At 36.2% G+C, this 72,089-nt stretch overlaps 1 protein-coding gene and 1 long non-coding RNA gene across 3 annotated transcripts; both read right to left on the bottom strand.

Annotated features, from left to right (window-relative positions):
• Positions 1-22,586: 22,586 nt before the first annotated feature.
• Positions 22,587-35,187, bottom strand: LOC149142023 (GABA transporter 1-like). 2 transcript variants are annotated; one of them, XM_089449984.1, is made up of 9 exons: positions 34,981-35,187; positions 33,330-34,544; positions 27,198-27,350; positions 26,879-27,109; positions 26,683-26,780; positions 26,253-26,439; positions 26,010-26,140; positions 23,229-23,465; positions 22,587-23,125 (listed from the first exon to the last, which is right to left on the bottom strand). In XM_089449984.1, the coding sequence occupies exons 3-9, from the start codon at positions 27,304-27,306 to the stop codon at positions 22,745-22,747; spliced, it is 1,374 nt and encodes a 457-aa protein (XP_089306110.1). In that variant the 5' UTR covers positions 27,307-27,350; positions 33,330-34,544; positions 34,981-35,187; the 3' UTR covers positions 22,587-22,744. The 2 variants fall into 2 exon arrangements, with proteins under 2 accessions (XP_089306110.1, XP_089306111.1); XM_089449985.1 differs by lacking the exons at positions 33,330-34,544; positions 34,981-35,187 and having other exon boundaries at positions 27,198-33,286.
• LOC149142022 (uncharacterized) lies at positions 34,495-36,078 on the bottom strand. The gene is made up of 4 exons (XR_016264953.1): positions 35,958-36,078; positions 35,484-35,571; positions 35,186-35,409; positions 34,495-35,090 (listed from the first exon to the last, which is right to left on the bottom strand). It is a non-coding gene; the product is annotated as an uncharacterized LOC149142022 (long non-coding RNA).
• Between the last annotated feature and the right edge of the window lie 36,011 nt (positions 36,079-72,089).

Genomic DNA, 72,089 nt, shown 5'->3' with positions numbered 1-72,089 from the left:
AAGGTTTTTCCTTTTCTAATACCCTACCAGATCTAAGTTGAACATCATTAAGATCTAGAGGAGTAATCGGGTAAGTTGGAAATTGTTGTCCTTCTACCATGTAAGCATTCTGAGGGTTTTTATTATTGGGGTTTGGTAAAGGTTGGGCAGGTAACTGATTTGGTTTTTGTTGAAATGGAAGTAAGAGTTGAGGATTTTGACTTTGTTGTGGAGGTTGTTGTGGAAATGGTAACGAAAGTTGAGGGTTCTGATTTTGAAGTTGTGGTTGTTGATTTTGTTGTTGATTTTGTGGGGGAGGATAGCTCTGATAAGATAGAGGATATTGATAATATTGAGCAAATATCCCATAAGGATTTTGTACCCCTTGTGCCCACGATTGAGATTGATACTGAGATTGAGGTTGAGGCAAAGGTTGCTGCCAAGAATTCTAGTTTGGTGGGGGCTGAAGATACATTGGATTGTTAAATTCTTGATTTTGTGGCCCCTGCCAAGGTCTTATTGCAACAAAACAAAGAGGTTCTGTAGGATTTGGGATTGTTTCCTCTTGAAAGATAGCCTTAAGACCTGGGATTGAGGGACAACCCTTGCTCTCATGACTTTCTGAACAAATCATACAAGTTTCTACAATTTTTGCATCTAAAGGGCATTCCCTTAGAGCATGTTCCTTTCTACAATTTGGACAAAAGATGGCTAAAGCATCAGCCTCTATTTTCTGCTTGTTTTGAATTTTAAGGGTGTCTAGTTGCTCACTAAGGCTCCCTAAAATGTCAGTTTTAAACTCATCAAGCATATTGCCAATTTCTGTCCTACTTACAGATCTAGTTGAAGATTTGTTTGCTCTAACAAGAGAAAAACCTCCTTGTGATAACATTTTGAGGAACTCCATACTTCATTTTTCTAAGAAAAACTAAATACAAAAGCATTGAAAAAGACTCATTACATAAATGAAATATCCAACCACTTGGTTTAAGATGAACCATCAACCAGAAGGAATTTTTAGAAATGTTCACTGCAACATGAGTCACTAAACTAGTAATGAAATGACAAGACAGAAATGGCACTGATCAGTTGTAACTAAGAACTTAAAGACTAATGAACAACAAATGAAATAATTACTCTAGACTACTGAACTCAACTTCAAACTGCTAATGAAGAACTGAAAAGAAATTAAACCAAGAGACTATTATGTACTGAAATAAAATTGTTTTGCATTAGTAAGAAGATGACAAAAACTGCATTATGAACAAAGTTAGAAAATGGTTATAAACATCATGGAAAAACATAGTGAATTGACAGTTCAACTATGAAAGACAAAACAAAAATGAAATGTAACATTAACCAGCGCAGGGGCCCTCTGCAAAGGTCTCAGGTTATATGCACTTAATCAACACTCCAACAACGCTTTTAGGTATCCATGAAACACAGTCTTTATATTAAAAACATAGAATGAGTTCTTCAAACTACAGAGTGGAAATCTGAACTTAACACATGAGCAAAATCGAACTTATTCTGCGTTCTTCACACAAGTATTTATAGAGAAATTATACATTGTTTTAAGGAGAAAAATAAGCTACAGCAAAACACGTAGGTAGGAAATTATGCGGAATTCTTGTCCTTGGTTGCTTGGAAACATAAATCTACAGTAATGGCTATTGGATTTAGTTTGCGCAGGTGGCAGATGAAATCCGTGGCCTCTGGAAACTTCTTCAGATCCCATCACTGAGAAACATGTATAGAACAGATTCTTGTTTGCCTTAGGTTTCTATGTTTGACTTCCCTTTGACTGGAGTCTTCCTTGTCAATCTAGGCCATATGAATAGGATACGATCCATGCCCTAATGTTTTCCAATCTACCCATGTAGTCATTTCCCCCTCTTGACACCTGGAACCTGAAAAAGCATGAAAGTAGCTGCAGAACAGCTGATTAGCTGCAGAAATCTTTGGGTAACCTGTAAGAGGTAGGCCTCTCTCGGTAAAACAAATGTTTTGGCGGAGAGAAGTAGAGGTAACCTTGAAACTCTGTTTTATACCTGGGGGCATGCAAACCTTTTGGAATGCAAGCAAAGAGCGATTATTTATCTGTTTTTTGGATTAGTCGTTTCCTAACTTGCATAAAGAAAGGATGTGGGGAAAAACTCTAAAAGTTGTCGTTTTTATATGAGACATTCTTATCATACGACTAGATTAATCGAGCAGTGTTACCACAAGGTTCAAGCTCATTAAAAAATAAACCCGCACCGAGCAAATGTTTCCACCCGCGTTTAAGCTCGTTAAAAAATGAACTATTCCCCGGTAAATAACCACCGTGAATGTAGTACTTCAGGCATTAAAGCCTTGGTCGTGTTTGCACCGTCACCTCCACTTTTTCATTGGCCGATCATTCACCTCCATTTGATTGTTTACCCATTTTGAGGAACAGCTGTGAAGAGTGATTTCACTAGCCATCCTTGTGACACTGCCGTGATTGGAAAATTCCAAAACTTACCTCGAATCGGCTGCTACCCATTTTATCACTCGTTCCTCAAAAGACGAGTCTTCTTTAAGCTCTTTTCAACTGACTCGTAAAATATGAAAAGATTGCCGAGCCATTGGCCTCTCCAGCTCGTTAAAGGGATAGGAAGTGCTATCCCTCCTCTAGATTTTAATCTTTTTGGACCTGAGGGATTATTGCACAAAAAGATCGAGCGCTTGTTTTGTTCGGCTCATTAAAACTATCGAAAATTCATCCCTTCTGTATTTTTTTATACTTTTTCGGACTTAAGGGATTAGATGACGAAAAAGGAATTTTGGAGTTACCTTTACGTACCTTTTCAAACTCTCTAAAAATGAAAAGGACCGAGTTATCTTTGTCGTTAAACTCGTTAAAAAGATTAATAGCGACAAACTTGTCTTTAGACGAGAACGAGTTTCACTATCGCTAGGCTCGTTAAAACATAGCGATGGGTTTGCCCGAAGGGAAAATTATAGAACAAGCATATGTTATCCTCCTCAAGCTTGACAAAAATAAAGAGGTACTGGTCAGCAATGACTGGGGAAAAATTGGGAAGAAAACTCAAAGAATCTTTATTGGTAGCAAGTCGCTCTTGAACATGACACTTCCGCTCCGTGTCCGAGTCAGGTTGGGTTGTTTCATTCACCGGTCACATCACCATGGTCACACCATACCATCCACATTTGGGGTTAATGCTACCAATCCATCACATCAGTGTCGCCGACATGTTCAAGAGAAGTCATCCAGAGAAGCCACCTGTGTCCCACCCACTGCCATACATTATACTCCATTCTTTCATAACCGCCACCCTGAACCGTATATCATCAGATCGTTTTCACCTCCATCAAAATCATTTGCTCCGTTCTGTGTCATTGATGTGGGATTCATTAAGTCCCTCCTATGACGGATCACTTCTTGTCGACATCAGCTCATTATCCAAGAAGTTGATCTAGGAACACCCCATTCAGTACTTTGAAGCTTGCATGCCTCAATGGAAAGTTTCGCACTTCTGGCAACAGGTTTACATCAATGACCTTCGACCGAAATATTTTGCGTGGTGTTCGATGCCAAGTCCTTTATTCACACCACGTGAATTGTACTGCAGTACCTTGAGGATCATTATCATTATCGGTGATTCCTCTCGCGCTTGTTAACAGTTTACATCATTGACTAGTAATCAAGCGATGTCTTTCCATGTTTGACTTCAGGACATTTCTCACATGGATCGACTTGTACTTTGAGTGAAGATCGGACGAGATTGAAGACCCCGGATCTAGTTTCATCCATCCGGGCTGCGGCAATATATATTCAGGGAAATAAAGACATTAAATGTACAAGCATTGCAGCACAGATAATCATCCTACCAAAAGGATGATGACTCTATCAGAATCATTAGTCTACAATCAGACGATTGTCTGTCCTATGTACATGAAAATGAATTTATAAAGCTGAGCATGGGAATGCCCGCCTCAGCTAGATCATGAAAAATAGTATGTAGATAATGTATTGTATTGTATCTTATTACAGGTCTCCTCCCAGCATTGAAATAACTTTGGATCCTCATAATAAAGCATTTCACCCGATTAACGGCCTCATACTTTAGGGGGAAACTGTTATAGACATTTTTGTGCCTTACAACTCCAAGCATGAAATGTCCATAACCCAAGGGCTCCTAAGTCCCTAAAAGTGTTGTTCTAACCCCTAAAGGAACAAGGTCAACAAATTACAGCTTCTCCCAGAAGTTCTCCACCAGAAACTGCTCAGAATAAGTCAAAACAGGATCATTTCAGCTACTCCACTGGCTAGGTGCGTTGCATAGCACCTAAACACACTGGCTAGGTGTGTTGCAACGCACCTAAATGCACTATGAGGGTGCGTTGGGCGAGAAATGACAAATGGCAGTGCCATTCTGCGAGGTGGAGAGACAATGGAAGCTTCCAGAATCTTCTCCTATGACACTTGCCTCACTGAATTCGACCAAGGATGAGTAAGAGGCCTTCAGTCTCCAAGTGGAAGCAAGAACTGACAGAGAGAAGACACTAATCAAATCACAGGCTGACTCATCCTCCTTACATACATCTATATATGGATCCCTCATCCCAGAGATCCAGAGGCTGGAATTTTGCACATTGTAAGGAATTGTTGTTGGTTTTGAGACAAACATCAAAGTATTGGGTGATCTATGCTTTGTTGGAGGTGAAGAGGGGCTTCTTTGCTGGGAGGTTGATGCTGGGTCAGGAACCATCGGTTGTAACTCCTCCTGGATCTTCTTGTTTATCAATAAAAACTATTTGAGTTCTTCCTCCATTCTTTTGTATCATTGATGCTTGTTACATTTGTATGATTAACTTAAATTTGATCCTAAGTTGTTTATGAATATAGATCCATGTCTTTGTATAGTTTTCTTCTTCTGTGATCTTACAGGTACTTGGTGAAGCTGGGAAAGTAAGGGAGAAAGTAGCTGGAAGCTGTCAAAGAAGAGAGGGATTGGATCAAAGGGTTAGCGCAAGACACAGGTTGGTTCTTTCTATTCCTCTCTATCTATAGTTCATAAAGGAAATACAAAAGTAGTTTTTCTCTGTTTGTTTCTAAGGCAGCTGTCACACCTTAGTGGGATAGAGCAGTTCTAAATAGAAACTTTTCCCAGTAACAGTGGGTATGTGTTTAACCTATTTGGAGGTGCAGTTAGTTGGATGAGTAAGAAACAATTTGTAGTGGCACTATCAACTACAGAGGCAGAATACATGACAGACACTCATGCAAGCAAGGAAGCAGCTTAGTTGCAGAGATCGTGTTCAAGTATGGGGTTAGTACAGGGAGCTAAAAGGATAGATTGTGACAGCCAAAGTGCAATTTTCTTGGCAAAGAACCCTGCTTACCATTCAAAGACAAAGCACATCGATGTTCAGTAACACTTTGTGAGGGATATGATAGAATACAAAAAGGTGTTGTTGGTAAAGGTGGACACTTTGAAGAATATTGCAGATGCATTGACAAAATCCGTTTGCTCTAATAAGTTCTCTTGGTGTAGAGAAACAATGAGCGTTGCAGGGCTGGATAAATGACTAATCTCTCCTATGGCCCCCTATGGAAAGAAAACAACAAGTGGGAGAATGTTGGGTTGTGTTATATTCTTTCCACGACTAGCCCACGTAGTTAACCAGGGGGTTAGAGGGGGGGCGGAGCCCCCCCTTCATTGTGTCGATTATGCAGCGAGGGGGTCACAGGGGGGCGGAAGCCCCCCCTGTCGGGGGGTTTGAGGGGGGAGGGTAGCCCCCCTCTACGGGGTTCGGGCCAGCGCCCGGGGGAATTTTTTTTTTCGACCCTATATTAGGTTGGGTGAACCTACCTATGGTTTTGTGCATGATTTTCGCACATGGTTTTGGATGTGATGGTTTTCGTTCCATGGTTTTGGACGCGATGGTTTTCGGTCCATGGTATTGGATTCTTCAGCATGTATAAATATGTATTGTAACATTGAAAGGAACATAATGAAAAATCAAGCTAGTAGTCATGGTTTTGGGATCCAGGGGAAAATATCTATTTATATGTGTTTTATGTGTTATGCTATCGCATTGTTTATTTTCTTTTTTTTTAGAATTCGTATGAAGGTAATTTCTGTACAGGTTTAAAACCTACATCTTCCTCCCACACTTAGCCATTTTCGGAAAATATTCCCAACCGGACAACTCAGCTTCATCGGGCCCTGACTGAGCAGTGTACTACATAGTCTCAACCCTCAATGACATGAGCTTTCTGATTGGAACCAATGTTGCACTAATATTTATCGGGATTAAATTGGCATGGGGAAAAAATAAAAATAAAAAATCATAAAAATCAGGAAAAAATCATAACATACAAAAATATTCATTTTTTTCAATTTTTTTAATATCTAAAGCATCTACAACATAAAATAAATACATTGACACATAAATATGATAAAAGAACTAATATATAAGATGTTTAATATCATTCTAGTGCCACATCACACATAACGGTGAATCATGTCCTGAATAGTAAGTCTTGACTCATGACTCCCAACTCAGCCTCAAAATATCAACAAAAAATATAATAATGTCTCTCATATCATGAGTCATAATGTCATATACAATGAAATGAATCAAATAACTAAAGTCTAATACTACCGATTTCCTTTGCCCCTCTAGATGTAGATGTCGGTGGAGTTGGCAGTAGACTCTGTTGTGCTCTAGAAGCTGAAGAACTAGGAGCTACAGGAGGTAGACCACGTCCTCTACTGGTGACAGGGGTAGCTTGGGTCACCTCCTCCTCCTCGTAAAATATATATATATATATATATATATATATATATATATATATATATTTATTTATTTATTTATTTATTTATTTATTTATTTATTTATTTATTTTATTTTATTTTATTTATTTATTTTTTTCCACGATTTTTTCCCAAAAAATCAGGAAAAATTCGCGATATTTTTGTAAAAATTAGGCAAAAAAAAAATCGTTTCTATCGGCTGATTATATCATGAAATTTAAAAAATCGCGATTAGTGCAACACTGATTGGAACTATGCAATGCACAGTCACTGTCCTCAAGGGTAGTTACACTGCAAAATTCCAAATTTCAGCAACCTTCCTTGACTCCCAGAAGTGCGCAACAATTCCTTCCAATCCAGCTTGATCTGCGCATTTCTCTCTTTCAGTCCTCAAGATTTTCCCTTTCTTGTTGGAATCCCATAGTGTGAAAAGAGCCCAACCTCCCTTGACCTCCAAAACTGCGAAGAGGTGTCCCCCAGTGTCCTCCCCCAATCGGAGCTCACTGTCCTCAAGAAATGCGCAATTTTGGCTTCCAGGCCTCTCTGCTGCCCAGTCCTCCTTGCCTCTGAAAACTGCGCGGAACTAACCTCCCTTGGCCTCACCTTGCACCAGCCACTGCTGAATTGAACTGCATAATCCTATCTCCCAGTGGCCACTATGCAATTTTTCTCCTCAGTGAGGACTATGCTCAAAAGTTCCTCAGTCAAGCCTGAGTTGCGCTCTACGCAGTCTCAATGGTCAAGCTCTCTCCCTACCAGTTGAAACTGAGTAATGCACAGTCACTGAGTTGTCTCGCAGCCTATGACTTGTCACAAGCTCAATCCATGGATGATAATGCACCATCTTAGAGTAGGGAGTTTTCGAATTGATGTCGCCCCGTCATGAGTGAATTGCTGGAACAGGTGCACTCTTAAGTCATGACGAGATGATGAAGAAGGTAAGTAGGAGGGAAGAATGCCTAGAGACTCACTTGTAGTTGAACCAACAAATGAACCTATTGAGAGCAAGCAAAGGACACAAGTTTTCAACCACCTCCCAAGACCGAATATCATTGAAGACCCCACACCATCAAGTTGTGCAGAGGAGAAGAGAAAGCACATCCAAGAACACATCTATCACTCAACAACGACAATAGCTTGACATTGTCACATCATCAAAATAGTCCATGTCTTCAGTGTCATGTCATGTCGTGTCATCAATTGTCACATGCCACATCACCATTGTGGGCCATGCCTATTGTAAAATCAAATGTATTGTTAAGTGAAAGTCCAATGGACACACATGAATATGAAGAGTCATGTACGTTGAAAAGTCATAGGAAGTTGAACACTCATGAGGGTAGTCAAAGAGTCACAAGGGGTAAGCATCACCCCTTTGGTTATATGTACCCCCTCATTATATGAGTAAAGGACTTTTCACCTTGGCTCCTCCCGCAAAGCATAGAGACTTTAGCTAGTTCTTTAAGGAGCAAGGAGTGGCACCAATGTCCAACTACTGGGGCTAGTGATGTATAATGTAAATATGTGTCTTGGAATTTTTTCTTAATTATAGAAGCCTTTTAAGGCCAGCACATTTCCATCCATGAATTATGGATGTTTATAATATTATTCTGTGAGCATTGGTATTTCACATTTGATTTCACATGTACTAAGATAGTTGAACTATTTTGGTTGTTTTAATGCTTAGTTTGTTGGGAATGTGTTTTAATGGTTTTCAATGTTGTCTCATCCTTGTGGACTATTCTACGGGATACTAGACAAACCTTTCCTTAGTTATTGGTTATAACGATTGTCACATTCGCTATGGACTATTCCATTGGATGGTAGATGGACCTTCTCTTGTTCATTTTTTTTAACAACTGTCGCGTCCGATGTGGATTATTCTACTAGATGTTGGATAGGCATTTCTGGTTCATGTGTGTCTCTTTCTGGGTGGTACTATTACCTCTCACTTAGAGGCTCACTTTTCTCCCCCCTTTTGTAGTAAGAGAACCTAGACATAGTTGTGTTGCACACTCACCAGTCACACTCACCTTTTTGTTTGAAGACACCATTGCATCACTCTCATCTCCTATGCTGACAACTAGAGCCAAGGAAAATCTTTGAGGATTTGGCAACTGGACCTTTATACCGAATGGGACTCCTACACCAAACTGTGTGAGGTCTGAATGGGACTTCATATCGGGGATATCCCCTTAGTTAATGAATTTCTAGCACCATCAACAAGTGATCAGTAGAAATGTTCAATCAACAGTAGTTGAGGTATAAGTAGACGTAGAAAAAGAACAAGATGAATATGATAGTGAGGACAGGAAAATATTGAAGAAAAAAAAATGTATGCAAAGTATAGAGTTTTAAGCAAAAGAAAAGAAAAAAAAACATGTACATTATAGCATTGAGGACAACCTGCACCATCATGCTGAAGTAAAACCAACTTTTTGAGTTGATCTCAAGTATTGTAAGCTTGAGACTTGGACGAACAAGTAGTAGTGGACATAAGTAAAGGGGAGTCATTAGTACTAATTAAAGTAACAGTTGAGATGCCCATGGGGCTTTGAATTGATGGTAAATGGGTGTATTGTTAAGGCACTCATGAAAAAGTCACTAGTTTAAATCAGCCCTAGGAAGAGAAGGGCGTGCAATGCCCCAACTATTTTTTAATCTTTTTAGATTATATATATTGTTTTCACTTGCAATGCCCCCAAATGTTTTTTCTTACTCTCTCGTTGCCTCTTTATAGATATTTTCAGATTATGTATATTGTTTTCGAAAGTAGAAAGTCCAAACCTCATATAAGGTGTCGATGAAATTCTTTCTTCTTTACAACAATATGTTGGAGTATATTCAATATCAATTCAATTTTCCTCATGATATCTTTTTAATATTGAGAATATTATGTATATTATTTTTTAAACTAGAAAGGCCAAACTTTATAAAAGACAAAGTACTTGAAAACTAATATGTGATATCTTTTAAAAAATTGATGATGGTTTATTATAGCGAGAGCAACGATGTAGGATATTGTACATTATTTAGATGGCATTCAAGGAAGGTCAAAAACGAATGGGTGGAAAATATGTCGCCACCGATGAATGTACAAGTTCACGAATAACTTATAACTATTACCATCAACAAGATTTGACAAAAAGCTGCAATGAAACCCAACACTCCCATTGAAAAAATGACAGTTATGAGGGTATTGATCCATAATATCAAACTCACCCTCATCAACATTGGATGACAAGACTCCACATGAGGTACGAAATGGTATAAAACCTTCTCTTACACATATTAGGTTATTTTGTTATGATTCTTATGTACACATTCCAAAGGAGAGTAGAAGTAAGGTAGATAAGAAAGTTGAAAGTCTATATTTATTGGATATAAAGATGGTTTGAAGGTTATAAGCTTTGGAACCTAGAAACTAAGAGGGTTGTGTAATGATGTGGTATTTAGAGAAGTCAAAGATGTCAAAAATGAATTCCTAACAAGGAAGAAGAACCATAAAAGTTAGAGTTTGAATTAAAGGATGATAAATCAGAGTTTACAAAAGAACAATAAGTAGAAGAAGAAGAACCGTAGACTCTAGCACTAAGGATATTGGTTTAGGAAAGAAGGTAGCTAGAAAGGTATAGTCCACCTATTTTCCATTCAAATTTATCCTTGTTTATAACTAATAATGATCCTAGAAATATTAGGGGAGCAATGGATTTAGAGGATGGAAAACTCTAGAAAAAAATCCATGGTTGAAGAAATGGAAACCTTGGAGAAGATGTAGGCTTGGGATCTAATGTAGTTGCTAGCTAGAAGAAATCATATTGGTAGAAAATGGGTATTTAAGAAGAATATGAATGTAGAAAGTAGAGTAGAGAAATACAAAGCTTGGTTAATATCAACGGGTTATTCCCAAATAGAGGTAATTGAACCCTACTATTTTTCACCTAACCTTTTAGAAATATAAATAAGGGAAAGGGAGGGTAAAAATAAAAAGGGCGGCTAAGTTTTGTTATAGGAATTTTTGAAGAAGTTGCACCTCTCAAATATTTTTTCTCTTATTGCCAAGTTAAATTCTATTAGATTTCTTCTACTATTATTGTTTCTTTTGATCTTGGATTACAATAGATGGATGTGAAAACAATTTTATTACATGGGGATCTAGAAAAAGAACCTGCATGAAGCAAATATAATGATTTATTGTGAAAGGAAAGAAAAGTGAGTATGCAAGTTAAATTCTATTAGATTTCTTCTATCTATTATTGTTTCTTTTGATTATGGATTAGAATAGATGGATGTGAAAGCAACTTTCTTACATGGGGATCTAGAAAAAGAATTGCATGCAGCAAATATAATGATTTATTGTGAAAGGAAAGACAAAGTGAGTATGCAAGCTAAAAAATTCCCTATATGGGTTAAAGCAATCACTAAAGATGTGGTATCAAAAATTCATTACTTATATATTAGGACTTAGCTTCACAAGGAGCAAAGCAAAACATTGTGTGTATTTCAAATTAGTTGGTGATCATGTTATTTATTTGGTTTTATAGTTGATGTTATGTTATTAACTGGAAATGCCATGAAAATCATCTAGGAAGTGAAAAATTTGTTGTCCTTTAAATTTGACATGAAGGATCCAGGTGTTGCAAATTTTATCTTGGGCAAGGAAATTAAAAGAGACTGGGTGAACAAGAAACTCTATTTATTTTTTGGAAGTCATTTATTATTCATCCAAGTTTTATTTTTATTCTTGGGAAATAATGTTAAAAGTGGAAGTTATATTTATGTGGACAAGATATTAAAAAAAATGAAATAAATTTCATATGGGAAATTATTTTTTAAGCTTTATTGATATTATGAATTAAAAAAGGGAAAAACCCAAGTGGAAGTAAACGAAATGAAATAGAAAATAGAGATAAACAAAGTAAAAGGAAAAGCAATTATTGGTGAAAATGAATTTTGATCATGTTTATGCCTTCTAAAGGATTTTTCCAAAAAAGGAGTAACTGAGGATTAGAAGAAAAACAAAAGAGTTATCAATATGGATTTTCCTAGTGGTTCTTATCTACCACCATATTTCAGTATGGATTTTCTCAGTGATCCTTATTTTCTACCACCTTTTTTCGTTGGTAAAAATTACAATTTTTCGAACATTAAATGAGAACAAAATTACAAATAGATGATGTGTGGAACATTGTTTTGAATGGCTTTGAGGTATCTTCAAGTCAGATAGTCTATAAGGATATGAAAAAAGATTAAAAATATCAACATTTTGTGAATAGGAAAGATGATGCAAAGACATTGTTTCTCATTCAACAAGATTTGGACGACAACATTCCTCCCAATATTGCAGCAGAAATGTGTTGTAACAAACTTGAAATATTATGGAAATGGCATATAGTGAAAGGGGGAGAAACACAATTAGCATCAAGATAAGTTGTAGAGTATTACAATTGTTAACGAATCACCCTTTTTAGCAAGAGAAGCCAAACTAGTTTGATATTGCAGAAGTAATTGTGGAGATGTTATGGAAGAGCTTGCAAAAGTAGAAAAAGAGTATCAATGTGATGCAAAAAGTGAAACCCATTGTGAAGATACATGCATGGAAGATGAAATAGAAGTTTAAAATCTTGAAATTGAAATCATATTTGCAGTGGAAACAACATGTGAGAAGAACCAAGCATTGAAAGTTGAATTTGCTTATGATGCTAAATTAACTTTTCTCGAAGAGTGGCTTGCAAAGCCCAAATATGATGAAGATGGAAGTGGTTATGAAAAGGTTATTATAACTACAACAGAAGAAGGAACATAAAATATAAAGGAACCCATTGAATTTTTTAAAGCTATTGCAGTAATAGAAGAGAAGATGAATAAAAACAATGATGTTCTTTTTTATCTTGTAGTGATCAACAAAAACATTCAATTAGAAATTACCGAGGTATAAGTAGATGCAGAAAAAGAATAAGCAGAACACGAAAATGAAGACAAAAAAATTTTGAAGAAAAAACTTGATATGCAAAGTATAAAGTTTAAAGAGAAAAAAAAAACATGTATATCATAGAGCTGAGGACAACCTATGCCATCATGCATGAGTAAAACTAGTGTTTGAATTGATCTCAAGTATTGTAAGATTAATTGAGACTTAGACCAACAAGTATTATTGGTCGTAATTAAAGGGGAGTCATTAGTACTAATGAATGTAACAATTGGGAAGCCCACAGGGCTTTGGATTGATGGTTAATGGGCGTTCTCTTAGAGGCACTCCTTGTGAAAAGGTCACTTGTTCAAATCCCCCCATGAATTAGAGAAAGAAACTAGAATATCTCACACACATAAAGTTATCCGTCTATTACATTTCACACCAAGATACATCACACTAATATAGTGCATATGAGATCCAATAGATTCTAAGCTAGGAGATTGTTTGTTGAGAAAATATCTCAACAACCCAATCCAATCAACAAACCAAATCTACTTGTATACTATTGTAAGCGTTAATTCTAAGTCCTTCCCTTAACAATTACATTACAAAATTAACATTATAAAGATCAATGCAAAATCACAAATCACAATAAAGCACAAATGTTTGTTTGATTTGGTCATCATAAGCACTTACACGTACTTTGGAATCTCCCAAATTGTGCTCTTTCTTCACCACAACTTCGAGCTTACCACTTGACCCATTTAAGATACAACTGCCTCTGACCATCATTAACATATTTATAAGACTAACACTTCTTAACATGATTTTTATTAGACATCGTGCCACAAAAGCAACCTTGAAACTGAACCATTCTAATGACTCACTCCCATCTGACGAAGACAAAGCGTACTGCATTTGAAAATTATCTAGGAAAGTCGTCTAAATATTGAATGTCTCCAGTAGTCAATCTTACAAAGTGACCTGTCTAACACACAAGGATCTCATACTATAACCTGTAGCCATTATTCTTAGGTCACCACATCCCCTAAGAACCACAAACTATTACAATCAAACCAATGATGTGTTTAATCATTTCTAAGCACCAAGAACCACCGATTTAGACTATGTTACACTGTTCATTAATTGGTTATGCACTTTTTTCAAAACAAAAAATATACATAACTAAAACATACGTGACTGATAGCTATTTTATAAAAGTATGAGAGGCTCTATATTGAATTCATCATCATTGTCACAATCTAAGAAGTCCTCAAGGTTGACAACTAGTAAATCTTTGGAAGTAGCTATATTAGCTTATTCTTTTAATTCTCCATTTAAAATATTTTTGGAACAAGTTTTACAATTGAATGTTGTATGTCCATGTCTTCGGCAATGAAAACATTCAACTGAGTTCCTATTTTTATTAATCTTTCCTTTGGAGAATAGTTTCATTTCAACATGTGATTTTTCCTCTGAGCCACCTATTTTTATCTTATTTCTTCTGCTAAGAGTGTTACTATCATTTCATCTAGTGATCAAGAGGAAAATTTACTTAGGTGAAAATAGCATTATCATAATTGGAAGATAAATTGTTTAACAAGATAGCCTTAGCATCTTCTTCTTCGATTTTAGTGTCAATTTCCTCCAACTGCCTTATGAGAGATTTTAGATCATTTATGTGTGTATAAAAGGATACCCCACCATTCATTTTAAGTTTTAATAATTGTAATTTCAAGGATAATTTTTCATTCGCAACTTTTTCCCCAGATATCTTACTTAGTTGTTCCCATATTTTTGTAGATGACTTTTCTAAGTCTATGACATGAACTTGTGAATCTAACAGAGAAAGTCCAATAATGGACTTATCTTTATACTCCCTTTTCTTCCATTCAATTAATAGCTTATTATCTTGAGGTGTTCATTATGTTCCTTTTACTAAACCCCATAAGTTTTTATGTGTTGACACATAATCTTTGGGATTAGGTAAATCCATGTAAAATAGTGTAAATAGAAAATAAGGAGAATTGGAATATGAAGAGACACTGGGAGATGGAGCCCAAGAGTCTCTCCCTCCAGTATATATCTATGATCAGCCTTAATGCAATAACACAATTCATTTTGACAAGTTACCTCCTAGCCTGAAATAGTATCAGAGCACAGGTCCCAGCCTTTATTTTTGGCTTCCTTTATGTTTTTGTACCACCCTTCTACCATTTTTTTGCAGTTTGTCATATCTGCTAATCTCTGCCATTATCCTCTGTCCCTTCACATTCTATCTAACTGTGATTTAATTCCAATTACGTGCATTCTATTCTAATGGTTGTTGCATCAAATGGCTGCATGGAGATGTTGAATGTGTGATTATAGTTCAATAAAGTTTGAGCATGGCGTGTGAGGGCTCTCTTTGTTCTGGTAGGTAACGCGTCGAGTATGGAGGTGTTTTGGTTGGTCTACACGCTACACCATTTCAGTCAACCATGCAACGGAAGCATGGAAAGACATGACTTGTATGTCTGTGAATGGTAGATTTTGGTGTTATATGTAAAAGGAATTCTAAAGATTGATCGAATGGTGAAAGCATGACTATGACTGTGTTAATTTTTTTTTCAAACCTAGAGTTTCTTACCACCGGTGTAACTTCCCCTCACTTGAACTCATGGTATGCAGTGTTATATCTCTTGTGGTATGTAGTGGCATAGCGAAAGAGTGGTAAACCCGATGTTGCATTTACTGTGTAGTGGTATAAGTCTGGAATAACTCCTAGTTATCATATTTCTGTGTTGAAGTGACTGTGGTAATACCTCCTCTGATTCTATCTCCTTTGTTACTCCTCCATATCTTTGCATACCCCCACATCTCTCAAACAATTGTTATATGTTATACCCCTCGGTTATATACCACCCTTCATGGCCGTCCAAACCACCTTCCTCATATACCACCCTTCGTGGCCATATTAAAATCTGGTCCGGTATTAAAATTAGGACCTGTATCACCCGCCTCCTCGCCATACTGCCCTCCTATTAACATCGAGGTTGGTATACCACCATACCACCTCTCCTCTGCCACCTCTTACCGCTCCTCTGCCTACATAGGACCCCACACTATAATATAACTCTACCACAATTAATACCTCCTCCACCTGTCTAGTTAATACCTCCCCCATATACCCCTTCCCCCATACAACACCTCCCCCATATAACCCCTTCCCCAGTACTAACTCTGATATAACCCCTCCCTTAGTAAATTTTGCCACGAGAACTACATGTTTTCACAGTATATTGCTAGCAGGGTACATTTTTTACACAATACAGATTTTAAAATGCATTTAGTCATATCAATTGTTGGAGTAGTTCTCTATAGAAAATAGAACTATCCTTAATGGTCAAGGAAGTTAAAAAAACTCTCATTTTCAATGAGTTGTGGAGAGGAGTTTGTCAAGGAGAAGGAGATAATGAAGCTACAAAGCCCACTTCAGATAAGGAGATTTCCATTTGGGAAAATAAGAATAGAAAGACCTATGCCTTGATTGCAGCATTTGTAATGAAGAGGTGAGTCACCATATTTCACCATTTTCAAATGCTTTTGAAGCCTTAAATAATTTGAGGGAACTTTATGACTCACACTCTAAACTTGAAGTTGTCCAATTAATGATTAAATTGTTCAGTCTTGAATTAAAAAATGATGACCCTCTTGCTTTAGCATCAAAAGTAAGATCCATTATGCATGATATAAAAACCATTGGTGTTGAAATATACATTCCTCTCATAAGTTATGTCAAGGAACTATATCCCACTTATTCACATTATCTTGAGTCATTGCAAGCAAGTGGAAACCTCAAGGAAATTACCTTTGACTCCCTTGAGAAGAAGTTTGTTGAGAGAGAGAAGGATTTTGGGAAGAAGACAACTCCTTAGTCTTCTGAAGTTGTGTCTTGCACATAGAGAGAAGAATCATGCACAAGATTCTTCTAGAGGAAGAGGTGGTCAAAGAGGAAGAGGAAGAAGGGAATATAGAGGTAGGGGGAGGAGACAGTGGCAAGGAGAAAAGTATGATCTTCATTGCATACAATGCAATAGAGATGGACAGATGCATCCACACGTAAGTTTCCTTGGGACCAAATTGAGCAAGAAAGAAATGAAGGAAAACGTAAAACCAATGACAAAGTGAAAGGTAAAGCACCTGAATCCGCTCACTATGTTGTGGCACATTGTAATAATTGAATAACAGAAGACTTGTTTAATGCTTCACTAGTTTCTTGGAAAGATGATTGGTTGCTTGATTCGGAAGAAACTTTCCACATGAATTTTAGGAGAGATTTTTTTGAAGAATTTACTAACAATGTTAATGGAGTAGTATACTTTGCAGACAAGTAAAAACTCAAGCCATCAGGCTCAAATTGCTTGGTCTTCCAGAATTTCTTCTGCATGATGTTTTATATCTTCCAAAGCTAAGGAGAAACTTGATGTCTTTGGTCCACATCTACCAGCAAGGACACTCCATTCATATGTTTGATGGCAAGGTTGAGGTCAAAAAATCATTAGATCACTCACTTGTAATGATGGGGATAGAAGAAGAAAGACTTGTGCAGCTTCAAGGAACCTCTCCTTGTGCAAAGAACTTCTCATACAATTCTCATTATGATGAAAGTACATTTCCATCGAGTCTTTTATGGCATGCTAGATTTGGACACTTGAATTATGACAACCTTCATATGTTGAAGAAAAATGGTGTTATTGGTTTGCTTACAATTCCTAGGAAACTTAAGCAATGTGATGCTTGTATCTTAGGAAAGAACAACAAACAGTTTTTTCATGATTTACATTCCAGAGCACATAGAAAACTTGACCTTATTCATTCAAAATTATGTGGCCCAATGCATGTTCCTTTTGCAAATGGTAATAAATATATGATTACATTTATTGATGACTACACCAGAATGTGGGGGTTTATTTATTGAAAAACAATTCTGATGCTTTTCAAACATTCAAGAACTTTCATGCATGGATTGAAAATGATGCACAATCTCCTATTGGTTCTATTCACATTGATGATGGAAAAGAATACACTTCAAATGAATTTGAAAACTATCTTCGCTGATCAAACATCAAACAACTATGACTTATAATCCCTAACAGAATGGACTAGCTGAAAGAATGAACAAGAAAATCTTAAATATGGCACATTTCATGATGTTTTTCAAGAATGTTAAATTGATGTTTGGGGCCAGTGAAGATCTATGCATTCTGTATTTAAAGAATAGGTTTTCATCTAATGCTATTAGAAACAAGACTCCTTATGAAATGTTGTATGGCCACATTCCTTAGGTGAAGCATCGCAGAGTCTTTGGTTCCACTTGTTATGCCTTGATAGCTAAGGAACAAATAAACAAACTTGGTGCAAGGAGTCGTAAGAGTATCTTCTTAGGGCATTCAAATACCTCCAAATCATACCATCTCTATGATGAAGTTAATAAGAAGTTTGTAGTATCTAGAGATGTGATCTTTCTTGAATCTTCCAAGGCTGAGAATGTTGTTCAGTGGCAGCTTGATTGCTTGGATAAATTTGGACATGCAAAGTCTTTTCAAGAATTTGATAATGAGGTTCCACATCTTACTGGATCAATCTGTGGAATCTTCTTTTGAAGCACTTTCTCTCCCCCATGAAGCTCCAACCACTAATCCAAATGACACTTTGAGTGATGTGATTGATAGAATTGGGAGACTAAATCTTGATTCAGCCCCAACTCAGTCCACTTAGTAGCTTGGGCCATCTCAAAAAGATCCTCCAAAATGGCTGACAAAGACACTTGAAAGTGTTTGTCCTGATGAAGTTGGAAAGATAGGAACAACAAGTACAACCAGGAAAAATGGAGGTGATGTAAACGATTCTGATTCACCTGTTGATATGGATGTTTCTTATGATTGTGAACTGAATTTGTCTACATATTTTGAACCAACTTCCTTCAAAGAAGCCTCTTCTTATGATGAATGGAAAGAAACGATGCAAAAAGAATATGATGCCTTGATAAAGAATAGCACCTTGAAGTTGGTTGATCCTCCATTAGGAACCAAACCAATACGCTGCAAGTGGGTCTATAAGAACAAGTATAAAGTTGATGGCTCACTTGACAAGTACAAAGCCAGGCTTGTGGCAAAAGGTTTTGCACAGAAGGAATGGGTCGACTATGATGAAACTTTTTCCTCCACAACAAAATGGGCTACCATTCGAACACTTTTTTCCTTGACAGCGTAGAACGATTGGAAATTCCATCAAATGGATGTAAAAACTGCTTTCTTAAATGGAGATATGAAAGAGAATGTTTTTATGTCCCAACCAGAAGGATTTGTTGTGAAGGGCTAGGAACATAAAATATGAAAGCTTATAAAATCCTTGTATGGCCTCAAGCAAGCACCGTGAGTCTGGTATGAGAAGTTAACTGAGCATCTTCTGAAACTCAACTTCAAACATTATGATCTTGATGATGCAACTTTGTTTGTCAAGAAAGTTGGCAAAATAGTTGTATATCTTGTGGTGTATGTAGATGATATTTTGATGACAGGGAACATTGAGAGCTATATTGCATCCATAAAGAAGGAATTGAGGAAATGTTTTGAAATGACAAACTTGGGGTAAGTTCACTACTATCTTGGTATTGAAGTAACTCAACATTCGGAGTTTATATTCCTCTCTCAAAAGAAGTACATGGGAGATTTGTTGAACAAATTTGCCATCGTTGAGTGCAATCCTTTGACTACTCTAATGGAACAAAACTTAATGCTCACATCCACTGAAGGGAAAGAATTTGAAGATGCAACAAAGTATAGACAACTTGTAGGAAGTCTCAACTACCTTACTACTACTAGGCCAGACATTTCATTTGTTGTTGGAATCCTCTCTAGGTTTATGCAAAATCCTTGTGAGGGACATTGGACTGTTGCGAAAAGAGTTCTAAAGTACTTGAAGGGAACTCAAGACTTTGGATTTAAGTATACACAGGTAGGCAACTTCAATTTGATTGGATACTTTGATTCAGAATTCGATGAAGATAAAGAAACTGAAATATCTACTTCAAGTTATTCTATGAGTCTTAGACCAGGAGTTGTCTCTTGGAGGTCATGCAAACAATTAGTTCCAGTAGATTCCACAACAGAGGAAGAATATGTGGCAGCCGCTGAAGCAACAAAGGAAATTTTGTGGCTCAAGAAAATTATGGAAGATTTGTAGGAGAAACAAGTGCATTCAACTCCTCTCATGATTGACAACACTTATGCAATAAAGTTGGCCAAGAATCCAAAGTTCCATTATCGAACAAAGCATATCAATACAAAATACCATCTGATTCGACATCATGTTCAGGCCAAGACAATTCACCTACACCATTGTTCCACAAATGAGCAGACTGCAGACATCTTCACGAAAGAACTTGGAAGAGAAAAGTTCGAAAGATTTAGAATGATGCTTGGACTCACCAACATCCCTTCAAATTAAGGGGGGGAATGTTGACACTTAATCTTTGGTATTATGTAAATCCATGTCAAAAAGTGTAAATAGAAAATAAGGAGAATTGGAATATGAAGAGACACTTGGAGATGAAGCCCAAGAGTCTCTCCCTCCATGTATATATCTATGATCAGCCTTAATGCAATAACACAATTCATTTTGAGGAGTTACCTCTTTGCCTGGCATTATGCATTAAATGTATTTGAAATTTTACCTTCGAAGTGCCGAAGTTTAAGCCATTAGTTTTTGCAAGGACTATTTGTTCCATATTTAACAAAAAATGATTAAATAACTACTCTATGTTTGTTACCTTGTGCAATGGTTTTCTCTCTCAAATCAAAAGATATTAATCTCTTCAACATTTCATTCAGCCCAGCTTTAAGTCCTTATAAATTGCAAATAAACTGAGTCTCAAGGATGTGGTCCAATGGTTAGGTGGGTAGATTTGATCCTCACAAGTCTTGTGTTCCAATCATGGGCAGGATTATGTATTCTTTAAAGCTACCCCAACACAATTTCTTCAGTTGAAAAGGAAAATTGCAAATAAACGGACAAATCCAGAGGTTGGCTCTATTTCTTGGCAGCTTCAAGCATTCATGCAGGTTCCTTTATTGACTCCAGTGAAACTGGGATAGGTACATGCAATAGTCAACTCATTTTATAGGGCACCAAAAAATATGTTCCCCACATAATAAAATCATTTTCAGGAACTAATAGTCTACAGCGAGACCAGATTCTTCAAAGGAGAGACAATGGCTTTGATATGTAAGTAATCATTGAGTCTAGATGCCCTTCTCTCTTCCAGTGCCAAACGCTCCCATGCTTGAACCCTTCCGATAACAAAAAAAAGTTTTGGTTGTCGATTCAACAACAGATCCCAATCTCTACAGCAGATCCCAATAGGGTATGTCACAGACTCACACATTGTCAAGAATGGCCATGTGTACAAGGCTCTTGTGAGCGAATTTGCAGTCTTTGACGAGTGGTTTTGTTCTGTGTCGGCCTCGACATAACCCAACAAGCTATACGTTCATTTTGCGAATTCCGCTGTGGCCATTGACGACGAATCCAAGAACTTCATCGAAGGATATCCGCAAAAGACCATCTTGAATCTAGATCGACTTCGGTATTTACTATTTGAGAAATCTGATGAATTTCACCACCAGATTGCTGAAGGCATTTGTGGATTGATCTCATAGACTCACATCAAAGCCATTGAATTACGTTGCCCAGACCCGGATTAAATTCACTCCTCCCAGATTTTTTGGGGCTCTCCAGAAAAAGTAAACTCAAACTACCAGCCCTCGTATCGAAAAAGAAACTAGAATTTGCTCACGCACATAAAATTATTAGTTGTCCTCTTTTAACAGTTTTCATATTTGCCACATTTACAGGGAAAATAATGAAGAAGCCGATCAGCTTTCTAAAGCTGGCTTACAACAGGTTCTGGGCGGATGGGCGATAGAGGAATTCTTCCAGGGGCATCAAACCATATCTCAGCAGCCCCCTTTCGCTCCTCCTATGTGATCGGGGATACCTTTCCTCTCTTATATACATTTACAGTTTTGTTTATTTTCATGTTTTAAAGACTCTGTCATCATATATCTTATTGTATATATATGTTTTCGGCCGCATAAGAACGGTATCCAAACATTATCATACTCCACACAGTCGACTGATTATATGCACCGTTTTTGATATCCGGGGTTGTTTTCCTTCGTACAAGGAGACCCCAAATCGTGCTTTTTAAAAATGTTTATGTTTCAAAATCTCAGAAAAAGGGAAAATGACGGACAGTCATACTTGACAGAGCAGTTGGTGAAGCTTTTTTGAAGCTCAAAAGAATACAGCTAGTTGGGAACAGCTCTAGCCGAGCAAATTTCTATGAAAGTGATCCAAAACAGAATGTAAAACTTTTTATTATGCTAATGAAAAGTTTTGTTTTTTTCTTCGGAAAAAAAATTAGTAGTTTATTATATTTCACACCAAGATGACATCTTTAATATAGTGCATATGAGATCAATAGATTTTAAACTCAGAGATTATTTGTAGATCTTTTCAAATTATATATATTATTTTCAGTTCAATGCCCCAAGCTCTTTTTCTCATTCTCTCACTGTGTATGTCAATCTTTTCCGATTATGTAGATTGTTTTCGAAACTAGAAAGTTCAAACTTTATAAAAGACAAGGTGGTGACGAAATGCTTTCCCTTTTATAACAATATGTTAAAGAGTATATTCAATATCAATTCACTTCTCTCATGTGATTTGTATATTAAAAAGACGACTGGACCATAAACTCCGTGATCTCCTTTTAATATTGAGAAGATTATGTATATTGTTTTCGAAACTATAAAGTCCAAACTATACAAAAGACAAAGTCCTTGAAAACTAATCTGTGATATTTCTTAAAAAATGATGTGGGATGTTTATTGTAACAAGTGCAGCCATGCAGGGTATTGTACAGCATTTAGATAAGAATCAAGGAAGGTCGAAATAGAATGGGTGGAAAATATGCTTTCCCGATGAATGTACAAGTTCATATGTTTGCGAATAGCTTATAGCTACTAGCATCAATAGAGATTTGACGAATCGCTGCGATGCAACCCAGCACTCCCAAGATTGAAAAAATGAGAGCTATGAGGGTGTTGATCCAGAAAATCAAACTCTTCTTTGAAGGTTTGAACGTTATGTTGTAAAAGAGTAAAGGAAAAACAAAGTCCAGAGGCATGAACCCAAATGCACCAATCACTCCAACAATGTCTCCAAAAAATGGTAGCATTGCGGCAATCAAAGTGGCCACGCTTACATATACCGAGCGTAGGAACAGCCTTGGTATGAGATTGCGTAGAGAAAACCTTCCGTTGCTCGCATCTCCCCATTTTCCCTCCAAAACTTCAAATGTGGGCTGTGAATATACCTGAAACATGACCTCCCTTCATTATAACATAGCCCAACATATCCTTTTTGTATCATTCAATTTCGATAAAAACATATAAATTAATGGATAGAATGTTATATACCAAGGCAACTGCGAATAATTGAAGGAGAACGCAAATGTTTCCTGTGAAGAGCAGCCAATTAGGTACAAGAGAGGGCTCCCCGGTAGGAGCCAAGTTGTTGAATATGTTGCCTTGTGACTTGTTACCGAATGCCCAGTAGCCTGATACTGCCACCGAGAAAAATGTTGCTATCACCACTATGTAGCATATGCACAACCCTTTGAACATTTTGCCAGAAACAGGGGGGTATAGCGTTGCCTGCAGAACATTATATGAGTATGGGAATCAGTGCCAAGCATTCAGAGTTATATACTCTGTGTCCCTTTGCAGAAACTGATGTCTAACATTGCTGCACAGCTTCTGCATGCAAGCAATGAGATGCATTGCCCAATACAAGATACAGTCTAAGATTGTTGAGCATGACAGAAGGCTAAACAAGTATGCAGTTGTATTAAGGCTATGCTCAAATAAAGGACGAACACAGATCCCTTAACCCAAGATCTGGAGGGATAAAGACTGAAGAGTAAACTTTATATATTATATATTAAATGTTAGAAGGGATCTATTTTTCAATGTCTAGTAATTTACTCATAGTTAATGTAACCCAAGATCCAGAGGGATAAAGACTGAAGTGTAAACTTTATACATGCTATATTAAATACTAAACTATTTTATGTAACATACATTTGTGATGTATTTTTTTCACTCCACCTACAGACGCTACACTGTCTTCCGATTAAACTCCAAATGCAGGTTTAGGGAAAGCAGATGCAGCTTTCCTTTTTGATAACTGTTGTGATAGATATTTTTTTCCAGTAGAACAAAAACAGACCTTTTTTCATTATAAATGAGATGTTACATAATTCTATTACAAACCGTTGTTGCCCTTGAGAAAGGGAGTCAAAAATGTGTGTATCAAAGAGAGAACAGAGAAACAGAGTAGAACAGATAAAGCAGCATAGGTACATAGAGGCAGGGAAGTAAAGCCGAGCCCATACTTTCTCAATCCTAAACAACCGAGGCTTTGGGACCCAGACCACTCACTCTTCCATCTTGAATGTTGAATTTTATGTAGTTAGAATTTGGTTTGACCGTTTTTCCCTGAAATGCCGCTCTGTAATTATTTTGAAATGGTGTATTTTAATTTTTGTGAACTATACCAGCCAATTTAAATATTCCAAAAAAATAAAAAACATTAAATTTATTTATACAGTTAAAACACATTTTAAATTACAATTTCACCCAAAATTATATTAAAAAAATAAATTACACAACACTATTTTAAATATTGTATTCTTTGTACTATGAGAAAAAGTTAACAAGTACCAGAACATATATGATACAGGAAATTTAATTATACATGTATGATATGGAAATTTTGATCTTATAAGTTTTGGAAAATTCTGACACTAATATGAAGGAAACCTAATTTTTTATCAAGATCGGAAAGCCATTATTTTTTTAACATTACTTTACAGTTATGATAAAAGTTTTCTCGTATTGCTGGTTGGTAAGTTGGGTCTTTTGGTTCTGTTTCCAACTTTCCAGTGCTTAAGACTTGTAATTTGCTTATCTTTTTCTGGGTCTGGTTTGCTCTCCTTCACAGTCTGGTTTGAAGGTGGGGTTGTAATGGTAGCTTTTGTGGCTGAGAGCTGTATTGCTCTGAGATATTGGTCTGGTTATTATGGTTTTTACTGCTATTCCTCTGAGTCTTAATGTTTTGTACTGTCTTTATAACTCTGCTGGCTAAGGCCGCTCGCTTATGGATGTATATATGCTGTAATCTTTTCAATGATTAATGCAAGTTTTAATGGATGTTTTTTTGCATCAGCTTTCCAAAAATAAGTTTTCTCATAAATGTTGCAGAACTTATGTCGAGTGCTTATTTGCTTGGGCCCATTTTCCCATGCATGTTCAAAATGTTCCAACCATCCAAGTTTAAAGCCCCGTCCCCACAAAATCTGCAATTAATACAAAAGGACTTAAGTCCACTTCGGAAAATGATCACCGTATGAATGCAACATGGCCCGTGAGCCACGTTCCCAACCATATTATTATGGACCTGTTTGGCAGTCTTAGAACAGAAATCCCCTCAAGCGTGTACTCTGACCACCTCGGTCTAGCTGAGGCATTTGACAGGCAGTCTAAGAACAGACATCCCCTGAAGCATGTACCCTGACCACCTCGGTATAGCCAAGGCATTTACATGTAAGCTCTTAAAACTCCATAAGACATTTACCCTTTTTCCGTAAACTTTAATCTTCCTCTTTACCATAATTTCTGGAAACTTATCGAATCCAACCTAATTTCAATCGAACTCAACCTAATCCAACCTTTTCAGTTACTCTGGTTGCTTGGTTCCTCTGGCTCTGACCACTTTGATGGATAGAAAAGTAAACCACACAATATACACCATGAGCTGCTAAGTAAATTTATTTGATTTAATTAATTGAATCTATATTTTTTAATAAACTTAAAATTGTTAATAATAAATATGCTAATTTTAACTCACACACTATTCACATTTCTTAAATTTATACTTTAAGCGATTGTTAATTTTAGCTCACAGATACATGACTCACACTACCTAAATTTAAACTTTAGTTATATTGCTAAAATTATCAGCTCAATAAGAATAAATAGGAGTAATTAACACATCCCACACCAACAATACCCTATTTATTTACTTACAATAGTTATTTTTTACATTGCAGATAATGGTATATATTATCTTTAAGAGAAACTCAGTTGGAATGCTGAATCTGGTAGAGTAAATAATGTATAAAAATGAGTGTAGCAGACCTGGATCTCTGGAAGAATCCCATTGCCATATGTTGTTGCAATAATTGCTACAGAATTGAAGGCTCCAAAGACCTTGCTGACAGTGCTTCCAGTTAAAGAATAATCCTTTTCTGGGTTCAGTTTTGAATGTCCTGTGGATTGAAAAATCAGCAAGTCATGTAGGAATATTTATCACAAGGATGCATAACTTCAAATATGGCTCTCAGTTGCTTTCTTATCTGCAAACGAGACATTGAAGCAAACCTGCATGAATGGATCCGCCCACCGCGCATAGGCTGTATAGCAAGCACAAGATCAAGGAAAACAAGTTTATGTGGCGAAGAGAATGGAAAGATGGCATCTGGGACAAGAATAACATTGCAATCCCGAATACGATGATGAATTCATACAGCTTCATGGGTCCCTTTGGATGATAAATCAAGTAGATAAACTGCACACTTTCACAAACATATGCAAAACGGTTAGCAGCAAGTCCATTTATATTACAGATTCATTTGGCTTTGATTCAGAAAAAATTCTTTGGTCGAGTTACTGATTTGAAATTCATAAAGTTTCTGGAAATCTACCACAAATGCACATAAACAGGGGACTTTATTTCTCATCATATAGCTTCCAGCAAAAGGGGAAAAGGTAGCAAAAATCAAGATGTTCAAGGCAGAATCGAGAGAAAAACCTTCAAGCTCTGACCCCCAAGCAGAGTGGAGGAAATGACAGAACCCAAGCAAACTGCGAATTGCATCGGCGCCACTGTCAAACGAGCCCATCTGGGTCCTATGGCAATGAAGAAACACATCGTCTATTTAATCGATAAATCCATTCGAGGGTTCTAACAAAGTAGAAAGGGCCACGATGATCAATAAATAATATACCTATAATGTCTCTGGCCATGTCTCTGAAACGGAGGTGTCGATTGCCTTCCAATTCCAGGCGTTCCAACACAATGGATAGGAGATTGTAGGAATAAAATGTGACTACGGCCCCAACTATGAGACACAAAACCCCCGCAAACCATCCTAACCCTGCAAACGCAAATGGCAGACTCAGCAGGGCCGGTGCTACTATGGATGTAGTCAAATGGTAACCGGCGTGTAACCAGTTCCCTGCAGAATAAACATAAAACATAAATTTTTATATTGTGTTTTTAACTAAAATGAAAACATATACCCAAAGAACTAGAAAAGAATATACCTTTGGATTCCAAGACAAATACAGCTCCTGCATCCAGATGATCCTCGGATCCAATATCACTATTGCCGTTTATCAAACCCACCGATTCTGCATCGCTTCCAACCGCCATTGTTTGATGTGAATCCACCCACAATCGATTGTTTTATGGCAGTACTGAGTTGAGTTTTATGTCAGACTGAATATGCAACCATGATTCTATAGGCTCCATCCACTTCAGATCATTAAATTAACTAGCATTTGCACCAGATGTTGCAAAGGAAACGCCGTAAGGCATAAAATGCAGAATTCCATTATCCATGTAGTGTGTGCATTATTGAAGAAGGTGGATATCTCTAAATTTGTTAATTTGTTGCGAACATTTATGTTGTTGCATTGCTAATTTATTTAGAATCTACTACTACCTCCTTGGAATATAATTGTAGATATGGGTCTCCTGATCTCTTGTAAACATTCTAATTTGATGATTGTTATAGCTATCCATCCCATGAATACTATGGAGATTTTAACGCAAACCCTAAAGCATAATGAACAAAATTGATGCGGCTATGAATTTTTCCAACCTTCAGTCCTCTGATTGTGAACTCTAAGCCACATTTCAAGTTTACCAAAGCAAACCCCAAAGCATAATGAACAAAATTGATGCCGCTATGAATTTTTCCAACCTTCAGTCCTCATCTGATTTTGAACTTTGGCAAGAGACCTTTTAATAGTAGGCTAAAAGATTATTTTGAATGTCTTACAAGTCACAAGTGGGACAGGGGACTAGTTCGTTATGGTATATGGGATCCAGAGAATTATCAAAATGGATTTACAATGCAGAGAAAAGATTTGCAGGAAGCTTGAAGCTTGAATTCAATGCTGAGGCCACATCATGTAAGAGAACGAAAGATATGTAATTGACAAGTTTAATATAATAGCCAATGAGGGGAGGTTCCCCTAGTTAACTTATGACACCAAATCAAGAGGTGAATTTAGTCGTTGTACTTCTACTTCCTTGAAAAGCTTGTATGGAGATCAGATTGATGCATGATTAGGTTATTTTTCCTTCTCAACTCTGTATGTGGAATTGGGTTTTCTAGCTTTGAATAATGAGGCAAGGGAAGTTTTCATGAATTGTAGATTGTAGGTTATTTTAGGAATAAAGACATTTCTGTTTGGGAAATGGCTGTGTCATGTTTGATTGAATTACACATCATTGAGACTTTACTAAAACATCCAATAATATTAACATTTATTAGAATTTTGATGATTTTCCTTATTTTGAAGTGACTCCAAAATGCTACGCATGATCATTGTTCACAGTGTATTGGACCATAGTCTTTGATAAAATTGTTTTACAACTCATGCAACTGCTACTGCCTCTTTAATTATTTTCATTTGAAAATTGCACCATTTAAGCTCTGTGATATTCTGGTGATGGAACATATAAATTTTATTTTACAATCCTCCCTGCTACCATCTCTAAATCCTGCAAGTACTTAGCAAGGCTCCCCACACCCCACCATTTAAGCTTAGCCATATTCTAGTGATGGAACATATAAATTTTACTATACAATCCTCCTTGCTACCATCTCTGAATCCTGCATGCACTAAGCAAGGCTCCCCACACCCGAAAATCAATTTTCAAGGGAATATTTTTAATAACGGCATGTGCATCATCCAGTTGCCCTGCAAGACGAGAAGATCGACCATACAGGCATAATGATATAGCCCAAGTGTGATACAATAAGAACAAATTGGCAATATCGTTTCAGCTAAATTTGGTGAGCTCGGAGGTTTGTTTGCCTCTCAAGCCCAATTATTCATGCTCTAGAATCTAAATTGGGAAAAATTTATTGATCCAATGTTGTAAAGTTGATGATCGTAGAGAAAAGATCCATGAACATAAGAGCAAACTTCATGATTTGATGGGACCAAAATCCACATAGTCCAAGTAATTTATCTATCATTCAAAAAGGATTTTTATTCAGATGACTGAACATTGTCCAAGTAAACTTATCATTATCATTCAAGAAGATTTTTTCAGAGAAGGGAGTAGAACTCGCAATTATTGGTACCACTAAGATAACTGAGATAGCATAGCATCGTTGATAAGAAAAATCCTTGATATGATAGCTCACAGACTACATTAGAGTAAAGCGAATAATGTAGGTGTGCCATTAATAAAACAAAAGACCAAGTAATTTCGACATGTTCAGAAAAGAAACCATATATGACACAGTTAACCAAAAGAAGTAAAGATTACAATGAAGATCACGGCATCTTGCCTTCAAGGGAGTGTTTACTAAATTCTCAAGATTAAACATGTAGTCCTATGCTCACTCAGAATGGTCCTACTCCTATGCTAGCTGGCAGCAAGGTATGACCTGGTTTTTTATTATGGCAGACCATACCTAATACTGTTTGTAACTTTTTTTACAATATTAATACATAAGTAATTTAGATTTTTTTAAAAATGCAATGTTAGGGCATTACATTTAGACAAAGTTGCTCACAAATTCGCTACCTAAACATTCATTATCATTCTATGAATGTGTTCTGATAACATATTTCTATAGATATGGGTTGCATCTACTCTTTTCACGGTTTGTATATTAGTTTATATGCCTTCGTCTTGCCTTTGGGCAGGCGCAATAGGCGCAATATCAGTTCAAAAACAAAACTTAATAATGCAGCCAATCCAGTCATTCGGCAAGGTTGGGGCCTTATGCTTTTTATTTTCTGTGTTAGTTTAAACTAATACCAAGGAATTCAATTCTACAATTATATTATATGGGCAGACAGAAAGACCCATTAGCCCTGATTTTGCAGTATATGAAGCCCAAATTTCTTGGCTATCTAATTACTAATGTAGTTGGACTTGGAATAGAGATGACTGCTAAAATCTAATTATCACTGTAGTTTGACTTGGACTGGCATTACTTGCCAAATGTTTGGAAACTCAGGCTATCTAATTACTAATGTAGTTGGACTTGGAATAGAGATGACTGCAAAAATCTAATTATCACAGTAGTTTGACTTGGACTGGCATTACTTGCCAAATGTTTGGAAACTCAAAGGAGCAATCTAGTCGAATAGCAAGAGACTTTTTGGCAAGTTTTAGACTGAAGTTTGTTGTTTCACTTTCAACTACATTTCAGTGAATAATCGCTTGGTGAAATTCAGAACCGAAGGTCAATTACCAGTAAATATTGATCCTACCCAAGGTATTTTCAAGGTATTTGGGAAATCGGTAATTAGAACTCGCAATTATTGGTACCACTAAGATAAATGAGATAGCATAGCATCGTTGATAAGAAAAATCCTTGATATGATAGCTCACAGACTATATTAGAGTAAAGCGAATAATGTAGGTGTGCCATTAACAAAACAAAAGACCAAGTAATTTCGACATGTTCAGAAAAGAAACCATATATGACACAATTAACCAAAAGAAGTAAAGATTACAATGAAGATCAGGGCATCTTGCCTTCAAGGGAGTGTTTACTAAATTCTCAGGATTAAACATGTGGTCAGAGCTCAAACAGAAATATACCAGGAATAAGCCAGGGCCATGAAATTGAAAATCTATAGGCATCTACTCCCATCACAGACATTAGATCAATATCCTCCTTCAAAACCCACATGAAATTTTGCATCAGGTTGATACCCAAATCATCTAGGAGTTTCAGTATTGATACATTAGTATGAAAACAACAATAATGGGGTTGGACATGCACATAAAGCTTGAGGATGGCTTACAAGTAGCCACTGCATATAGGTTGTCCTAGTGACATTTACTCTTCTTAGATTTGCAGATAATAATACCTTGTAATGACGGTATTGATCAACAACTACATCTGCATTACCTCCATCCACAGTAATCCCTGAAAATACAGTTAAAACAAACAATAGCTACTTCCAGCCTTGGCCTTCAGAGTCCCAAAGTAAAGTAAGGAACTGAGTAGAATGCAAATGAAGGGATGAATGAAGATATGTGATGAAACAGACCTTCCCTTCCCTGTTGAGTTTACCGAGGCCATTCTCAGGGCGAGGACCTGTGAGAGTACCGTTACACTGCTTATCCAACAACCCCATTGCTCTTATTTCTCCCTCTATGTAAACAGATAGGGTTATTCAGAGTTAGTGATACTCAAATCCTAGCAACCGAAATGGGAGATACCGCTTACTTGAAATTTAATAGCATCATGATGGAGGGTTACGAAACCTTAGCACTTCTATTGATTCTGAAATTGCCCACTAGGTCAACTGAAACTCTTGCCCCTGCCTCTACCATTGGCCCTGCTGCATCCTCTATCACTGCCTGTCTTAATGAAATTATCCATGCCACTGGATCTACTAAATCTCTGTTTGTCACTAGTAGTGCTTAAAGAAGGGCTGTTGCTGGAACCCAGTAAATAGCTCCAAGTCCTGAGTAAAGAAGGTCTCAGAATCTGTTGCTCGATAGTCTCCACCTCTCACAGAAAAAAAGCATACCAAACAGATGACAATGGACAAGACAGCCACGTAGATAATGAAGAAATAGATTGAATTCGGCGGGAGGATATACTATCCTAGCAACCGAAATGGGAGATACCGCTTACTTGAAATTTAATAGCATCATGATGGAGGGTTACGAAACCTTAGCACTTCTATTGATTCTGAAATTGCCCACTAGGTCAAGTGAAACTCTTGCCCCTGCCTCTGCCATTGGCCCTGCTGCATCCTCTGTCACTGCCTGTCTTAATGAAATTAGCCATGCCACTGGATCTACTAAATCTTTGTTTGTCACTAGTAGTGCTTAAAGAAGGGCTATTGCTGGAACCCAGTAAACAGCTCCAAGTCCTGAGTAAAGAAGGTCTCAGAATCTGTTGCCCGATAGTCTCCACCTCTCACAGAAAAAAAACATACCAAACAGATGACAATGGACAAGACAGCCACGTAGATAATGAAGAAATAGATTGAATTCGGCGGGAGGATGAGTACAATGTTGGATTTTTTGATGCCAAGGCCGGTTAACGAGCGGCAAGTGACTTTACGCTCTACCATAGTTGGGGAAATGTTGTGGTTTCCCCAGTGGCAGAGTCAATGAGGGCTATGCGGCCATTGTGGCGAGGCAAGGAGACGTAGGTGGGGAGATCCAGGAATTCGACTTGGGAAAATCCACTGGTTTTCTATTGCTGTAATAAGTTTGGTTGGAGCTGCAATATCCCGATCTGGACCTTCTCTTCAGCTTCCCAGTGAATGGTTATAACCATTCAACTCCCTTCTTTTAATCCAACGATTGACAATACTATAATCGTCTAACAGATGATCTAACGGCACAGACGGATGACAGGTAGATTTTAGGGAAGTTTATTTCAGAATATGAATATATTAATTATGTTAAATGAGTTTTTAGTTAGTTTTAATAATTACTTAGCCTCGTTTTAAATTTGGGGAAGTCTTTATCACTATATGTGACAATCACCATAGTAAAGTGATCTAAGTAAATAGATATCACATATTTTATAAAAACATAATTAAAAATAGAACTTGACAAATATGGTATTAGATTAGTTATTGTTATTGTATTAATCAAATTATCATCTATCTTGTTTTATTCTAATGCATTACATTTGTGATTATGGATTCAGATTTATTACACTTCTAATTTCTTATTCTGGTGAATAAGTTCACACTAATTTGGTATCAAAGTAAAGATATTTTGCATTTCGAAGAAAAGACTAGCTTGCATTTAGGAAGCTTATTTTCCTCACTGGAACTAAAAATTCTATAAATTTTTAACCTTATCCCAATCATGACCACCCACACCAATTTCTGACCAGAGAGGAAATATGAGTTGCTGAAAAATGATTGACATCAAGCAATTTCTATGGAAAACGTCTCAAATAAATGAAACCATCTATAATAATATAACTTCTAACTAACCTTGTTTCTAGTGTCACCTATATCATTTAATGAAATTTCAACAAAAATACTAGTGTCATTTATATCATTTAATGAAATTTCAACAAAAATATTTCTAAATAATAGTTTTAAGCACCCATCAAATTAATAGAAAACTAGCAATAATAAGAGTAGTCAAATAACCTATGGAGTTAGCTATAGAATAACCATCTAACAAAGAATATGAAAAAAATGTCTACCTACCTGATTTTGACTAGTAGCCCGATCGTATTCTTTATCAACATTTCTCCTTCTTCAACACGTAATCACATCTTTGCAACGAATCAATCTCCAAAGTGATTAAGATTAAATATAAATAATATAATCAATCAAGATAAACAAACCTACATAGGAAAAACATCCGAGACTTTTAAGTTGAAACAAAACATTCTTGATTTCATCTTCTTCGTAGATAGCTAACCCTAATAACCTAATCGTGACTCATTTCAAACCATAAATCAAGCTAAAATAAATAACCAAAACCTATTAAAAAAGTTAAAAGCAAACAAATCTCATCCTAACATGAAATAATGAATAAAATATTTAATCTATTGTTGAAACAAATATCATTCTAAAATGAAATAATCAATAAAAAAATTTAATCTATAATTGAAATAAACAACAACAACAAAAGCTTTAACCTCTGTATGCAACAACTTTTACGAATAAAAAGCGTATGATTATAAAACAACTCTTACAAACAAAACTTTCTAAGTTACAAGTATATTAATCCACCCAGCAAAATCATCTATCAAACTCTTCCACTCCAATGAGTTTCATCTCTACCATCCTTCTTCCATTATGTCGTACATCCTGCAACAAATAATCCCCCAATTAAACAAATGCAGAAGCACAAGTAGCGTAGCTCACAATATGCCTTTCATCTATATGACTTCTGGTTGAACTTACTTCAGAATATCTTTAGTGAAATTTGGTAAAACAGATTTCTAGATAGTTATTTTACATCCGTTTAGCATGACTTTTTCACTGGCTTAACTGCATCTTCTATGGGGTTAACGGTTCACCTAGCAGGAAAGTACAGAAAGGGCTACATGAGTGACTATCCATTGATTTGGCACATACCTACCCCATCTTCGCACAAAATGAGTATGAAAAGATCTTATGTATACCATCCCCATCCCCTGTTCTCAATTTCACTGACAAAATAAGTACGAAAGGCTTTCGTGTCCTCTTCTTCCTCCAAGAAAATCAAGTAACTCTACCTCATCCTTTCCCTGCAATTCCACTGCAAACGATTTGTGAGAGGGAAAGACAAGTATAGAGTCACGGCTTAAGAAAAAAACAAAACAAACCTGAGCTGTCATCTTCGATTCCTTGTGGTGAGCCCCGTTATAAACCTTTTTACCTGTTTCAAGTAATTAACCAAAATGCAAGCAACTGCCAAAAAAATATGAAAAGCTGCACACGGTTTATATCAATAAGACCATAAGACAACTATCGCTGCTCTGTGCAAAAAATTAAAGCCCTTACTAGTGTTAAATAATAGATAAAATGTTTTAACTCTGGAACCATGTTAAGAATACCGAGAAACATCAATTCTGGCTAATATGCAACAAAATAAAATAAAAATGCCGCAGCAAAGGGCAACACTAAATAAATTAATTTTAACCTTCATCCTCTACTGGGTTAGCTTTACTATATAGATTTACGGGAGAAGTCTATTGTAAGTATCTAAGAAATGATGGAATGCCTGTCTACATAGATTGACTGAATTTGTGCCTGCAGATAGTATAGCGAGAATGACAAAATGTTTTCTCTGTTTTTGAGGAAATGGAAAAGAAGAATCGATACTTTCTCTCTCTCAAGGAACAGGAAAAGAAGAATCAGTACTTACCTAATATTGCTCGCCTAACAAAATAGAATGAACAAGGCAAAAAGGTATACGAACATCCTCTGGCACTATTGTACTCTTCTCCAGCGTGTGTTCTCATCTCCCCAAATTCACTGTCAAACATTAAAGTTTAAACACCGCCTTAGACAGAGTTGACAGAGAAACACAACGATAAACAGATATAGAAAGAAATAAGAAAACACATTACAGATTAAGAAACCGTAGCTTCTTGTCTCAAATTCTCCCTCCATGGGGACCCCTTCTCTTCCCCTGTTGTAAAATTATTAATCAGGTCAAAACAAATAAGCAAAAACCGCCAAATAGAATAAAAGCACCATCTCTACCGTGATAGCTCTGGCAATTTTCCATGGCTTTACTGTGAAATAGAAACAATTAATAAAGCCTTCCTTCATGGCCACCCCTTCTCTTCCCCTGTTGCAAAATTATTAAGGCGGTCAAAATCATTAAGCAAGAACCACCAAATAGAATAAAGGCACAATATCTACCGTGATAGCTCTTGCAATTTTCCACATCTTCACTGTGAAATAGAAACGATGTATAAATTCTCCCTCCAACGCAACCCCTTCTCTTCCCCTGTTGCAAAATTATTAAGAAGGTCAAAACCATTAAGCAAGAACCGCCAAATAGAATAGAGGTACAACATCTACAGTGTTAGCTCCTGCACATTTCCACGGCTTCACTGTGAAATAGAAACAATGAATAAATTCTCCACCATTCTCTTCCCCTGTTGCAAAATTATTAAGCAGGTCAAAACCATTAAGCAAGAACCGCCAAATAGAATAAGGCACACTATCTACTGTGATAGCTCTTGCAAGTTTCCACGGTTTCACTGTGAAATAGAAATAATGAATAAATTCTCCCCCTATGGCGACCCCTTCTCTTTCCCTGTTGCAAAATTATTAAGCAGGTCAAAACCATTAATCAACAGCAACCAAATAAAATAAAAGCACAATCTCTACCGTGATAGCTCTTGCAATTTTCCACCGCTTCGCTGTGAAATAGAAACAATGAATAAATTCTCCCTTCATGGGAACCTCTTCTCTTCCCCTGTTGCAAAATTAGTAAGAAGGACAAAACCATTAAGCAAGAACCGCCAAATAGAATAAAAGCACGATCTCTACCGTGATAGCTCTTGCAAATTTCCATGGCTTCACTGTGAAATAGAAACAATGAATAAAAATTGTTGAACAGTTTGAGTTTTCTGCATAGCCATCGTCTACCAGCGGCAAGTGACTTTACGCTCTACCATAGTTGGGGAAATGTGGTGGTTTCCCCAGTGGCAGAGTCGATGAGGGCTATGCGGCCATTGTGGCCAGGCAAGGAGGCGTAGGTGGGTGGCGAGGCAAGGAGGCGTAGGTGGGGAGATCCAGGAATTCGTCTGGGGAAAATCCACTGGTTTTCGATTGCTGTAATAAGTTTGGTTGGAGCTGCAATATCCGATGCGTACATCGATCTGGACCTTCGCTTCAGCTTCCCAGTATAACCATTCAACTCCTTTCTTTTAATCCAACGATTGACAATACTATAATCGTCTAACACATGATCTAACGTCACAGACGGATGACAGGTAGATTTTAGGGAAGTTTAGTTCAGAGGGGAACGCCTTACGGCGTAATTATTATATTAATTGTAGGGGAAAAGCCATCCTTATCACCGCTAATGGTTTGATTTTATTTATATTAAATATTTTAATAGATATAAATAAAATTAATCATTCTTTCCCATTTTGTAAATATTCCAAAATCGATGAATAAAAACAAAGATATGTTTCTTCACAAATCAAAATGCGATTCTAAGTGACTAATGCGCGATTGCATTTGGTTTTTCTGCGCAAAACTCCAGATTCAACATCTGACCATTCCACACCCTGCGTCAAGCGCAACCAATATATACAATGGTCGGCCACTTATTGGATTTAAGTAATTGCAAAATTTAAACCAATATATACAATGGTGGGCCACCTATTGGATTTAAGTAATTACAAAAACTGTGTCGCGTATTAATGGCTTTATAGCATTATATATATTGGTCCCTCAAAGAAAAGCACTGAGTTTTGTTCATCGAAAAAATGAAATGTAAACATGTGTTCCTGAGTAGGATAAAATAAGAGTTATTTAAAATAATTTTGAAAAGGTTATTTTTTATTGGCACATTTTAATAATGATTTTGATAAAAGAAAGTTGTATAGAGAAAGTCTTATTTTCATAAATTTGTTAATACAATTTCAAGTAATATTATGATTTTTTGTTATTTAAAATACAATTTTTATTAGGAAATTTTAGTAACGGTTTTGATATAAAAAAATTGTTTAGAGAAGATCATATTTTCATAAAATTGTGATTTTTTGTTATTTAAAGTACAATTTTGAATGATATCATGAAAAACCCTTGGGGCATTCCATAATGCATTAAAAGATTTATCATTGTGAAAAACCCTAGGGACATTCATAAACAAATTAAACTTAAGTTTCTAAAAATCTCACCGAGATTTTGATTAGAATTAACTAAAAAAATTATTTCATTTATAATTAGATTACGGGTAGTAAAAATGATGCAATTGTTTTAGGATTTTAAAGTCGATTTAAAATTGCTTTTATTTATATCCTTAGTTTCAAATGTATGGTAACATTGAAATTGTTTTTATTTTAAAATAAATTTTAAATTATTTTATTAATTAAAATTTATTTTACTTCCCCGTTGGGGGTGAGTATCGAGGTTGAAAGCAAGACAAGGGGCATTAATCCCCACACACGCGACACAGGATGAGTAGGAAGGTGAGTAAATGGGCCTTGGGAAGAAACCTGATGAAGGTTCTCCATGCAGAGATCATTTTAAGAGATGGGGTTCACTAGAAAGGAAGTTAAGGTGGCAAGAACGGAAATGAAATTGGTAGTTTGGGATACAAGTGTCCACACTAAGGAATGTCTCCTTAGCTTCTATTTCATGTTCTTTCAAGGTGGGAAGTGTTGGGTCTCTGCCCTAGAAGTGCCTAGTATAATTAGAGCTCCGAGGCTTCATCGTGTTCCTTTCTTGTGGGATCCTAGTGTGCGGAATGAGAGGAATTGGACGATGAGGGTAATTCGGCTTGTGGCATGCCTTCTTCCATGGCAAGTTAGGAGGGAGCTAATTGCGTTGTCATCTTCTCTCTAGGGTGCTCTCTCACTGCCCTTGCTCTAGCAGGTGACTCATAACACTCCCATTTATTTGTTGTGGGTCTCTCTGTACTGCATATATTCTTGTCATGTCGTTTTTGGAATCTTGGCCAGTCTGTCCTCTTGTTCAATCTATCATTGGTGGTTAAGTGTCTTAGCTCCCCTGCTAGTTGGTATGCTCATGGTAAAAGTGTAAGGCCCTAATTATTATTATTAGAGCCTCAATCTATTATACACTAACAAATCTATTTTCCTGTTAATTTATAAATAATAAAAGGAGCTTGCTGACCTTTTCACATAGCTTTAAACATTTAACATCTTATCATTTTATCATAAGCAGCATAAATTAAGGTGAGCATTCCATTGATATCAACTTAACAAGAGTAGTCCATGGAAAAATACCTGTTCCGGCGGTTGATGATGATACCTTTGTCTTATAGTTCCAGCTGGACGCTCCTTCTGGCCGACCCAACCGGATTTACCTCCCAGCCAACTAGGAAATAAATTCCTAGCCCAGGAAACCTCCACAGGTTCCCTAACCCTCCGTGCCCAAGTCCAACCAGATATAGTGTGTCCTCAAGAAGAATGTGCAAAACTAGATAATGATACTTTCCTCCTCTCAAACCCAAGAAACCTCCACAGGTTTCCAAGGTCTCCCAAAAATCATAACAAGGCCAAACAATCACAACCAACCCCCACAATCCTAAGCAAAACTCCAACTCCCCCCTTTTCTTCCTTCCCCCTTCCCTTTTTATACCCTCTTTCCTCAACCACCTCTCATTAATGTCATTAACTCTCACCCATCCTTGGTTGACTTCTCTTCTAAGCTAGGAGTACATTTGGAATTGTGATATGAATATAAAATTGAGAATTTAATGGGAAAGGATCATGTCTTCTCCCAAGTAAATCTGAAAAATACATTTGGGAATGTGAAGTGTAATTACATGGAGAGGACCATGTCTTCTCCTTAGTAAATGTGAGGGTACATTGGAGAATGTGAAATGAATAAATATATATTGATGATAAGATGGAGAGGACTATGTCTTCTCCCAAGTAAATGTGAGGGTACATTGGAGAATGTGAAATGAATAAATATATATTGATGATAAGATGGAGAGGACTATGTCTTCTCCCAAGTAAATGTGAGGGTACATTGGGGAATGTGAAATGTGCTTACATGGAGAGGACCATGTCTTCTCCTTAGTAAATGTGAGGGTACATTGGGGTGTGTGAATGAATAAATATATTTTGAATTAATGGAAGGAGACCATATCCTACACAATATTCAAATTGAGAAGGTAAGTGGGGAATTTGAATAATGGAAATCATAAATTTATTTTAGACCAATATTTCTCAATATTTTCAGATAATGTAAATATTAACACAATTTGTAGGATAAGATTTAAGTGGGGCATTACATACACCCCTCCTTCAGAAAACTTCGTCCCGAAGTTAGAATGAAAAGATACAAGGAGTTTGAAAGCATAGCAACCCAGAGAGAGTTATAGCATTAAAATTCGATAAGTCGGACAATGGCATTACTTCCCATCAAGAGTCTCCAACTGATCTATATCTTCCTATCCACCCTGGCCTACTTCCGTTCCCACCCTATCCGTCCTCTGTTGCCTTATCAGTGGCAAAGGCCATACTGACCACTAATAAAACCGACATGGTGGGAGCGTCGAATGCCTCGACCAAACTTTCCCCAGCAGGAATCTGGCAATCGTCATCACACGTCTAGGGGGAGCGTTCAACTGTCCTCCCCACGATTCCAGGTTTCGGAGGATACACGGTGGGAAACACCTCCACCCCTCCTTCAGAGCACAGACCACACTACAGAGCTAGTTGGACTTGTCATCGAATAATCCAGTCAGGTCGTCTTGTCACCTGTCATTTGCATTTTTTTTCTTGTGTCATAAGAGTGCATATCAAGTAGATACCAAATGTAATAGAACAATGTACATCGTACCTTTCCTCATTGGTCATCTTAACCTTCCCCAATGGAATAGTAGATATTGGTTATCATATGGTTCTTTCCAACCTGTAGTTTAGTTCTCATCCATGCATATATACAACCACAAACTAGATATAGATACATGATCTTAAACATCATGTTTATTAAGCCCAGTGTCCACGTGTCAATTTTTGTTGTTCATACTGGAAATAAATCTTACATAAAATAAAACATAATTTCACTAAGTCATTGAATAGATAAATCATATCTATATAAGCCTATATGATGTAACAAAAACTCTGACAAGTCATGCACTAGATAATTTGTAACCAAGTAAGTCACACATTTGGTCATACATCCAACATTTCCATCATTAATACCAAATCCATCAATTGATTTTGACGTGTCGAACCAAATGTATATAATGTTCATAAATAACAACATGGCACTGCAAAATAGAACCTTAACATAGGTGGCTATCTACGTTAAAATGGGCATCATAAATGCTCATGTGACATCCTTTTGGAACCCCTCAATAACAATTAGAGTTGAAACAGATTCAAATGTCTGTCATGGGAAATAGCATTTGAACCCGGATATGCTATAAGGTGGTACCAAAACCAAAATAATGGCAAGCCACGGATTAGTGCACTATCAATTCCACTAGAAGGTGCTAGTATAAGTTTTATGCATATTTTTCCTTTAAATCCTTAGTGAATATAAAAGTCCCACTCTTCCAATTTGATGTTTTTTCATCTTCCAAACCCATTTATTTAATCTTGAAAATAAAAGACTCAACACTTCATAAACTATTTCCAACATGATTTTCATACTTTATCTTTTTTTTTTGTAAATTGAGAGAAATGTCCTTTAAATGTCAAAAGGTTCAAATTTATTATATATTTAATCATTGCTTACTAGTACTAAAACAATTTCATGATATATACTGCAGCTCTCAATATGACCAGACAAATGAGAAATAGTTAAACGAATGGAATAATTTCCTTTGCCCTACTGCTATTAGTATTTCCCCTCTAAATGGCACCGCATTTCTAAAGATGCCTACTCCTTTCATAAGTGGCCAGTGACCACATAAGTTGCGAAGAAAGTTGAGGGTCATTTTATCCAAAACTAGAGACACATTATTTTTCATGATATTTTTATTCAACACTAGAATAAGGGTAAGAGTGTATTCTAATATTTCCACTGGTCTTTTATTGACTAAATAAGCTTCCATTCTAAAATCCCAAATTCTCTACGATTTGATCTTCTCATTTAATTTAAGGTCATTAAAACAACTATCATAATAGCCTTACACAAGTCCATGGTATTCAATCCATGTTGTCACTAGAAAATTCCACCAGCTATCCATGGAAAATAATCCAAATATGTGTGATGGTATTCTAGACAATAAAATTCATATTTTAGTAAACAGTGAGAAATCCATGTATCAATATTACTTTAAGGGATCAAGGAAATTCACCAGCACCCAGGGAACATCCACCACTGGTTTGTATAAATTATATATCCCAATTATATGTCATGTAAACAGTGTGCACTTAATATGCCAACTGTATATGATGGCAATTGCAAATTTCCAAGTGAAATATGACAATTATGTCACATGGATAGTGACCATATTTCTCAATATTCGATGTTATTCCCTTCTGTGTATTAGCCTTTAGGCTAAGCAGTCATCACCCAAAAAGTATGCCAACATCAACATTGAGTATGACCATTAGATGAGTTCTGAAACAACTGCATATGGATTAAAGGGTATGCTTTATAATCAGCAATTCAAAATGTATCGAGGAGATATTTCCAATGCTTAAAAGAATGTTCACCTCAGAATTGTCATTATGAAGAACCCAAGTATAGCATATCCAGTGAAGTGATTGCAAGAAAAAAAACAATAAATGCCATACATATGTTACTGTGTAAATGATGAAACAACATAGAAATGCTCCCTTAGTGCTTCCAGATGTATACCAATTAATGAGCATTCAAGTGTTATTTCAAATATGAATCAAATTTGAAACAATGTCAAAATTTTCCAAAATTCAAGAGAGCAGTGCTGTAAATGAAATCAAAGTTTAGATTCCAACATACAATGGTCAAACTAGTGCCAAATAAACACATTAATGATGTTCAGATATGACAGAAAGACACCAGCACCAAAGCACAAGACTATGTATGTAAAACAATGCATCCACAATAATAAAAAAATAGAAGATATATACTAGTTCCAAAACAAGAAAGTTTACATAACAATGATGCAAATACACCCCAAAGTTTGATCATTCAGGACGTTAGCATGATTTCAAGAATTCTGCAGTAAAAGCTAGTACTTGAACTCCTACTAACAGAAGATAGAACCAGTGTGATGCTAGTATTATTGAGTGGATGTTTGGGCTGTTATCAGCACTGATTTAGTTTTGGATATACCTGAGATATCAGTCATGCAAAAATTGTCAAAAAGGAAACGTTTTGACAGAGCAGAGTGTGATCTGGTTGCAGAGTAGCAAACCTTGTTCATAAATTCCAAAGGGCAGAGAGATAGGCTTGTTCATGCGTTAATGTGAGTCTTTAGAAGATGTATCAAGCTATAAAATACCAAACCCATCATGAATACTTGCAGATTAGAATAATGCGATCTCAAACTCCGGACATCGAACTTCAATAACATAGATCATTCCAATTATATTAGTCAAATTGTTCATCTTGTTTTGGCATGACTCTGTCCTTGGAGATGTTCTCTGTTGCTAGATTTATCAGAATGATTGCAAGAAAGCAATGGAAATAGGCTAAAAATTAAACTGTTTATGCAGTCAATTGTTCCATCATGAAAGTGACTTGGAAGGCGTGAATCCCATGCATTTGAATGTTATGATGAGCAATAAATGATTATTATGCCATTTGTGTGTTTTATCTCTCATAAACAGATTCAGATCTGAAAAGAATTAGATTTGTAGCCCTGAACGTCAAGCAATTAGGGCAGAATTTATTCAACTTTCCAAGCAAGTTGTTCACCTTGATTTAGGGTCGACGCTTCTGTAATGTGTAGATCAAGAAAACGGTGCAACACTTACCCTAAATCCTTAGTATGTGAACTTACACATGAACTAATGGAAATTTCAAGCCTCCTGCAAACAATTCTGCCTAAGGATAACGCAGATGACAAAAAGGTAATTTGTATCAACAGGATGACCAATGTCAAATATTTTTTTTTTTTGGGAAGATTAGAAAACAACCAGTCATGATTTTGGCAAAACTGAAAAATCAGTTGCCAGTCAGAAGATGCATATATTTTTGCCTAATTAATATATACATTTTTTTTTCCTTGAAAAAAAAAAAGTCAAATATTATGTAGAATATTACAAGAAGAAACATAGGTTATCAATAAATGGATTCCAGCTATAACTGTGAAAAAAAATTATTAACCTCGGAACCATTCTGCAATCACAAGAAATTAACATAAAAGCCACTTATCCCTGCCTGATAAATAAAATAAAAAAATTTAAGAAAAATCTCATCCAAGACTTTCACAATGAACTCTGGAAGCAAGAGTAAATCAAATTGAAATTGACCAGCCTCTGCTTTTTTTCAATCTTAGAGGAAGTACTAAAGAATTTACAAACCGTTTCTCTGTTTTAAACATCTTATACACTCCAAGATAATTGAAAATTATTCCATTTAACCTGGGATATAGATCAGGACAGACCAATCCTGTAAAATACAATAGCAGTAGATTGAATAAACCATTAACTTGGGGAGGATGAAAAGAATATTTAGTTCCATAGAATTCTATAGAAATAATAGGAAGTTCCATAAAATTGTAAAATAGAATTCATGGAATGCTAGATGACCAGTCTACAAATCACTTTTATTTAGCTTAGTTTATTTATTAGTGAAAAGTATCCTTAACTCAGCTGCAAACAGTTGTATCTTAGGCAACTACTCTCCATGGTCAGTCCAAATGGTGAATAGAATTCATACTTGCAATGTTCAGAAAGGTTCAAATCTCATGGGGATTATACTGGCCTTGACTCATGAGGACTTCTCACTCTATTCAATGAAGCAAAATAACTTGAGACAACTGCAAGCAACTAACTTGTTTCTGCCTTTCTGGAAAAAAGTAATTGAACTCGAATTGTACCACCTTGCTGCAGCAAACACATAGTTAGAAAGCTATGTCGCACTGGCTTTGGGACGGGGGTAGCAGGGATGGTGGGTAAGTTTCTAGAACCACCAGAGTGCACCCCCAAATTTTTCAGGGGACAGAAAGTTGGAGATGGCAATAATATATAAATTATTTTATATATTATAATAATAATAGTAATAGTAATAATAAATATTTAAAATTTTGAAAATAATAAAAATATTAAATATAATAATAATAATATTTTTTTTGTTTAGATAATATTCGGCAAAATCACATAACCAATCTTTTGTCGACGCGTTTCGAACCAACCAGTGTGGTTCATCGTCAGGACAAGTTGAAGAACCAATCCGGCTTAGCGAGATTAAGCCGGATTGGTTCTTCAACTTGTCTTGACGATGAACCACACTGGTTGGTTCGAAACGCATCGACAAAAGATTGGTTATGTGATTTTGCCGAAGATTATCTAAACAATGTTATGGATCACAGAAGTCTAAATTCCTTAATATTTTTTTTCTTAATTCACCACGATAAATATAAAACATTTAAATAAATTCCAATTGCAAAATAAAAAAACACTGTGAATAAGAAATTAAATAAATTCAAAGAGAAAATTTAAATAGATCCCAAAAGCCGCCGTTGATGCCCACCCCCCTGACACTGATAAAGATTATAAATACAGTCAGGGATAAGAATGGCAGAGGAATAGCAAGTATTGACTGAGAGTATGATGCACTGGAGTCTGTGAGTGACAGCGCCGCAGAAAGGAATTGCTGAGAACAATTTTAGAATGATATGCTGAGATGACAGGTAGGATTTAGAAAATTAGAAGCAGGTAGGATTTAGACTTCAGGCAGGTGCAGGGATGGATTTAGGTTATATATATCTATATATATAGATATAATCTTGAACTGTCAGTAGGTTCAAGGGACAGTTGACTGTCCCAGATATTTTTGTGAGTAACTGAGTTGTTCATCTATCAATATGGATTTGTCATTCAATCTATGCTTTACGAGGAACTAATTAACTGATGTCGTTGTCTAAAGATTTAAGGCAACTCCCAAACACTGTTCTCATAAGAGAACATGCAAAACACTGCCCTCCTTCTGTCCATGCAATTACACCATCCATTCTCCACCCTAAAATTAGGAGATCAATGAGTTCTTTTTCCTTGGCAATTAGTGACTTGGTTGATATTTTCGAAGTTCAAAAGTTTGATTCCCTTGAAGCCTTACAACTATATTGTCCATACCATCAAACTTACAAGCATGACATAAACCGAGACACAGTGTAAATGTAGATTGCCTATATCCGAAATAACATGCTCTTCCTCTGGAAAACTGAAGAACTACCTCATTTCTCTGTTTGAAATTTTGGATTGTGTGCACTACACACTTCCCATGTTGCAGTACACTATTTACTTTCATTTTCCTTGCCCTATCGATTCAGGGGGCTTGGAATCCAGTTTGGCATAGGCTGGGAACCCAATTTCCCTTGGCTTGGATGACCCGATGTTATTTTGTTGGAGGATTAGAGTGACAAGTGAGATGAAATGTAGAACTTGCTTATTATACATTTGGCAGGCAATAAAATAAAATTGCTTAGCCACCTTAAGTGGTAGAAGTATCCCATGAAACTACACTAGGAGTTTATCATTCTCATCATGCTCATGAAACAAGTAATGATAACTCAGAGATGTGGCAAATTTATAGTTCAGTATAAAAGATGTCATTGTTGTTATAAATCAGATCTCAAGGACAACAAAATATAAATTAGAAATATTATGTTTAACAGTGCTTAAACTATTGGTTTTGAGCTGAAACTTATCAATAGTACGATATAGTAAGAGTTTAAGGAGATGCTTAGTAAATGAAACAATACTTGTGTTGGATCAGCAATTATCCACAGCCAGTATTATGAGGTTTTATATAGCATTGGAGTAAGATTTCAGTACTTCACACAATAGTATATCAGCATGAATGGAATAGGAGGCATGGAGGTGCACTCATAACAAGTTAGTGTTCCTACCTAGTGATAAAACCTTTCTAACACTATTAGGGAATGCCAAGATAAATTTGGAGTGAACCTAATCCTTAGAAATTAGAGTTCTGTAAATATTTCAGCTCCAATGACCATCTCAGTTGATGCAATATTCACAAGGATGTAGCCAATGCAAATTCCCTCTGCCAAGAGAGGCTAAAAGTAGTAGGGTTTGGAAAACTAAGCATATCTTTGCTAGCATATCCAAGTTAGGGGAGACTCGTTACTTCATAGAACGGGTATGATAAATATGTGTCTCCAAATTTTCATCGGGTGACTGGATTTCATGTTAACATGACAACTTGCTCCCTACTCAATCCAATCACAAGAAGAAAGCATTATTTTGAAGATTAGTAAATGTGATCCTTCTCATTGCTATGGTGGACAATATTTTTTTGGAAAGATTCCGACTTCTAATTCCTAGAAATTTTCTTGGAAGTTTTGCCTTCAAGTTTGACAAATGCAACAATTTTCTATTATCCATTTTCTTCATGGATTCTGAGGAAAACCCTCAATGAAAAGTTAGGTCATGATAGTAAGAGACAAACCTTTCGTATAGTACCCTTGGCTCCCATCTGAATTGACAACTTGGTGTTTGTGCACTATAGAAAGGAAGCACACTTTTCCAATCCAAATGTTACTTATACATTACATGACAAATGCCTCTCACTTGTAAGTCAGTTCAACAAGGTATTTAGTGGAAGGCATTTTGCATTGACTTCTAAATGGTTCCTTGCTCAATATCTAATTCTTTCATAGATGACTATCAGGAAATTCAGTTATTAGGAAAACAGATATATTGAGGACTTCAATGTGATTCTGTTCAATAACAGTGGCATTGATTCTTGGAGAGACAAATTGATTCTATATGTGTCATAACCCCACTACATAATTTGTATTTCATGTTGCGAAAAAAAAAGAAAAGGGTCAGGATGGAGTAACAAATGACATCTGTGTTCAAAATTGACGCAATTGAAACTATCGACAATCATGAGGGCAATGAAGTCGACAACGATTGCATTAATAGAACTAAAGTTGAGGAGACCTGTTTAGGAGATGCATGGGGGTTAGGTTCAATGGAAGAGAAATATGCAAATCGAAATGCCAATGAAAATGGGAAGTGCTTGTGGTTTTCTGTTTGTCTGTTTTTTTTTTAAAGTAAATCTGGAAACAATGTACAAACAACCATTAATCTATGGCAGATATTTGTTGTGATAAATTCCAAAACATAGTGTCAGAGAAGAAACACAATATCTATTCTTTCCATCACCCTGCCAGTTATGACAGTGATTTGCTATATATATGCTTGAAGAAAAGGGATGATGCCTCGAAAATGTGAACAGACCTCTATAATATATATAGACCCTCCAAGTAGCTCTCCTCCTCAAAATAGCTGAATGCCTCAATCTCCCAAGTGTAATCAACTTCCAAAAGGAGGAGACGCTCAAGGAATCTTCCATGGTGGTGGTGGCTAGATCTAGAATGCCATACCCCAATCCATTGCTTTTGAGTAAGGCAATTTCCTATAAAAAATAATGTATAGATCTAGAGCGAATTCTTTCGCTAATGTAATGATCTTTATTTCAGACTCAAAGCTTGTTGCACCTCAAGTCATACTAGGGTTGTGGTCTCTCTCGAAATTTTGCAAACCTGTAGAGTGAAGATATGTCAGGATGGCTGTGCCATGCTACTGGACTATCCAAGCCGGGAGTTAGTGCAGGGTTTTTGTCAAAGGGAAGGGACTGGAGTCATACTCCAGATAAGTGTTATGTGCCTGAAAAGGAGGGGATCCTTATCTATCAAGAATGACCCCACTGCTAATATTGTTGCTCAGACTTTTACAGTTCTGGAGATTGCAGCAACTACCAAAAACTTTAGACCTGAACGTCTCCTTGGTGAAGGAGGCTTTGGACGAGTTTACAAGTGGTTTTTTTTTTTTGAGACTGCTTTGTGTTCTTTCACTCATCCGTTGGTTCTACATCAGTATGAACATGGGTTCCGATTTTAGCATGTCTCTGGTTTATATTTGACCCATCACTCAGCAAAATAGGTGTTCCCCTTTTGAATAAAATCAACATCTTAAAATGCGGATACGGCAGCCGCTCTAGTAGTTATTTAAAGATAAACTTAGTGTACACATGGGCTTCTAATTTCTGTATTTTCATCAGTGGAGGGCACACTACATGAGACTTGTATAGTGGATTCAATTTATTTTTTTTTATGTTTATCAGTTCTTATTATCAGCGTGGATGCCACACTCCTTGGAAGCTAGTGTGGACATCATTTGAACATTTGGGCAAGGATCAAACCTATGTTACATGCCTAACAACTAACTTACAAAGAAATGATAACTAACCTGTCGCCAAAAAGGCAATGACATTAGCCTTGATGGTCATACAACCCAGCAACACCTCTGTAAATATTGAAGGAGGGTATGTAAAATAACCTCCTCTCCAACGTAATGTTGAAGGCCTGCCTGAAAGCCTCTTTGCTCATAGCAGCTCTGCTATCCTCCGAGAGCCAGACTAAGGCTCTTTGGAAACAGATTGCAGCTCCAACTTCAATTCCTTCAGCTGATTGACAACATTCTCAATGGCCTCCTTTGAAGCTTTGGAAGCCTTGAGGGGGCGAATTTCATCGCCTGGCTTGTCACATAGCCCAGAAAATAAATCGTCATCAGCCTCCAATATAACCAAAAGAAACACATAAGAGCAACCTTTTTTTTTCGATTATGAGCTCAGGCTCATGTCTCAAAAGCGATGCCACCCAAAACCTATACTTACCTTCTGAGAAAAAAAATCGCATATAAGCGCTCGCGGTTCCAGACGGAGAAATAAAATTATGAAGTCCACATTCTTGGTTGTTTTCTCATTTCCATAAAATGTTCATTCAATACAAGACTGAGAAAACATTAATTTACAATAAAATGCACATTGCACAATGATTTCCATGGCATCGAAACCTGTCCATGCTCCCAAAGAAAGGCAGATAGATAGACTGCACCAGAACAATAAGCTGTCTCATGCACTAATGCAACAATAATCTCAACTCTAAAGAGTTGTCAAGCTTCTAATCTTGTAACTCCCCCTTCAGAATAAAGGGAATAATGAGTTCATCGGGCTGTATGCCTTTCTGCCACATTTGGGAATAGAGTAGGAGGGCTTCCTCATAGGGTCCATTCATGGCGTACCCTCTGATGGGCACATTCCATAAAACACAGTCCCGTTTAGGGGAATTTTCAAAAACCAGTCGTGCATAATTCATGCGGTCGACTTTGTATAGAGGTTTATTAGTTTGCTTAGCAAGAAAATATTTCCATGAAACCCAAATCTGAATATGTGTGTACAAGCTTGCAAATATGAAGCCACACCTTCGTAAGTATCAATAACGGCGTTTGGCTTCTGTTTCTGTTTCTGTTTGTCAGTGGTTTTGCATTTAATGGTAGTGGAAGCTACAGTTGGGCTACGGCAATGGATGAGATAGGCATCACCATTGATGTTGATGTTAGAGTGTGCATGAATATTTACATGCTCTTCCTTTTTAAGTATGAGACGAAATTCTGCTAAGTTGGAGGTTGCACAAGGTAGGATTGTCTGTGCCAATTCCATTCTTCAACTGAGGGGACGAGAAAGACACCCTATGTATTTATTTCCAAATTAGTAATTAGTATACGATAAACTTCTTCACACTCATAATACAGGGAACCCTTAATGCAAGAAATGTTACATGTAGAAAGCGAGAATAGCTAGAGTTTTTATTTTTTATCGGGAGAGGAGAATACATAAAATTGCAGAAATGTTACATTGGAAAGCGAGAATAGCTAGAGTTTTTCTTCTTACAAGGAGAGGAGAATGGGTAAAATTACAGAAATTTTATATTGGAGCAATACTTAACAACACTCTTAATTGGGGTTTAGTGGGCTTTGGGTCCAGATTTTGAACCAAAGCTCTGATACCATGTGTAAGGCCCTGATTATTATTATTAGAGCCTCAATCTATTATACACTAACAGATCTATTTTCCTGTTAATTTATAAATAATAAAAGGAGCTTGCTGACCTTTTCACATAGCTTTAAACATTTAACATCTTATCATTTTATCATAAGCAGCATAAATTAAGGTGAGCATTCCATTGATATCAACTTAACAAGAGTAGTCCATGGAAAAATACCTGTTCCGGTGGTTGATGATGATACCTTTGTCTTATAGTTCCAGCTGGACGCTCCTTCTGGCCGACCCAACCGGATTTACCTCCCAGCCAACTAGGAAATAAATTCCTAGCCCAGGAAACCTCCACAGGTTCCCTAGCCCTCCGTGCCCAAGTCCAACAAGATATAGTGTGTCCTCAAGAAGAATGTGCAAAACTAGATAATGATACTTTCCTCCTCTCAAACCCAAGAAACCTCCACAGGTTTCCAAGGTCTCCCAAAAATCATAACAAGGCCAAACAATCACAACCAACCCCCACAATCCTAAGCAAAACTCCAACTCCCCCCTTTTCTTCCTTCCCCCTTCCCTTTTTATACCCTCTTTCCTCAACCACCTCTCATTAATGTCATTAACTCTCACCCATCCTTGGTTGACTTCTCTTCTAAGCTAGGAGTACATTTGGAATTGTGATATGAATATAAAATTGAGAATTTAATGGGAAAGGATCATGTCTTCTCCCAAGTAAATCTAAAAAGTACATTTGGGAATGTGAAGTGTAATTACATGGAGAGGACCATGTCTTCTCCTTAGTAAATGTGAGGGTACATTGGAGAATGTGAAATTAATAAATATATATTGATGATAAGATGGAGAGGACTATGTCTTCTCCCAAGTAAATGTGAGGGTACATTGGAGAATGTGAAATGAATAAATATATATTGATGATAAGATGGAGATGACTATGTCTTCTCCCAAGTAAATGTGAGGGTACATTGGGGAATGTGAAATGTGTTTACATGGAGAGGACCATGTCTTCTCCTTAGTAAATTTGAGGGTACATTGGGGTGTGTGAATGAATAAATATATTTTGAATTAATGGAAGGAGACCATATCCTACACAATATTCAAATTGAGAAGGTAAGTGGGGAATTTGAATAATGGAAATCATAAATTTATTTTAGACCAATATTTCTGAAATATTTTCAGATAATGTAAATATTAACACAATTTGTAGGATAAGATTTAAGTGGGGCATTACAAAAAGGGACTTTTAGACCAGAAAGTGTTGTTTTTGAATTGGTCTCTTAGTGGCCAAAGTTTATTTCGGTTTCAAAGGGGGGAGCGGGGGGGGGGGGGGGGGGGGGGGCATGTGGGGGGCACCTGTTCCCACATCCCATGGGCCTCCACTCATTGGCAATCAGGGCAGAAGGTCGTGGTGCCTTACAACGACAAGTTGGAGGTGCTTCAACTTAACAACAAGGGAAAAACATTTGAAGTGCTGAGTGTAGGTTCAACTCTTATATTATGCAACGCCAGCGAGTATGCCCCCAACGGGGAGGAGGTCATCTGGGTAGAGGTATTCATGAGGAGGACAGGGAGTTGGTAGCTCCTCTCAGGGACTCACCTGGGTGAGTTGACCTGCCAACACCTTTTGACTCCATTGAGGCGCAAATCCAACTTCTCCAACATTCATTAGACCAACTAGCCCAATCACAGAATGAGGACCATGCACACTTAGTTAGTTTACTTACTGATATCCTTCACAACTATAGATGTATCCTTGATCGCCAAGCCACCCTCTAGAAAAATCAGCGGCAACTGAAGGATCATATGGATAGTTTCAAGGCTCGCATGGCTCATGTGGAATCCCACATCCATGATGCCTTCCACCGTCCAGAGGATAATGGCAGAGCTAAAGAGGCAAATGCCTCTAACCCAATTTAGTTGTAAGGATGAAAATGGGCTTTGTATAGTTTTTAGATAGATTTTGTGCATGGTGGGCTATAGATAGAACGAGACCTGTTTTCCCCAACTTCTTTCTATTTTGTTTTTCTTGTGCCTAAAGGCCAACAAATTCAGTTGGAGTGAGGCAATTTTTGCTTCTTAGAAGAACTCATCAAGATGTATAAAACGAGACTTGTTTTCCCTAACTTCTTTCTATTTTGTTTTTCTTGTGCCTAATGGCCAACAAATTCGGTCGGAGTGAGGCAATTTTTGCTTCTCAGAAGAACTCATCAAGATGTATCATATCAACAATCTTTATGGAAATGATACATCTTGACGACTTCTTCTGAGAAGCAAAAATTGCCTCATTCTGACCGAATTTGTTGGCCTTTATATATATTATATTAATTAAATAAATGTCAAAAAATGAATTTTTAAATGGTACGATTTTTTAAAATAATAGTTATGGGATATTTGTTATTTTTATAAAAAGAGTGATGGTTGTTTTCAATATTGTTTGATAAGAACAATAAGTTTTACCACTAAAATTTCAATTTCTTATATTACATAATAAAATATTGAAAAATAGTTTGTGATGATGATGATGATGATGATGGTTAACATCCGTTGAGACCAAACAATGGTCTATCGGACCTAAAGAAACAAATTATTTATTTTGATTTAAGATTTTATTCCTATGCTCAAAAAGCTTGGAGAGAAGCCTCCCGAGCTCACTATAATTTTGACATTGTAAAAGGCTAGGAAGGTCAGTATTGTAACAAAGATTGTGAAACTGAGATCTAATGTGGTTGTACGTGGGGCAATCTAAGAGGAAGTGGTTTTCATCCTTGATTTTCCTATTCTCACATATATGGCAGATCCTTTCCATCCATGGTGTTTTAGGAACTTCCCAACGACCTGTTTCACTATGGAGCTCATGAGAATTTGTTCTAATCTTTGCTATATTAATTTTCTTCTTTGAGCTAGTTAAAATAGAGAGATACTTTTGATCTTCTAGGGTGGGGTTGATGACCTTCTTATAATAACTTAATTTTCTTTTAGCCGCTAAATCTTTCTCACACCACATTTTTTCTTTGAACTTAGAAGTAACAATATCTTTAATGTTATTTATGTTTTGCAATGCATCATTCTCGTTGATCTCCCAATAATTTAACCAGGCGCTTGTGTCTTTATGCCACCCTCGATTGAGCCTTAGGTGGTTTTGGCTGGAATTTAAAGCTAGCTTAGGAAGTCTATGATCGTCTATGTTATTGAGTTTGTGCTTGTACAATAGAAACCTAAGCATAGCTAGGCTCTCAATAGGGGAAAGACTTGCTTCTATAAGGAGAATAGGATAGGGTGTATTACTTTTAATTTTCAGGTTATAAGTTATAAAACACTTCTGGATTTGCTCAATCTTTCTCCATGATTCTTTGGAGATGCTGCAACCCCAAACCTCAGAGCCATATAAGATAACAGGAGTGACTAAAGTTTCAAAGAGGAACTTCTTTTTATCCCACATTATGAGGTTTGTTGTTTTATAATTATTTTCAAGACCAAAATAAGCTTTCCACCCCCCATTAATCCTTTTCTCAATGCTATAGTTCCAGTTGAGCTTGTAATGAATATCAATTCCAAGGTACTTGTAAGAATACACTTTCTCCAAGTTATTATTGTCATACATAGAATTAGCGTAAGTGTCCTTCTTGGATTTGATAATCATAACTTTTGTTTTGTCAGTGTTAACAGTCATACCCATGGTAGAGCAGAAATCCTTAAGAAGCCTGAGTTGCTTATCAAGATCAGATGGGCACCTTGCCAAAAGAAAAATATCGTCAGCATAGAGAAGAAGGATGACAACTATCCCAGCTAAGATCGTGCCATCACATCCTGCTTCCTCTAAATAGCCTTCGAGCTTATCGATGTAAATGCCAAGTAGGGTAGGGGAGAGGGGGCAACCTTGTTTAACTCTGATGTTACACTTAATATCTTTCAACCACCCTCATTGCTCTTTAGCTTGGCAATTACATTCTCTTTTAACCTTATAGCGGCAGCTCTCAACTCGAGAGGAACCTTTAGCTCTTCTAATCTATTCCAAAAGTTGTATCTAGGAACCGTATCGAAAGCCTTTCTAAAGTCCACAAAGCAACAAAATAAATTGGATTTATCATTACGACATTCCTCCGAATGATCCTAAGCGTAACAAGGTGGTCTGTTGTTGAGTGATGCCTTCTGAAACCTGCTTGGCCTTTAGCACGCTTACCTTCACTTTCAAGCCATATGCTTAACTTCTTTTCCAAAATACTACCATATGACTTGGCTAAGAGAGGGCTGATCATAATTGTCCAATAATTAGAGGGGTTATTTGTATCCCCACTTTTAAAAATAGGGATAATGAGGCTCTTAGTCCAAGGTTTAGGCAACCTTTGCTTGACTGCTTGATTGAAAAGCTTGCGGATGTGGGGGATGAGGACACGACCTCCAATTTTTAAGATTTCCGCCTGGTAATCTTCAATGTCCTTAGCTTTTCCATTAGCGAGGCGATTAACCCAAACTTAATGTCTTCTAAAGAGAAAACTTCTTTCGTTGTGAGCAGGGTTTCCAAATTATCCATGACATTTGGAGATTCGTATAGCTTTTTAAGATAGGAATTCCAATCTGAAGAGAAATTTTATTATTATCTTTAGTCTTCCTAGTCAGAATTTGCCTCCAAAATTTCTTAGGAGCTACCTTAGAGAGGCGTAAGAGATTCTCCTGTCTTTGACGAATGTACTGCCTCTTTTTCCTTTTAGTTAGGGCTTTGTATATTTTTATCTTGTCCATTTTAAGAGATTCATCAACAGCTTCCTTAATTGCTCTCCTCGCACTTTTACATTCTTTGTCATACCATGGATTGGTTTTGCTATTTCTTTTATTATTTGAAACTTCAATTGAGAACTTGTTCATAGAATATGAGAGGGTTGTAGTAAAATTATGATAGAGGTCTTCTATGTTGTCTATACTAGATAAAGGAAGCAAATTAGTTTTGAATTCATTTAGAAAGAGATCATTTTTATTTCTATCAAATATTAAGTTCTTTTGGTTGTAAGTATTATTTTCTATGGGAACTCTATGCATGACAAAATTGAGAGTTATAAGTAAAGGCCAATTATCAGAAGGCCTATGTACAACTATATAAATTAAATCGCTAATTGATATTGATAAATTCAATATTATTGAAATTAAATTGTATTTTCTTATAATCAATCAAATAAACTTTCTTTCGCGTTATTTTTTTATACCCACGATTCTTTCCCCTTTAATCGTATTTTCTTTAATTTTTTGTTTTTTAGCACAATGATTATAAATCACATATATCTTATTATTTAAAATATTAAAATAAAATAATAATTATGGAGCACATATATCTTATTATTTAAAATATTGAAATTTATTATTTAAAATATTGAAATAAAATAATAAAGCAAAAATTAATTTATTACTAAAATCAAAATTAAAATTTAATCTTGACATAAAAAAATAATATACCCTTTTATTAAATCTCACCTGTCCAACTATTTAAAAAACTAAAAAATCTACAAATGAAGAGAGGATATTTATTTCAAAATATATTATCTCACTAGAGGTATTATTAATGATGATCTTAAGAGTGGTTTGCTTATATAGATACATTGTACTATGTATATGAAATGACCTTTTGATCTTGGGGTATGATCTAGGCTTGATTAATAACTCATTTTTGTTAGGCCTGAAGATTAAAAACACGAAGACATTTAATTAAAGTGAAAATTGTGTGAAAGTTTGTGTCTAGCGAAATTCTAATTTTTTTAATTTATTATTAATATATTATTTTAAAAATATATTTTTAAAACATAATAATATAAATAATAATATATTAGTTTTTTAAATAAATAAATAAAAATTAAATTTTATATATATATATATATATATATATATTTATTTATTTATTTATTTATTTTGTGTACACTTTTTTTATATATAAAATAGTGTAACTATATAAATTAAATGTTTGATTGTCAATAATAACAAGAAATTTACTTCATTTTCGTATTGTCAAAAAAATTAAAAAAAAATTATATATATATATATATATATATATATATATATATACTAATTAATTATATTATTAATAATAAAAGCATTAATATATAAGTTAAACATATATAGATTTTAAAAAACATGTAACGTATTAGTAAAGCAACAACAATAAGAATTCAACCCTCTATCCCTAACTACTACTAAATTTATTTTCCAATATTCAAAGGAAATTAAATCTATGTCATCCACTAAATAAGTAGCCTGACAATATAAATTAAAAGGTTAGTAAATGTCTATGGACATCAAAACACTTACATCATGATACATCTCACATTTACCAAAATTAACATAAAAATTACCAAATTGGAAGAGTAGCCATAGTACATAGATCACACACAATAATTTTTGTATTCAACCCAAATCACACAAATGCATCACATATATATGGTGCTTATGAGATCCAATATATTCCAAACATGGAGATTCCTTGTTGAGAAAATATCTCAACAACCCAACCAACCAAAAACCCAAATTTACCTGTATATTATTGTAAGTGTTATTTCCAAGTTCCCCCCTTAACACTTACATTATTACATGAATCACAAATTACATATAAATCACATTTGTCTGATATGGTCTTCATCAGCAATTACATCCACTCTGGAATCTTGTAGACACCACTCTTTTTTCACCACCACTCGAGCTACCACTTGACCTCCATTTAAAACATAACTTCATTTGACCATCATTGATGAACTTTATAGAATTGACACTTCTTTACCTCCCAAAGGACAATCTCGACATTGAACCACTCTATGGACTAACTACTTTCAATCAAAATGTAGCGAACAACAATTTTCACTGTTATATAGGTAAATTGTTTAGATATTGAGTGTATTCATCAGTCAATTATATAATTGATATGTCTAACACATAAGGATCTCATACAAATAGCCTGTAATTATCCTCTTGAAGCCCAAAGCAGAACAAGACTCGTCAGCATATAACAAACTCACATAATCAAATTAGTGATATGTTCTCTTGGCACTGAAGAACATCGAGAACCACTAGTTCTATTATATTCCTTTGTTCATTAATTGGTTCCGCACCTTCAATTTTATAAAACAAAATAAATATGACGCAATTTTTTTTTTTTGGCTGAATTCTATAGAGACAACCACATTTTCTGCACCTATGCATGCTACTATGCAATGGATTCAAACACAACTTGATCACAACCTTAAATTCATGGATTCACTTTGGTAGCACATAATACTAAGGCTCAATAAAATAATATGGAGTTGTAGAAAATTGTAAATCTCTCGTTGCCAAAATGACTGGAGCTGATATCCGAGAGCCATTGTCGAGTTTTTCTATTCTAGTAGAGGGAGTAAACAAGTAAAGAATATATTCGCGTTGATTAGGGAATTTCATAAAAAAGAGGAAATGAAAGTGACATGTGTGGTTGATCAATTGCAAGGGACAAGCTAAGGCTAAGCCAATGGCAGGAGACCGCACCTAGTTAGCACTTGCCTTTCTCTTTCAAACCCTTGTACATTGTATTTTTCCCTCGTGAAGAGACCAGAGACTTCATCCTCTTGAATAATAAATGATTTGAACGGCCACAACCCTTGCGATGGATCTGGTGGTTGGTTTAACTTCTCGGTAATCCAATACTTTCAATTTAGAACATCTATACTAGACAATTACACTCTGAGTTGCCACTAGAGTGGTACAGATTCTTCATAGAAATAAGATTCTATTAAATTATTTCAGTACGAACAAACACAATTTTAACTCAAGGCAAGGGTTGTTGCAATTTTTTAATGTTCTAACCGGTCACAAAGGCAACTGCTTGAATGACAATATCAATGAGAATGAATCGCATAGACTAAGATTAAAACACCTTGAATGATTCCCCTTCTACCACGCGATTTCACTCTCCAACACGCTCGATCCTAGCCACGTTTCATGGTTTTCTGGGAGTAGGACCAACAATGGGTCTCTAGCATAGTGATTTTGTCTTGGCTCTCCGTGGGAAAGGACTCTAACATATATGTTGCACTGACATTTTTGCAAATCAGTTCCACCGTTTCCTAGGGATAAGAATTCATGCAGATATGACTGCATCAAACATTAGTTGGGGCACACCACAGGAGTCTGCATGGAAAACACAACATCACTTTGATCTCTAGGGGTCTTGCATAAGGATATCGTCTTGTAAATGAATCCAATTGATTAATTATCATGCCAACTCCTTCAAACAATAAAATAGTCGCCAAATAATGCAATAGAAAGAGGTGTGTGCCCACTAATGAGATATGTTGTGAATGAGAAAGGACAACGTTCCCACTATTGAATTCTCCAAACACATATCTAGGATCAATCTCTTTCACAGTCCAGATGATCTTGTAATGGACTAGTGCATGCTTTCAACAGACCTCAATGCACTCATACAGACAACAAAAACACAAAGTTACTCTAATTCTACCTATGTACAAAGGATTAACTCTCATTCCTTTCACATCTTCTTGGCCTTCCCATGAGGTAATTAAGCCATAATAGGCTTTGATACCAACAAAGAAATTGGAAGAGTAGACATAGTACAGAGATCACACATAATAATTTTTATATTACTACCAAAATCACACAAATGCATGGTGTTTATGATATCCAAAAGATTCCAAACAAGGAGATTGCTTGTTGAGAAAATATCTCAACAACCCAACCAACCAACAAACCAAATATACTTGTATATTATTGTAAGCGTTATTTCTGAGTTCCGTAACTACCACTAAATTTATTTTCTGATATCCAATGGAAATTAAATTCATACCATCCACTTAATAAGTACCCTAACTATATAAATTAAACAGTTGGTAAATGCTTATAGACATCAAAACACGTACATCATGGTACATCTCACAATTACCAAAATTAACATAAAAAAAAACAAATTATAACATTATTATTACTATTATTATTATTAAAAATTAATATATGATTTAAACATATATACATTGAAAAAAACATGTAACAAGGAATTCACCCTCACTTTACGGATTTATGGTTGTGTTATTGTCTTCTTTGTCACTTCATATATTGTTCTTTCATTAGTTATGTTTATGATTGGTTATATTGCTAATAATTGGATGCATTGTTAATAAATAAATAAATTGGGCTAAAGTAATTGATATAGCATAGAACAATCAAAAAATTCAACATGGTATCAGAGCTGAGGTGAAGGACAAGCCTAAAAGAAGACAAGCAATGAAGCCCTCATTTTCAAAATTCAGATTGCCTACTTAAGGTCAAGATGTTGTCCTCTACCTTCAAGGAGCATGAGAAGTTGGGTGAGGCATCAAACTTTGTTGCATGGAAAGTTAGATTGGAGATCATATCAGACAACATTGATGTGATGGAATACATTCAAGGAAGGATGCCCGAGCCTCCATAAAATGCTTCCACTTCCCTCAAGAACAAGTACAAGAAAGGTGAGTCCAAAGCAAAGCAAATTATAGTTGATGGTTTACAAGATCATTTACTTGCATATGTTGGGAATTTAAGAAAGTCTAAAGATATGTATGACAAGATAGCTGACATGTATGAAATCAAAAACTTGAATGAGATCATCACCTTGAAAGATCAACTCAAGGAAACCAATATGAACAAAGGAGAAGTTGTTCAATCCTACATTATGAGGATCTCTCGCCTTAGAGATCAATTGTAGAGAGTTGGAGAAAATGTGCCTGACAGGGAGCTAGTAGTTGTGACTCTTAGAGGTCTCCCTCCTATTTGGGAAACCTTCATTACTACAATCAGAAACAACAATGTCCTTCCATCATTTGATGAAATTGTTGGGAAGATTACTCAAGAAGAATCAAGGATGATAGCAAGAGGAAGGATTCAAAAGCATGAAGAGGGAGAGCCCACTGCATATATTACTCATGACAAAAGGAAGAAGGAAAAAGGAGGTCCATCAAGGAAGCCTCCTTCTCAAAATTCAAAAGGAAGGAATGACATATCACTATCTCATGTTGAATGCTTCAATCGCCACAAGAAGGATCATTGTGCATGAGACTCTCTCGAGAAGAGAAAAAGGCCATGTTACAAGACTAGAGGCAACTACAATAACAAAAGGAGAAAAGACAATCAAAAGGAATAACCACAATAAAAGATATTAAAGAAGAAGAAGAGACTCCTCAAGTGACCATGAAGAAGATCATCCTCCTCAAAAGAATTCAAGAGCTCCCAAGTATGAAAGTAATCCTATAAATAAATATGAATACATTCTTATTTGTACCCTTACTAGTTCTTCTCCACTGGATCCGTGGGATAGTTGGCTGGTTGATAGTGGGGCCACCCATCATTTCTCTGGATACAAGGAAGTCCTCTCTAATCTGGTAGAGAGGGAGACTAAGTTGAAGATCATTCTTGGAGACAACTCCACTCATCCTGTGAAAGGCTTTGGGTCCATCAAATTTTAGCTGAATTATGGGGAATCAGTTTTGCTGCATGACATTATGTATGTACTGAGATTAATGAAGAATTTGGTATCTATATCCAGATTGGAAGATAAAGGGATGAGGTTTTCCTTTATCATAGGAAAAGTTTTGACTTGGCCTGTTGATTCACCTATGAGAGATGCATTCACATTAGGATCAAGGTTTGAAGGACTCTATAGAGCCACTAGAAGACCTCTTCTAGAAATGGTTCATAATACTAATCATCTGATCAAGTTATGGAACTGCAGGATGGCTCATTTACACTATGATGCACTTCTGAAGTTGAAGAAACTAGTTTCAGGTATTCCCAATGTTCAAGCTCATCATGATGGAGTTTGTATAGGTTGTGCGAGTGGAAAGAAAACAAGGGGACCATTTCCCTCTAGTAAGAACAAGACAAATGACATCCTCCATCTTGTTCATTATGATATATGTGGCTTGTACATTTTTTTGGTGGTCATCTCTACTACATCACCTTTATTGATAATTTCTCAAGAAAGACATGCATATAATACCTTAAGCACAAGGATGAAGCCTTTGAAATATTTAAGGAATTCAAAGCCTTAATAAAAAATCAATCAAGAAAGAGAATCAAAGTCTTCAGGTCCAACAATGGAGGGGAATACATGTCAAACTAATTCATAGCATTTTGCAAGAAAGAATGGATCAAGAACGAAACAAGTGTGCCATATACTCCTAAACAGAATGGTCTAGCTGAAAGGAAGAACATGTATATATTAGAAGTTGCCCATGCCATGCTCCATGATCAAAAGGTGCCAAAGTTCCTTTGGGCCGAAGCTACATCTACTACTGTATATGTTCAAAACAGGGTGCCTCATCAAGTGTTAGAAAACAAGACCCTTGAAGAAATATTTACAGGTATCAAGCCTGATATTAGCCATATTCGTGTATTTGGATACCCTGTATATTTTCATGTGCTGAAGGACAAAAGGAACAAATTGGAAGCTACAGGAAGAAAAGGTACGTTTGTGGGTTATTGTGAAAATTATAAAGCATATAGAATATATATTCCTAGTTAGAGGAAGGTCGAAATTAGCAGGGACGTAACATTCAATGAAGATGCAACTCTTGGAAAAGAAGGAGATATTCCTTCACCTCCTCCTCCCAAGGAACAGAATGATAACTGGGATATTCTAGATGGTCCTTCCATGTTCAATAATGATATGGTTGATGATCCCATGGAGCCTATGGATCCGTTAGATCCTCCTCCAAGTGATCCTCCTACTAGGAAGAGACCACTTTGGCTACGCAATACCCTACAGAATGCTAAAAGAAATTTTCCCATTCATATATCGTTCAGAGAAAGGAAGCAACCATGTAGGTATCAGGTATATGTTGTAGCCATAAGCACTATGATTCAAGCTGAACCATCCTCATTTGAAGAAGCAATAAAAAAGAAGTTTGGAAGGATGCTATGGCTTAGGAATATGAATCGATTGTGAAAAATGATGTATGGGATGTTGTACTGGGATCGAATGGGAAGTCTGTTGTGACTTCAAAGTGGCTATTCAAGATCAAACATGGAATTGACAACATTGAGAAATACAAAGCAAGGTTCATAGCTCGAGAATTCTCTCAGAAAGAGGGAGAAGATTATGATGACATATACAATCTATTCTTGACAGGTAGTGAGCCTCTAATGATCGAGTGCAAGAGGAAGCTAGCCTTTCAATTTGAGATGAAAGTCCTTGGTCTCATGCACTACGTTCTAGGCCTTAAGGTGTGGCAAAGGCCTAGTGATATTTCCGTTTCACAAGGAAAATAAGTTGTGAAGATGCTAGAAATATTTGGAATGGTAGAATGCAAATCCATGGTTACACTGATGGAAATGAACTTCGAGAAGTTATGTGGAGAAGCTGCAGGTCCCGATTTGGAAAATCCATCTGAGTATAGACAAATGATTGGGGCTCTGAATTTCTTTTTGAACACCCATCCAAATATATGTTATGCGGTAAACACATTGAGTTAATTCATGACTGAGTCCCTCCATGCACATTGGATAGTTTCCAAACACATATTGATATATTTTCATGGGTCGATCACACATGGCCTGAGATATTCTGAAAGAGATGTTCAACTTCATGGATACACTGATGCTGACTGGGCTAGAAATGTTATCGACAGGAAGAGTATATCTAGATATTGTTTTAGCCTTGGATCTACCATGATATCCTGAATGAACAGAAAACAAAAGTCTATAGCATTGAGCACTGCCGAAGCAGAATACACAATCGCTAGAATGGCTAGTTATGAAGTAGTTTGGTTGATAAATCTCTTTGGAGAGCTATTTGAGCAGGTCCTAGACACTACAGTGATATATTACGACAACAAGGGTGGGATCTGTTTAGAAAAAAATCCCATGTTCCATGACAAGTCCAAGCACATCAAAATTCGATATCACTTTATTCGAGACATGGTGCAGAGAGGAGCTGTCAGGCTCCATCACATATCGACAAATGAACAGATTGCAGATATTCTCACCATGGCATTACTGAAAGGAAAGTTCTTGGTCTTTAGAGAGCAGCTTGGACTGATGGATGTGGCCCATCCAGATAAGGGGCAATGTTGATCGAGGACACTGAGAAACTATTCCTACCCTATTTAAGCTCCTAGGGTGAGGAATTAAGATAGAGAGCTCCCGGGGTTGAGGGATCTTTGTACAATAGGGTACTCTCCTATCTGTTACCCATAGGGTTGAAGATGCTTCTCCCCTATAGTGTGAACTCCAAGCATGTTGCAACATGTTCACCATTGTAATTTCCATGTTGCAACACACATTGCTAAGTGCTACAACACACTTGCATGCACTGCAATTTTCCTGAAGTTTGGTATTGAAATTTCGTAAAGTCTACTATTGCAACTCACATAAGATTGATGTTGCAACTTTCCTAAGGGTTGGCCCTATGACACATAAACAGTTAGCTATTGGAAATAACTATTGCAACTCATGAGATGTTGGCATAATTCAATGGTTGGTTAACCTCCAATTGTTGACAGTAAATTACCCAACAACTTGTGTGCCAAATGAAGGAAAGTGATAGAGGTCAAGGATCATCTAATAAAGACAAGTTGAAAACACTGAGAAAGAAACCCAACTTCCATTTATCGCACAACTGAGAAATTCAATATTGTCTTGTCTTTTGTATATTTTTGAAAAATCATTATAATAGATGGAAAAGGCCTGAGAATCTTAAGATTCTCATTGTCATCCCTCGATTTCCTAGATAATTTGATAAAGCAAGTATGATGCATGGGGCATCTACTAGCCAAGATCATTCTTGAACTCTTTGGGTCAAAACTCATTTACTAAGGGTGTTGGTTCCTTAATTTGTTTACCAAGGGAAATTCGGTTCCCTAAACCATTTAATTTGTAATATTTTTAGTCACAATCGAGAAGGAACCTATGTAGTTAGAAGGGATGTTATCAAATTCCTATATAACAACGCATTCTAGCCAATTTAGGGAAATTGTTAGAAGTCAGCTTTACAGTTTATTTAATATTGTTTGATGGGATAATTTCTTCTATATAATAAGACGGATGAAAAAGAGGTTTCTAAGGGAGAGAGGGAGAGACATAGAAGATAAAGGTGAAGGAAGAGAGAAAAAGAGGAGACGGGCCTACAGCAAAGATGAGAAAGCTCACATTTTGTAAATTTATTTCCAATAATATCACGGTAAGTGTGTGTTGTGATATATATGATTGAATTTGTAATAGCCTTGATTTGATTTTCCATGTAAATGGAAGGACATTATAAAGGAAAAATTAGACCAAGGCCATGCGACACATATTCCAAGCTTAATGGAGGGAAAAACATTAAAGTGGATATCACTTGTGGTTAATTAATCTATATGGAAATTGGCATTGGCATTGGAAAAAGGAAAAGGGTAGTAAAAGGAAATTAATTCAAGAAATAAAGAAAAATAGGAGAAAAGGAAGATGAAGAGACAAGAATATGCATGCAAGGGAAATTAGAGAGAAAATAAAGGAAAATGAAAGAAAAGATGAAAGGAAAAGGAAAAGACACCAGACATGAATGATAAAATGGCATCTGAGAAACATTTGCCAGCTTTTGATTAGTTTCAACTTCGGAGAACTTTAGTTTTGGAATTAATCGATCTTGAATAGGAGAGAGGAAGAACACTTGGACACAATAAAGCAAGCAAAGGACAAGCAAAGGAAAGAAAGGGAGCACAAGCAGAAAATTGGAAGAGAAACTACAACAGGAAAATTTTGCAGGTAATAGGTTGCACGTGTGATTTCCTTGTTGGGATTTGAATGCATGGTGCATGTATTTGCTTTACATGATTCCTTTGTTTACATTGGCATGTGTTTTGCCTAGATTGGCAATGGTTACAACCTTGCCTTCAATTTCCTGGATAACCATGGTGTGATGGGATTCAGTCTTGGTTGAGATTTGGATTTCTGGAATAATTTTTATCTAGGTGATGTGGTCTCAGGAAAGTTCCAAGAGTTGGGGGTGGGTATGGTTTTTTTCGGGTATCCCTTGACAGGGGGTGGAGATAGGAAAATTCCTTTAGATATGGTGAAGAAATTCCGATGCATCCAATCTTGTGTTAGTTTGGTGATTTTTGGACCGGTTTAGGTGAAATCACTGTGGTTGAGGGTTGAGGTGGTTTAGCCTCTGGATGCCATGTTTTTTTTGTTTTGGTTTATCCCATGAGATCCCACATTCATGCTTGGAATATGGCACAAGGATGATTGGTTGAAAGAGAGATTTGGTTCAACCCAATCTATGGTCGGGTGGTACATGGAAGTCCCTAACTTGGTTGGATTTATGCATATGTTATTATATGTTATTTCTTATTGAGATCAATGAGAACATGTATTAGTTATTGTGTTGAATTTATGATTGGTTTGTCATGCCTTCATTTTGGTTAAATGTTAGTTATAGGCATGGTTAAATGATATGCTCTTTTTATGGATCTTGTTCATGATTCGATAAGTTAGTGAATGGTTATATGAGTGTATGATCTAACAAGTGTTGTTGCAGCTAGCTTGAGAGGGAAGTGAGCCTTCTTGATGATTCTATGGTGAAACTAATGAGACGATGATCAGATGTGCATTCATGACGTGTATCTACTATGTTTACCATATGTTTTTCTAAATGTTTATCATGTGTTTGGCATGTCTGGGAAAGATATGTGCCTAAGTGTGGGTTTTTTATACTTGTGATTAACTTAGGATTGATTCTACAAAGTTCTAGCCAGTTCTAGGTAGTGGCCTGCAGGCTAGCCCTCAAATTCAGGCATTGAATCTATTGTCCTTTGAGATAACCTAAGGTCAATTGGCTATGCCAAATCATCTAAAATGTTTTGTTGATTTTAATGGTTTAGACGACCACTGAACTGTTTAAAAACAGGTGCTTTAAACTTAGAAATATCCTTAATGAAACAAAAGGTTGCTCTTTAAATACATATGGTTATTTTGATTTAAGTGGGATGGATAAGTAGAATATAAAGAAGTATAAGTGATTTAATATTCAGACTAAATATTGAGCCATTTATAAGCAGAAATCAAGAAAACATTGTTTCCTAGATCAACAGAATATAATTAAACTATTACAGAAATCTAGTGTAATTTAAGTTCAAAGAGGAATTTACAATAACATATAGTTCTACAAATTAATCTCTTATTTAAATGCAAATTCATAGCAGATTCAAAATGAAACTAAGATTCAATTCAATTTTCAATCGGATCACTGTAAAAGAATTAAATTATATGAAGAATACATAATGAAAAATGATGAAAACAACTCACTGAGAGACAAGCCATAATCTAGAATCTTTTATTTAATAAAAAATGCTCCAACCTTGTACAAATCTGTGTGATAACTGGTTCAAGGGTGAAACCCTTAATACTTAGACAGACTGAGGTATTTCACTGGGGATTCACTCAGTGAACCTCTGACATATCACGTGCGTTTGTGGCATATTAAACAATACCCTTAATTTGACTACATATTGGAAAATCCCTCTAAAAATCACATTATTTAACCCCCTACCAATATGAACCCAATACAACTTCCCAATTTAGAAAACCCCTACTTTCACTAGATATTGTAGGTATCCATTTTTTCATTAACATTTTTTATACCCATTTATATTTTTTCATTAACTTTAAGCTCCATTTTTTATATTTTCCAATATAAAAACCCTTTACCCCTATATATCCCCCAATATATTATGTCATTTTTTCCTCAATAAATATCCCCCAATATGAATGCACGTGGTATGATATTGCTCCCCCAGTGAAGCCCCCATGATGTATTTAAACAAAATTACAAACTATTAGAATAAATGTCTGAGTGACAAGGAAGTCTATTATTACTTAAAGCTAATAGAAACAAAAGTAATTTGATCAAAAGGAATGAATGTAAACATCTGGTCCAATTTTGAAGGAAAGCTGTTGCTGAGTGGCCACTATTTGGGTGCTGTGTTGGTGAAGCTGACATGTCCTTTAATCCTAAAACTCACAAAACTTCTCCCAACTTTCTTCATCCGGAATGACTATCTTGGTTACTTTGCGGTAGATTTCATCTACCTCAGTATACCGAAAAAAGTGGGTTTTACAGTGAAAATATGTTTTATCTCATGTTGAATAAAATTGATGTTGTTGATGGCTTTGTAAAATGCTCTGCCTATCATATAAAAGTTTAATGTTGGAGGACTTAGCTGTGTCCCTGGCAATGTCTTGAATCTTCTTCATATAGTCTTCTCTAGTCATTAATTTATCATTAATTACAAATAGTGAAGGCAGACCCTTCTTGTTCAATGCATCAATCGTTGTGAAAGATTGTTAGGTCCCTATCCTACTATTGTAACCCCTTATTGTTATTAGTGCAACCCCCTTATTATATTGTTGTTACCATGTAGTACCCATATTTCTATTATTGTGCCTCATAGAAGCCCACTATTGTTATTGTTGTGCCCTTACATTATTATTGTTATGTCGGCTCTGATTATATTATGACCCCTTAGACTCCTATATATAGAAAGGAGGTCTTGTCATTTGTATCATCCAAGAATTGTTCGTTTGTGTACTGTAAAGGAGGTTGCCCCCTCAAAGAGGCTGAATTATAAGGCGCTTATCTCTCTTTTCTATCTTTTTGTGAGTTGGTTTCATAACATTTGGTATCAAAGCTTTGGATTCTAGGGTTTTGCTGCTCCAAACAAGGCATTGTGGTATTTTCGTTATAGATTTTTTTCTGTGATGTTTCAGAAGCTAACAACAAAACCCATTTGAGACAAAATCTCAATGAACCTTGGGTCCAAATTTAAAATCTTGTCTCACTATATTTCTAGAGATCTGTTCTGAGGAAGTTAGGGTTTTTCCAAGCTCCAGAATTCCATCTCAAATAGGTCATCGTGGAATGTTCGATATAATGGTTTTTATACGAAGTCTCAAACTCTGAAATTAACACCCATTTGAGCCGCAAAATTGGTGAAGATTGGGCTTGAATTTCAGATCTTGTTTCACTATATTTTTGAAGGTACAGTCCATGACATTTAGGGTTTCGGCAGGCTCCCGAATTACATCCCAAATAGGTGACCTTGGTAAAATTGTCATAACGTTCGCTCTGAGCATTAGATGGAAATTTCTAAGAAGGTATAGAAAGAGGACGGACTGTAGTTTTTTGTATATCGTTTTCAAATCCAAAGGTCGAAACAGTGACACGTGGAACTTCATACAAGTTCGATCTACTGAAAAAGTATATAATCAGGTCATCTTGGGAGATTGGGCATAACACTTTCTTGGAGAATCCAATTTTGATCAGAATAGTGGCATTGGATAGAGGATGAAGAGTGCTACCTCAGGGTGCAATTTCAGACCTTAAAGATCCGAAATTACAGAAACATAGAAGATTCGAGATCGAGCTCCTAAAATCAAGAAAAAAATGATATGAGGAAGTTTGATGGCAGGGATCCGGTAAATTGGATACTACATATGGAGCAATATTTTGATCTACATGGTGTACAACTATTACAAAAGGTACATATTGCATCTTTATATTTAGAACCGAATCAATTTTTATGCTATAAACGGCTTTGTTCTCGTAAAGCACTTGTCACTTGGTAAATTTTCACAAAAGAAATAATAGCACATTATGAGGATACAAAGAGTAACACCTTCTTTAGCCAATTGATAAATCTCAAAGAAAAGGGTTCAATGGCATAAGACATTGAGGACTTCCAAAAATTGAATATAAGGTTAAATGATATTCCATAGAAGCAAAGGATTGATGTCTTCATAGGGACTTTAAAGGATAACATTCAGCATGAGGTTCGTCTTTGGAAACCTGATTCATTGGAGAAGGCATTTAGGTTGGCAAGAAAAATTGAAACTGGAATTATGGAAACGAGGAATCCTATCACTCACAACTATAAATATGAAAGTGTTTTTTCTCCTAGCCTTCCACAACCTACAAGGTTTACATGAAAACAATTGGAAGAAAAAATAGAAAAAGGGCTTTGTTATAGTTGTGATAGCAAATACACTAAAGATCACAAGTGTGTTGAGAAGAAATTATTTTACATAGATTGTGAGGAGGAGAAAGAAAAGGATCAAGAAACATAAAAAGAAGAGGATATACACCAAGAACCAACCCCAGCGAAAGAAGAAATGAATCTGACCATATCTTATAAAGCATTGGCAAGAATTACCACTCCTCAAACTCTCAAGATACAAGGACATATCAAGAAGAAAAAGGTTCAAGAAGCGAAATATCACATCAAGCATCAAGAAATGAATTTGAAAATATCTTGTAATGAATTGGCTAGAATTACCACTCCTCAAACTATCAGCATAGAAGTACATATCAAGAAGGAAAAGGTAATAGTGTTGATTGATTCGGGCAGTACCCATAATTTTATTCATTGTAAGATAGAGAAGGAATTGAATCACTTCCTATATCCAACACCAGAGTGTCAAGTAATGGTTGCAAGTGGAGGAACCATAAATTTCTTTGGAAAGTGCCATAAGGTCAAGCTATCCATGGGAGAATGTGTATCGAATAGCCCAATGCTTTCCATTCCAATGGGTGGTGTTGATGTTGTACTAGGAGTCTAATAGCTACAATCCTTGGGTATAATAGCTTTTAATTTTCAAGAACTTTTCATGAAATTTTCTTCAGAAGGAAAGGAAGTTGAATTAAGAGGTATCATAGGGAAACCGGGAAAGATAATCATCTCTAACGGAATGACAAAGATTCTAAATAAATAACAAAGAGGAGAAATTGCACAATTATGTTCGTTAGAGGTTCCCACATCAAAATCATCTATTTCTCCAAATCTCCAAAATGTCTTGGACAATCATTCCAAGGTATTTGAGACTCCCAAAGGCCTCCCACCTATTCATGATCATGATCATGCTATTCATTTGATTCCAATAAGTGTTTCTCCAAACATCAGGCCGTACAGATATCCATATGCCCGAAGGAGTGAAATTGAACGTATGGTTGCCAAAATGCTAGACTTTGGTATAATTATCCAACTGAATTCAATAAATGAAGCAAGCGATGAATAGAAGAATGACGAAGCAGGGTGGGAACTAATTCAAAAGTTGCAGAAAATCCCAGTTCAAACAATATTGTGAGAACTTGACAAGGAAGGAAAAATCATATTGGAACCTGAAGCAGTCACAAAACCGAGAAACTGACAGCTACAAAATCGATCAATTTCAGAGTATCTCATCAAGTGGAAGAACTTACCCGCCGAAGATTCCACATTGAAGGATGATAATTTTATACAAAAGCATCCAAAACTACTCAAGCATTGAGGACAACACTTTTTGAAGGAGAGGGGCATGTTAGGTCCTTATCCTACTATTGTAACCCCTTATCACTATTAATGCAACCCCCTTATTATATTGTTGTTCCCATGTAGGACCCATATTGTTATTATTGTGCCACATAGAAGCCCACTATTGTTATTGTTGTGCCTGTCACACGGAATAAGTCGATCTTGCAGACAAGATAGACCTTCCTAGAATCTAAAGAAGACCTAATGACAAGCAAACCAATCACACACTATCTTTCTCTAAATATGCTTTTATAAACAAAGGCAAACAAGTGTTTTAGGCCTACCTTAGGTCCAACGCAATTTTGTGGAAGCCTTCACTCCTTCGATCCAAATGAGCTCCCTTGTCGCGAATCTGCAAACACAAACAAGCAAACAAATTAAATAGCACCTGAAAAGCCAATATCATAAAACATATTTAACATGAAAGTCAAGGAATTCATGAAACAAATGGCCTGAGACAATTTGTTGAGAAAAATGAGTTTGATTGTATTAATTCAAATCAAGAAGAACTTTACAACCTGTGCCTTGACGCTATACAAGCTCCTCCCAGGGTCCAGCAAGAAGTCTCCTCTACTTTGACAAGTTTCACTCTCTTCCCAATGAAGCCAAAAAGGTATGTGATCTCTCCTCTTAAGCTCAACTAGGAAGTCTTAGTTTCACCAGCATTTACCCTCAAAAATGTTTAGCTTCTAACCTCCCTAGCAACTAGCCCAATGCCTGAATTTATAGTGCAATGGAGGGAAGTTACTAGGTCCTCCTTCAAAGGGATAAAGCCCTCCTTCAAAGGGATAGCTCCTCTCATCAAGGGATTAGCTCCTCCCCTTTTGGGATGCATGAACTACCCAAGAGCGGCCAATCCACGTCAAAATTCCTTCTAGAATCATCTAGAATTAACCCAAAGTGATTTTTTTAGAATAAACTTGCACCTTTTAAACTTTCACAGGGGTCCGCACCCACACCTTTAGAGACAGAGTGGGAAGGTCCGCAGTTTTTGTAAACAAAAGGTGCGGGACCATAGGCAACAGTGAGAGAAAGTGCGGAACCAGAGTTTTATTGATTTTCAATGTCTTTCTCTCATTTTCAAAGCTTGACTTGAAGAGCTGAGGTCTGAGACTTGCTTAGGAGGACAGTACAAGTGATGATATACCCATACTGACTGCAAATAATCATGATGACGATATTTTTGTGTAACAGATTGCCCCCTAAAGTGAAAAGTCTGTAGTAGATGAGGATTTCATTTATCATTTAGGAAGAGTGAAGTACTTTATCATTTCGAGGATATCTTGTGGAGAGCCCGGTTGGAACCTGTAAAAACATTCAATGCAAGATATAGATATGAGATCTTATCATCGCTGAGGTAGGCATTCCCATACTCAGATCAAAACTGACTTAGAAAACTAACTGCTACTCTAATACAGGAATGATCTTGTAATACATCACAAGTATAGACTCATGTGGACACAGTATGGATGCAGCCATCTGTTTATGAATAGTCCATTATATAATGAAT

This window comes from Pinus tabuliformis, chromosome X (genome assembly GCF_031772625.1).
Source record: "Pinus tabuliformis cultivar Carrire ecotype Pingquan chromosome X, CPIR1, whole genome shotgun sequence".
In the NCBI taxonomy this organism is placed as follows: Eukaryota; Viridiplantae; Streptophyta; class Pinopsida; order Pinales; family Pinaceae; genus Pinus; species Pinus tabuliformis.
This window is presented reverse-complemented; position numbering and strand designations above follow the sequence as displayed.

Excerpts from the sequence above, each read along its gene's own strand:
- LOC149142023 (XM_089449984.1), bottom strand. The coding sequence starts at position 27,306 with ATGGCGGTTGGAAGCGATGCAGAATCGGTGGGTTTGATAAACGGCAAT. Across the intron at positions 26,781-26,878 it reads CATGGCCAGAGACATTATAG|GACCCAGATGGGCTCGTTTG; the intron begins GTATATTATTTA and ends TCATTGCCATAG. Across the intron at positions 26,141-26,252 it reads GGGCGGATCCATTCATGCAG|GACATTCAAAACTGAACCCA; the intron begins GTTTGCTTCAAT and ends TTCAATCCACAG.